Here is a 72089-nt window from a genome sequence, read left to right on the forward strand (position 1 = left end):
TTATTGAACAGATGGATTCGAGAAAAAACCATGACTAATTGATTACCTTTCAAATGGATACATCCAGCGATACTGAACCGGTCCTGCCATCATAGCTTCATACGGAAGATGCACGGGGAGATGCTCTATAGAGTCAAAAAAGCTGGGTGGAAATATACGTTCCAACTTACACAGGATTTTTGGGATCTCAGTTTCCATACGGTTTAGATCTTCCTGTGACAGTGACGTGGAAGTTAACTCCCTGAAGAAGATACTTAACTCTGTTAGAGGCTCTCACACGTTTTTCGGAAGTAGCTCCCGAAGGGCGATTGGCAGAAGTCGTTGCATAAAAACATGGCAGTCATGACTTTTCATTCCATGCATTTTCAGCCCCTTTAGATTAACACATCTAGACAAGTTTGACGCGTACCCGTCTGGAAACTTTATTTTCTGAATCCACTCAAGCAAAACTCGTTTTGAATCCCTATCCAAAGCATACATTGCCTTTGGAAATCTCCCAGTTGCCGGATCTTTAGCTAACCCTGGCCGATCAAAGTTGTCGTTCAACTTTTCACGAGATTTTGCATGGTCTTTTGTTTTCCCGGGGACATTGAGAACGGTATTAAAAATGTTATCGAAGACATTTTTCTCAATGTGCATGACATCGAGATTGTGACGTATTACATTCGTTCTCCAATAAGGCAAATCCCAAAAGATACTTTTTTTATTCCACCCATGATCTTTTGACAGTAATGCATTAGTAACTTTCGCACCAGGCTCAAATGCCTTCTTAAACCCCAGTCGATCAATCTCTGCTAACAGTTCATCTCCAGTTCTCACCCCTGCAAACCTTTTGCCGACCTCTCGTTTCCCCTTACGGAAATCAGTAACATTTCGACGGAATTGGTGATTCGGAGGCAAAAACTTGCGATGGCAATCAAACCACGATTGTTTACCGCTTTTATCCAGTGTGAATGCATCGGTGTTTTCCATGCAGTACGTGCATGCTTTTCTACCAGCAGTGCTCCAACCAGACAACATAGAATAAGCGGGAAAGTCATTTATTGTCCACATAAGAGCCGCTTTTAGTTGAAAATTATGACGCTTATGAACGTCATATGTCTGGACTCCACATTCCCACAGTTGGTTGAACTCTGCAATCAGTGGCTGTAGGAAGATATCCATTAGGTGTTTCGGGTTTCTAGGCCCCGGTACCAAAACCGTTAAAAATATAAACTCATCCTTCATGCACATGCCTGGGGGAGATTGTACGGCGTCAAAATGACCGGCCACGAGGAATACTGTTGCCCAAAATTGGTAAATGGCTGAAACCCATCGGAGCATAAGCCTAATCTGATATTTCTTCCTTCATCGGCAAACTCAGAATGCAGTTCACTAAAACGTTTCCAAGCCGGAGAGTCGGACGGGTGGCACATCTTATCACCATCCATCTCGTGGTCTGCGTGCCACGTCATATGCCGAGCAGTGGCTTTCGAAGCGTACAACCTCTGTAGCCTCGGAGTTATTGGAAAATAGAACATTTTACTATATGGCACGTTAGCCTTTCTTTTTTTGGATTTTCCGTGGGTCACAGGTTTCCACCGCGCATAATTACAAACTTTGCAGTGCGTTAGATCTGCGTCCTCCCCCCAATAAATCATATAGTAATAGAAACAACAGTCAATAACCTCAACCGGCAACCCCAAACCTTTGACCAGCTTCTTTATTTTAGCAAAATTCGTTGGCATCTTGTTGTCCTCCGGAAGCAGCTCCTGTATCAATCCGCAGACGTCGTCAACTAAAGCCACTGAACCCTTATGTCGACATTTGATCTCCATCACCTTAGCAGATGCAGAAAATAGAGAGTGTCTGCTATTCCCATGCCATATGTCTTCTTCAGCCGCACGCATCATATCATAAAATTTCTGAGCTTCATCATTCGGGAGCTCATCTTCGGGAAACGTTATTTCTGGACCGGCCGCATCAAGAATCATTCTTTGAGCGGAACTGAACTCACCTGGCCCCTCATTTTCATAGTCGAACTCAACATCCTGCTCTGGTAACTGTGCAAGGGGAGGGAGATTCAAAACGCTCCCTTCGCCATGAAAACCCCATACTTGGTAACCTTTTACAAACCCATTCTTCAATAGATGGAATTCCACCTCATCGACATCCCGATAGCTTGTATTTCGACAACCTCTCTTAGGGCAGGGGCATTTTATCTGTACTCCACTCATACAAGCCGGATTCCGTAATGCAAACCGGAAAAACTCCTTCACATGATCCTTATACCATGTGGTTAGCAACCCGTTGTGTGGCTCCTGTACATCCAACTGCGATCTGTCTCTATTTCTGTAGCGCGAATAATTAGAGATGGGGTTTTCACTCGAGATAAGCGAAATCAATGTAATTGACTGCTGAAAAGGTAGGGTCCTATCCCATTCGTAAAACAGGCGCCCCGTAACCCGGCCACGATATATGCCTAGCAACGGAGAAAAATATTCGGCAGCCTTCCGGCGTCGTTCTCCCTCAGTGCGATATTTAGTACTCCCTCCGTCCCACTTTAAAAGTCCCATTTGACTTTACACACAGATTAAGAAAACATTAATTATTCTTGTCTTTTCATGTTTTTTCATGTTTTGCCCCTATTAATGATAGTGGAATTTTCTATAGAGTTCTTCTAAGATAACTAAAATAAGGGTAAAGTAGGGTATTCAATAGAAAAACATCCTAAAAATAGTAATGGGACTTTTTAAATGGGACATCCCAAAATGGAATATGGGACTTCTTAAACGGGACGGAGGGAGTATATGCGTTGTAACGCTAATTATATATTCCTCGAGGAATAAGCGTTACAAAACTTATACTAAACATCCACCCGGAAGAAAAACGCTGGAAAACAACCAAATATTTTTCTAACGCTACTAGACATATATGTTTTTTCGTGATCGAGTTACGGAAGCACAAGTTTTGCGAACTGTACAAACTGTACAATCCCGTGTCGTTCAATCTCTTGAACACACGGGACAGGAACTCTACGGCTAGGTTTACGATTTTATTCGGTGGGAATAAAATCGAGGTTTATTTAGGTTGAATGTTTTAAATAAAATCTATTCCAACTAAAATAAATCAAAATAAGCAATAAAACCTACTTGTTGAAGGGCAGAACCGCAAAGAGAAGGTGAAACATCCGGATCAATCGGAACCACGGTGCGCGGACTATAAAAAAACACGTATTAATAAAAACAAATTCTAATTAAAAATCGGCAGCACTTCCCCTAAAAATGAGCATCATCCATTTTTCAGGGAAGTCTTGCAAGCAAATAACAATACACAAAACCACCACGTTTATCGCAAATAATTGAAATAGTAATTGATTACCTTAAATTATTATCTAATCCAATTAACTAATTAAATTAAACAACAAACTAACAAATTGTTCACAATTACAAAACTTATAATATAATCATTAAATTAATCTAATTTAATCAACCAATTATAATAAAAATATTAACACGCAACTTTATTAAACTAATTAAACAATTAAGCCTAGAAATATCTAGCTAACAATTTTAATCTAATTTAACCTAACAAATATTAAACAACTTTTTAAAAAACAACATAATTTTATTAAAATTAATATATTTTTTTATAACAATTCAACTTAATTCTAATATAATTTTAAAAACATAAAATTAACCATATTAACCTAAAACACAAAATTAACCCTTAAACTAAAATAACCTATAATTAATATAATAATTAACTTAAACATTTTTTAACCTAATTTTCTTAAATTTTAATATAATAATTAACTTAATAGTTTAATAATACTAAAAATGAATTCTACATAATTTGCATTAAATTAATCTAATTATAAAATAATTTAAAAACAGAAAAATTAATTAATTATTAAATAATATAAAAACAGAAAATTAAATATAAAATATATTATAATTTAATCTAAACTAACCTAATTTAAACAAACATAATCACATTTAACATAAATTAACTTAATTAAACCTAAATTAATTAATTAATCTATATAAATTAATTGATTTAATAAATAAAAAAAACTTACCTCAAGTAATCAGTAGGTCGCCGGAGAGGAGGGGAAGAAACGGCGGCAGAGAAAGGGGAGGAGCCGCCAGAAAATGGAAGAAATCGGAGAAGAGGCGCGCCGAGCAGCAAACGGCGGAGAGAATGGCGCGGCAAGGAGGGAACGGACCGACGGCGGCTTGGTGGCGAGAGAAGAGGCGCGGTAGTTTTCAATTTTATGAAGAAAGTGAGAAATGGCTGAAGAAGAAGAGAACTGCGCGCTTTAGGGCACATAATTTGCGACAGACTGTAGTGTCCGTCGCAAATTGTGCTTTAATGAAACGGTTCGTTTCATTAAAGCACCTTTTGCGACGGACTGTAGTGTCCGTCGCAAAAGTCTGCGACGGCTAACTTTAGCCGTCACAAATCCGTTGAATGAAACGACTCGTTTCATTCAACAAATGAAATTAGCGACGGATATTTATGTCCGTCGCTAATTTTCCTGGCAAAACAAAAGGCGGGAATGGTCCCGCCATGAAGGTGACGGATTTGCGACGGACTTTCCATCGCAAATCTGGCGGGAGCTTTCCCGCCATCAAATTCAAGGAAAACTGCGACGGAACGCGTATCCGTCGTAGATTCCGTCGCTAAAAGTAGTCATTTGCGACCGATATATAATCCGTCGCAAATTTCCGTTGCAAAAACCAGGATTTCTAGTAGTGCATGTTATTGGAGTCTTGGAATTGTGCCGAGCATTTTATTTATATGTTGTTATATAAACTGCTAGATTTTAGGTTGGAGTCTCGGTTATCCTCGAGCAGTGTTTCTGCAGGTTTATATGTTTGATTGTTTTCCGCGAGGCTTGCTACGGATTTTGGTACGACCATACCCATACCCTAGCGCCGGTCGCAATCCATGAAATTGGGTCGTGACATTGCTACTTCATGGAAGTGCACGAACGTGAATTCATGTACTTAGCCAATTTCTTGTTTTCTTTCAGCTTATTTCTTCAATTCACTTCGGCAAAAATACACGATCATGTACATTGAAAGATGCACGTTCGTGTACTTCCTATTTTAGCTGAAATATGTTCTTTTCGCTTTTCGGTTCTGCTCTGACCCATTCCAATGTCTGGCAATCTCTGAATAACATCAAAAACACTCCAAATTACGCCTTACTTGCACATTTTTCCTGAAACACTCAGAATAATAATAAGTGTCCGAATATATGCAAATGCCATATTAAAAGCACACTTAAATATAGAAGTATTTCTACTCCTATCATGAGATTGTTGGGGTTTTGATCTTGGTTTTGAGCTCGAAATGAATTTGGTCAGTATGTCATTAAGGCGTAAAATGGGGCTATAGAATATAATAGAATTTTAGTAAAGAGGAAATGAAAGAAGATCAGTATTAGGATATTTAGTCGGTTTGATGACTGAGTTTAGTGGCTTTGTTTCTTAATCTTTCAGTGATCAGACAGAGACTAATCAATATTCATTTCATTAATAGAAGCAGGACATGAACTGTGTTCTTGTTCACTTCATTTAAATTTGCATCAACTAATTAGGAGAATGGTGTTGGGATCGAACTTTTGCTTCATGTAATCTTTGTTTCAATAAAAAGTTTAAATAAAGGCAAAGTGATTGTAATATCCCGTAAAATTTTAAATTTATTTTTGTAATTTCCGACATGGTTCCGGATGTGTTTTGTGGGGTATTTGAAGTTTCGTAATTTAATTGTGGTTCGATTCATCTTCGGTTCGGTTTTTAAAAAAATATAAACTTCTCCTTTGGGTCTTGGTTCAACCAAATGGTTGAACCAAGGGATAAACCAGGTCTCGTAAGAGACCTGATGAAATCCCGTAAGGTCCCGTACGGGACTGGGCCTGTCCCGTACGGGACTGTGCAAAATTTGCACTGGTCCCGTTCGGGACCAGGCCTTTTCCCGAACGGGATCAGGCCAAATTTTGGCCTTTCCGTTCGGGAATGGCAGCAGGCCCTTGACCCCTTCGCCCGGCTCTGTTCGCACTCGTTTTCGACCCGTTTCCACTCGATATTTAAAGTCGACTTCTAAACAGAAAATATTCACCACTCATCACTGAAACCCTAGCCGTTTTCCGCTTGCCATTTCGCTGAGTATCGAAGCCGTTATCGTCTGCCAAAGATCGCTGTCCGGTAAGTTTCTGAATTCTTTGATTTCCAGATTTCGTTTTTGAACGTCATTGCGTAATTTGGTTCGTTCTTGCTCGTTTCTAGATCGAAATCAGAACCGTTCGATTCCAGACGATCTAGACTCACGTACCTACGTTTCCCTACCTCAGTTTCGCTGAACGGTACGCCGTTGATCTCGTTTCATTCGCCGTACGATTTCCGTTTTCTGTTTGCCTATGATCTGTTCTTGAATTTATGTTTCTGCCGAACCATTTTCTTCCTCTTTGGGCTTTGTTTTTGCTTCATTCATGTTGAATCCCTTGGCATGATTAGTGTTAAATAGTTATAGCTTTTAGATTGAATTGTTTCATCATTGATTCTCGGATCCGTAGTAAATTGGGTGTTCTTGGTGTCGTGAAGTTTCTGCCGTTTTATGATTCTTAGTGTTGAATGTTTATGGGTTTGTATTAGGTGATTAGTGTGTTGTTCTTGTATAAATTAAGTTGCTTTGGTGATGAGGATTGAGATGTGAGCTTAGTTTCAAAATCAAAAATGGTGAAATGGTTTGGTTGTGCATGGCGGGTCTGTTACTATTTTGAATTTGAGAATGATGGTTAAATAGCTAACTTGATCATCATTTTAGTTTAACTTAATCAAATGAATTCCCTTAGTTTTAATTTTAACTTTGATTGATGGTAACTTTCAAATTCGTTATAAATCGTAATTGATATTTTGTAAAGCGATATTTATTTATAAATTAAGTTAATAAAATTACTCGGGTAATTATATTTGCCTTCAAATGTCGTTTTGTCAAAAATGGCTAAATTACAATTTAGCCCCTAAGCTTATTTTATAACTTAATTAAGTGGATTTTCGGCTAATAACTTTATTGTTGGTTTTAATTATAAAATAAAAGTAATTAATTTGATTCTTGGAAATCAAATTGGCAAAAGTGCAATTTAGTCCCTAATTGGCAAAAGTACAATTTGGTCCCTAATTGGTTAAAGTACAAATTGGTCCCTGAACTTTATTTGACTTATTTAATTAAGTTTTGGGGTTGTAACTTGGGTTACTTGAAATTGAAGTTATTGAGTTCCGCTTTTAAAATGGATTATTATTTTGTTAAATTGTTTTATAAAGATAAACTCGGGTTTATATTTGATAAACGTTTTGAGTCGGATTAGACTTGGGTCATCCGACAAGTGAGGTTAGCTTGGTAGTTATTGGTAACTCGGCTAACCCACTATTTGGAATTTAGTTATTATTTAAAGTTATTAAATTATATTTATAAATTGGATTTAAGCGGGAACTCAATAGACTTATATTAATTGGGCTTTATTACCTTTTGGTTATATTTGTGTTACGTTGGATTGTTATTTACTACGTGTTAATTGTGCGAGTCTTATGTGGTGTCTAGTACTCTCTAGAGTTAGGGTCTGATTTTAATAATTATTTTATTTGTCTAGACTCGTCTACTGTTCGTGCTTCTGAGGCGAACCAGAGTTAGTTGCTTGCCGGTATTTCACGTGGATTAGCAAGCAGTGAGTTTATATTTACTATTTACCGCTTTATTAAGTAAATTGTTATTTTAATATTAAATATATATACTGTACGTATATTTCGAACTGTTTTTATATTATGGCTCTTAGTTGGAACGTGCTACCTAATGGGCATCATTAGGACTGCGTGCGCACCGGTATTGATCTGGGTAAGGTATATATGGAAATGTGGTAACTCGGTGTGAGCATAGCTCTCGGGACCAGGTAGAGTAACTCGGTGTAGCTCAGCTCTAGGGACTCTGGTATAAGTGTGGTTAGTGGTAACTCGGTGTAGCTCAGCTCTCGGGACCAGACCTATTGGATTATGATTATTATTTAGAATTGTGGATTAGGGTTCCAACTATTATCCGTAATATCGTTATTAAATGTTTTAAACATTTTAAAGGTTTCCCACTTAATAAATGTAGATAGTGGTATGAACTCATCTCAGTATATCTGACCCCGTTGTTTTCCCAATTTTCCCCAGGGTTATTATCTGAGAGAGTCTGGTGATCTCCGCATTTACTTTTCCTCGGAGGTTCCCTTTTATTTTAATAAAACTGTAAAACTGTTTTATTCTTAGACCGCAGTAGTAACTAGACGTCCTTGTTATTTTTATTTATTTTGTCGGATTGGTTCGACTGGTTATATTGCTTTGGCATGTTATATTATTTATATTGGTTCATGATAAATCTATTTTATAATTAGAATTGAATAAGCATGTTATATTAACTGTTGATTATTATAATTGCTAGTTTAGGCTGAAGTCTCGGTTGCCCCCGAGCATTGGTTTTCTGCAGGTTTATGTGTTTATGCTTTATAAGAAAGGCTAGCTACGGGTTTCGGTACTACATTACCCATACCCTAGCGCCGGTCGCGATTCATGAAAATGGGTCGTGACAAACTTGGTATCAGAGCTTTGGTTTCAAACCAAGGCCATTGCTTGCTATGTGTTTACTCTGTTAAATTTGGTTGTGTCTTAGGAACTACTGCGGATATAGGATTCTGTCATGTCTTTAAAAACGTCATCTTTTGATTTTAAAACTTTCTGCCTACACCAATAGGAATGCGTCGAGTCAGTCATTATTTGTTGATTTGATGCTTTTAATTGTTAATGCTATTTCACTTGGGTGAACATTTTATTGCTGTTGATTTCTTGGGAAATCCTATATGTTGCTTGTTTTGTTCATACTTGGGTATGAAATATCTGTTATTTAAATTGTTGTTGTTCAATCTTAGGATATGGACAACGTTATTCGTACTCGTGCTCGTGCTGCGGCAGAGCAAGAAGCTGTGGCTGATGATGCGATTTCCATGGAAGTCGATCAGAACGCACCACCAGTTCAGGCAAATGCTGGACGTGGTCGAGGTGGAGGTGCTGGCAGAGGTAGAGGTGCTGGTAGAGGCAGAGGAGCTGGTGCTGGTAGAGGTGGAGCTAGAGGGCGCGGTGCAGCAGGTGTTCAGGCACCGAATGTGCAGCAGGCACCAGGGGTGCAGCAAGCACCAAATTTGCAAGCGTTCGACTTCACTACTTTCTTGGCTGGCGTTGTCGAGATGCAGAACAATCAGGCTCTACTGCAGAATCAGTGTAATATACTGGGTCAGTTAGCGCAGCAACAGCAACCTCAGGTTGGTGCTGTAGCTGGTATTGGTGGAATTGCTGGTGTCGGTCATGTTCCAACAGACAGAGAGTTGGTGATGACCTACTTAAAGTTGAATCCGACTTCTTTTGATGGTACTGGGGATGCTCTTGACTTTTTGGAGGAATTTGAGTACAACAGTCAGAGGATTCAAGCGTCTGATCGTCAATCAGTGATGCTTGTGGAAATGTCGCTGAAGGGTCCAGCTAAGGATTGGTATCGCGATAACATCAGGCCAGTTATGGATACTTTGCCTTGGGCTGATTTTGTGACCAGGTTCAGAGGTTACTATCTACCCTTCTCTGTTACTGAGAGTTTCAGAGAAAAGCTGCTCACTTTGAAGAAGGGGGATAGATCAGTGACAGACTACACTACTGAGTTTGTACGTTTGGGGCGGTTTGCTACAGATCTACAGGGTGATCAAGAGCGAGTGAACGACCGTTATGTTAGGGGTTTAGGCTCGGAGTTTCTCCCTTTGCTGATAGGGACAAACATGGAGTTTGCCCGGTTAGTGGATAGTGCGCGGCGGATGGAGAATTCGATGGTTCAGTTTGGGACGATCTCTGACCCTTTCCAGAATCAGAAGGGAAAGAGTGACGTTCCTAGTGGGGGGCAGCAGGCCCCAGTGCAGCATGGTAGTGGGAACTACTACAGTGGCTCTTCTCAGGCCAACAGGGGGAGTCGGCGGACTCACAACAAAGGGAGGCATAGTGCCAGGAGTGCTCCGTACAGTTCCAGTAGCAGTGGGAGTAACCGTGGTTCAGGACGCGGGTACAGTGGCGGATCGAACATTCCGTTCTGCCAGAATTGCAGACGCAGGCACTATGGTCAGTGCCAGTTAGCTCCTGGAGGTTGTTTTACTTGTGGCCAGCCGGGTCATTTTTCTAGGGAGTGTCCGACATCTGGGCAGCAGATGTCTAACTCCAGTGTGGCGCAGTCATCTTATCAGCAGCAGAGACCTGCGTTTACACAGTCTGTAGGGTACTCTCAACCTGCAGCAACTTTTGGTGGCCAGCGGGGCCGTGGTTCTGGTGGCAGAGGTTTTGGTGGCCGTGGTAACAGCGGTAGAGGTTCCAACGGTTATGGTACTGGACAGAGTTCGCAGCAGCAGCCGCAGGGTCAGGCCAGAGTGTTCGCACTTACTCCTCAGGATGCGCGTGCATCAAATGCTGTGGTGCAAGGTACCATTCCGATTTCTTTTACTGATGCTTTGGTATTATTTGATGCGGGTGCGACCCATTCGTTTGTTTCTACTTGTTTTGCTGGGAAATTGGGTAGAGCACCATCTGTTTTGAGTGAACCTCTAGCTGTGTCTACACCTATGTCTGAAGGTGTAGTAGTGGACGTCGTCTATCCTTCTTGTCCTGTGGTTATTCAGGGTAGAGAATTATGTGCTGATTTGATTGTACTTGACGTTCTTTCTTTTGATGTTATCTTGGGGATGGACTGGTTGTCACGCCATTATGCTTCTATTGACTGTCGAGAGAAGTCAGTCGAGTTCAGGATTCCAGGTGGTCTACCTTTTTCCTTTCAGGGAGAAAAGGCAGAGACACCTAAGAATCTGATTTCCGCCATCAAGGCGAAGCGGATGTTAGGCAAGGGTTGCCAGGGTTTTCTTGCTGTGGTTCGTGATTTGGAGGCTGGTGGTAGTGATATGCATAGTGTACCGATAGTGAATGAGTTCACTGATGTGTTTCCAGAGGAATTGCCTGGATTACCACCTGATCGTGATATTGAGTTTTGCATTGATGTGGTTTCTGGTACAGCTCCGATTTCGATACCGCCGTATCGGATGGCTCCTGCAGAGCTGAAAGAGTTGAAGGACCAGTTACAAGAGTTGTTGGATAGCGGGTTCATCAGACCGAGTACTTCTCCGTGGGGTGCTCCAGTTCTGTTTGTGAAGAAGAAAGACGGTTCCTTTCGACTCTGTATCGACTACAGACAGTTGAACAAGGTTACTGTCAAGAACAGATATCCTCTTCCTCGCATCGATGATTTGTTTGACCAGTTGCAGGGTGCGAAGTGTTTTTCCAAGATTGATTTGAGGTCTGGGTATCATCAGCTACGGATCCGTGATGCAGATGTGCCTAAGACTGCTTTCCGGACTCGTTATGGGCATTTTGAGTTTCTGGTTATGTCCTTCGGTCTGACGAACGCACCAGCAGCGTTTATGGATATGATGAACAGAGTGTTCAAGCCGTTTTTGGATCAATTTGTGATCGTCTTCATTGATGACATTTTGATCTATTCTCGGAGTGAGGAGGAGCATGCTTACCATTTGAGGACTATACTACAGACGTTGCGTGAGCATCAGTTGTATGCTAAGTTTTCAAAATGTGAGTTCTGGTTGGATCAGGTTACCTTTCTAGGACACGTGGTGTCGAAAGATGGGATCAAGGTTGATCCGAAGAAGATTGAGGCGGTCATGGATTGGCAAAGGCCAAGGTCAGTTACCGAGATCAGAAGTTTTCTGGGTTTAGCTGGCTACTATCGTCGGTTCGTGCAAGATTTCTCCAGAATATCTGCACCTTTGACTAAACTGACACAGAAGGGTGTCAAGTTTGAGTGGACTGACAAGTGCGAGGCGAGCTTTGAGAAGCTCAAGGAGATTTTGACTACAGCTCCGGTGTTGGCATTGCCTTCTGGCATTGATGGTTTCACAGTGTATTGTGATGCGTCTCGGATTGGTTTGGGTTGCGTTCTGATGCAACATGGACAGGTGATTGCCTATGCTTCCAGACAGTTGAAGAAGCATGAGGTGAATTACCCTACTCATGATTTAGAGTTAGCAGCTGTGGTTTTTGCGCTGAAAATTTGGAGGCATTATTTGTATGGTGCTACTTGTGAGATTTTCACTGATCACAAGAGTCTGAAATATATCTTTGATCAGAGAGAGTTGAACTTGAGACAGAGGAGGTGGTTAGAGTTGCTGAAAGACTACGACTGTACTATTCAGTACCATCCTGGTAAGGCTAATGTGGTAGCCGATGCGTTGAGTCGCAAGTCTTCGGGCAGCTTGGCTCATATTTCTGAGATTGGGCGTAGACCCATGGTTAGAGAGTGGCACAGTTTGATAGCTTCAGGCTATGAGTTTCAGATTTCTCAGACTGGTTGTTTGTTAGCACAGTTGCAAGTGCAACCCGTTTTGATTGATCGGATCAAAGCTTTACAAGCTGAGGATCCACAATTGAAACGGATTATTGAGGAAGTTCAGCAGGATGGAAATTCTGAGTTTACTTTGGTAGATGGTGTTCTGAGACATGGTTCGAGATTGTGTGTTCCGGATTCAGATGGTTTGAGGGAACAGATTCTGGAAGAAGCGCACAAGTCTGCTTATAGTGTTCATCCGGGTTCTACTAAGATGTACCATGATCTTAAGGGTACCTACTGGTGGAGCGGGATGAAGAAGGATGTCGCTGAGTATGTTTCTAAGTGTCTGACGTGCCAGCAGGTGAAGCTGGAGCATCAGAGACCTTTTGGCTATCTGCAGCCACTACCTATTCCAGAGTGGAAGTGGGAGCGGATTGCTATGGATTTTGTGGTTGGGTTACCACGTACTCGACAGGGATACGATTCCATCTGGGTAATAGTTGACCGTATGACTAAGTCAGCTCATTTCCTTCCGATTAAGGTTTCGTATACTGCTTCGAGGTTGGCTCAGTTGTACATCGACAGGATTGTCAGTTTGCATGGTGTACCGGTTTCTATTGTTTCAGACAGAGGTTCTGTGTTTACTTCGAGGTTTTGGAAGGCGTTACAGGAATCCTTGGGTTCTCGGTTGGATTTCAGTACAGCTTTTCATCCTCAGACTGACGGTCAGTCTGAGAGGACTATTCAGACGTTGGAGGATATGCTCAGGATGTGTGTTCTCGATTTTCAGGGTAGCTGGGATACTCATTTGCCGTTGATTGAGTTTTCTTATAACAACAGTTACCACGCGAGTATCGAGATGGCGCCGTATGAGGCTTTGTACGGGCGCAAGTGTAGATCTCCTATCTGTTGGGAGGAAGTCGGAGAGCGTAAACTCTCGGGAGCGGAGATTATTCAGATTACCTCTGAGAAGGTACCGTTGATTAAGCGGAGGTTAGAGACTGCTTTTAGTCGGCATAAGAGTTATGCTGATCCGAAAAGGAAAGACATTGAGTTCCAGGTTGGTGATTTCGTATTTCTTCGGGTTTCGCCTATGAAAGGCGTGGTTCGTTTTGGCGTCAAGGGAAAGTTAGCACCGAGGTATATTGGTCCTTATGAGATTTCGGAGAGGATTGGAGCTGTGGCTTATCGTCTGGTTCTACCGCCAGACATGTCGTTAGTACATCCTGTGTTTCACGTTTCTATGTTGAGAAAGTGCATTTCTGATCCTTCGCACGTGATTGTGCCTCAGAGTGTTGAGATTGACCAGGAGCTGTCCTATGAGGAACAGCCAGTTGAGATTGTCGATACGCAGGTGCGTAAATTGCGGAACAAGGAGATTCCGATGGTCAAAGTTCTCTGGCGCAATCATTCTGTAGAGGAGTGTACTTGGGAGACCGAATTGGATATGCGGAATCGCTATCCTTTTCTTTTTCCGTGAGGTACGATATTTGTTTTTCTGTGACCTTTGCAGTTTTTACTTGTATTACGTGTTGTTCTGATGTGATTTACTTGTCGTGTTAAATTCGAGGACGAATTTTTAATTAGTTGGGGAGAATGTAATATCCCGTAAAATTTTAAATTTATTTTTGTAATTTCCGACATGGTTCCGGATGTGTTTTGTGGGGTATTTGAAGTTTCGTAATTTAATTGTGGTTCGATTCATCTTCGGTTCGGTTTTTAAAAAAATATAAACTTCTCCTTTGGGTCTTGGTTCAACCAAATGGTTGAACCAAGGGATAAACCAGGTCTCGTAAGAGACCTGATGAAATCCCGTAAGGTCCCGTACGGGACTGGGCCTGTCCCGTACGGGACTGTGCAAAATTTGCACTGGTCCCGTTCGGGACCAGGCCTTTTCCCGAACGGGATCAGGCCAAATTTTGGCCTTTCCGTTCGGGAATGGCAGCAGGCCCTTGACCCCTTCGCCCGGCTCTGTTCGCACTCGTTTTCGACCCGTTTCCACTCGATATTTAAAGTCGACTTCTAAACAGAAAATATTCACCACTCATCACTGAAACCCTAGCCGTTTTCCGCTTGCCATTTCGCTGAGTATCGAAGCCGTTATCGTCTGCCAAAGATCGCTGTCCGGTAAGTTTCTGAATTCTTTGATTTCCAGATTTCGTTTTTGAACGTCATTGCGTAATTTGGTTCGTTCTTGCTCGTTTCTAGATCGAAATCAGAACCGTTCGATTCCAGACGATCTAGACTCACGTACCTACGTTTCCCTACCTCAGTTTCGCTGAACGGTACGCCGTTGATCTCGTTTCATTCGCCGTACGATTTCCGTTTTCTGTTTGCCTATGATCTGTTCTTGAATTTATGTTTCTGCCGAACCATTTTCTTCCTCTTTGGGCTTTGTTTTTGCTTCATTCATGTTGAATCCCTTGGCATGATTAGTGTTAAATAGTTATAGCTTTTAGATTGAATTGTTTCATCATTGATTCTCGGATCCGTAGTAAATTGGGTGTTCTTGGTGTCGTGAAGTTTCTGCCGTTTTATGATTCTTAGTGTTGAATGTTTATGGGTTTGTATTAGGTGATTAGTGTGTTGTTCTTGTATAAATTAAGTTGCTTTGGTGATGAGGATTGAGATGTGAGCTTAGTTTCAAAATCAAAAATGGTGAAATGGTTTGGTTGTGCATGGCGGGTCTGTTACTATTTTGAATTTGAGAATGATGGTTAAATAGCTAACTTGATCATCATTTTAGTTTAACTTAATCAAATGAATTCCCTTAGTTTTAATTTTAACTTTGATTGATGGTAACTTTCAAATTCGTTATAAATCGTAATTGATATTTTGTAAAGCGATATTTATTTATAAATTAAGTTAATAAAATTACTCGGGTAATTATATTTGCCTTCAAATGTCGTTTTGTCAAAAATGGCTAAATTACAATTTAGCCCCTAAGCTTATTTTATAACTTAATTAAGTGGATTTTCGGCTAATAACTTTATTGTTGGTTTTAATTATAAAATAAAAGTAATTAATTTGATTCTTGGAAATCAAATTGGCAAAAGTGCAATTTAGTCCCTAATTGGCAAAAGTACAATTTGGTCCCTAATTGGTTAAAGTACAAATTGGTCCCTGAACTTTATTTGACTTATTTAATTAAGTTTTGGGGTTGTAACTTGGGTTACTTGAAATTGAAGTTATTGAGTTCCGCTTTTAAAATGGATTATTATTTTGTTAAATTGTTTTATAAAGATAAACTCGGGTTTATATTTGATAAACGTTTTGAGTCGGATTAGACTTGGGTCATCCGACAAGTGAGGTTAGCTTGGTAGTTATTGGTAACTCGGCTAACCCACTATTTGGAATTTAGTTATTATTTAAAGTTATTAAATTATATTTATAAATTGGATTTAAGCGGGAACTCAATAGACTTATATTAATTGGGCTTTATTACCTTTTGGTTATATTTGTGTTACGTTGGATTGTTATTTACTACGTGTTAATTGTGCGAGTCTTATGTGGTGTCTAGTACTCTCTAGAGTTAGGGTCTGATTTTAATAATTATTTTATTTGTCTAGACTCGTCTACTGTTCGTGCTTCTGAGGCGAACCAGAGTTAGTTGCTTGCCGGTATTTCACGTGGATTAGCAAGCAGTGAGTTTATATTTACTATTTACCGCTTTATTAAGTAAATTGTTATTTTAATATTAAATATATATACTGTACGTATATTTCGAACTGTTTTTATATTATGGCTCTTAGTTGGAACGTGCTACCTAATGGGCATCATTAGGACTGCGTGCGCACCGGTATTGATCTGGGTAAGGTATATATGGAAATGTGGTAACTCGGTGTGAGCATAGCTCTCGGGACCAGGTAGAGTAACTCGGTGTAGCTCAGCTCTCGGGACTCTGGTATAAGTGTGGTTAGTGGTAACTCGGTGTAGCTCAGCTCTCGGGACCAGACCTATTGGATTATGATTATTATTTAGAATTGTGGATTAGGGTTCCAACTATTATCCGTAATATCGTTATTAAATGTTTTAAACATTTTAAAGGTTTCCCACTTAATAAATGTAGATAGTGGTATGAACTCATCTCAGTATATCTGACCCCGTTGTTTTCCCAATTTTCCCCAGGGTTATTATCTGAGAGAGTCTGGTGATCTCCGCATTTACTTTTCCTCGGAGGTTCCCTTTTATTTTAATAAAACTGTAAAACTGTTTTATTCTTAGACCGCAGTAGTAACTAGACGTCCTTGTTATTTTTATTTATTTTGTCGGATTGGTTCGACTGGTTATATTGCTTTGGCATGTTATATTATTTATATTGGTTCATGATAAATCTATTTTATAATTAGAATTGAATAAGCATGTTATATTAACTGTTGATTATTATAATTGCTAGTTTAGGCTGAAGTCTCGGTTGCCCCCGAGCATTGGTTTTCTGCAGGTTTATGTGTTTATGCTTTATAAGAAAGGCTAGCTACGGGTTTCGGTACTACATTACCCATACCCTAGCGCCGGTCGCGATTCATGAAAATGGGTCGTGACAGTGATTTTATCTATCCATAATCATTTTTGCAACTGGATTTTTAAAAAATTGAACAATTAACCCTGTCTTTAAGATTTTGGATCGAGAAAACAAATTAGATATGAGTAAATTGAAATTAATTAACCGAATTAATTAAATTTTAAAATTAATTTTTTAATTTTAATCGATTTAATTGAATCAATCGACTAATTCGATCGGTTTGTCTTTATATTTTAATCTTTTTGCTAATTTGATTATTAGTAGTACATAAATTTTAGTGGTAATTTTCAGAAATACATATTTTGCTAATTTATTTATAATTTTACCTGTCATGTTTTGATTTTCTTTTTTAATTTTTTTTATTTATGAAAAATACTTTTTTTTTTATTTTTTTAATTTCATAAATACCTTTTTCGGTTTTCAATTTCGGTTTTTGGTTTTTTCGATTCGGTCGACCGAACCGACCGATTACACAATTCTATTTTTCAGTTTTTAATAATAGATTTTTTTTATAGATTTTTTTCCTGATTTTTTTTATTTTTTTTATAGTGTACAATAGTGTATATATAGTGTTTTTATGGTGTGTTTATAGTGTACGATTAGTGTATATATTGTGTATATATAATGTATATATAGTGGATTTATAGTAGATTTATAGCATTTTATAGTGTTTTTTATGGGTTACACCATGAAACACTGCAAATACACCACAAACACTGTAAATACACTATAAATATACTAAAAATGCAAAAATACAATATAAATAAATACACCAAAAACACACTAAAACGTAAGTATATTATAAAATTACTACAAATACACCATAAATCAATTTGTTCCTTCAAAATCAGTAGCAATAAACAAATATATGAATAAGAGAAAAACAATATAAATAATTATATAAATAATAGAACAATGTTATAAACAAAAAATTATAGATCTACAATAAATTTATTTACAAAATATTTAAATCATTACAAAAAATCTAATAAATTACACAAATCTAAAAAACGAGCCGAGAAATCCATAGCACGGAAGGAAGAGACAAACGGACTAGCGCGAACGAAAAAGATGAACGAAAACATGATCGGAAACGACGAGAAATTCATTGGAAGTAGACGAACGGAAGGGCGAATGGAAAAACGAACGAAAAAGACAAACGGAGAAATAACCGGAGGAGACAAACTGAAAATCAAACGAAAAGGAGGAAAAAAAGAAGAAAAGAAGAGAGAATTTAGAGAGAGAAAAAAGAGAAAAAAAAGTGGCTATATAAAAGTTTAACCTAAAATGAGATAAGACTTCTTTATATAGTGGGTATTTTTGGTAAGTAAATTAGCTTATTAGGTAGCGTAGGAAATAAGGAAAAGATGGGCCAAAATAGTGTAAATACTTTGCTAAAAACAAGTATTTGAAAAATAATCCCTAAATTTTATATTTATATCTGATACATTTACTATATATATCTGATACATTTACGACACTTATCTGATACATTTACGATACACATTCGAATACATCTATAATACATATTTGATACATTTTTAAAATGTATTTCATAGATGTATTCCTGATATATAATTTATACATAATAAATATATATTTTTACAACATCTTTTATAGTTTTATTATCTATATTTGATACAACTCTAATATTTTTCTAATATATTTTTGATACATAATTTATATATGATAAATATATTTTTTATATAATTTATATATAATAAATATATTTTTTAAATGTATTTAATAGGTAAATCGCTAATTCGTAATTTATACACAATAAATATATTTTTTAAATGAGCCTAATAGATATATCGCTGATACATAATTTATACATAATAAATATATTTTTTAAATGAGTCTAATAGATATATCGCTGATACATAATTTATACACAATAGATATATATATTTTATACATATTTGATAAATTTTTGCGACGCATTGAATTTTTTTTATTACATGTATATTTTTTTATACATAGCAGATACATCTCCTACATAAATTATATATGGAAAATATGTTATTCATATATCAGATCTGTGTTTGGTATACATCAACAATGTATTTGATAAATAATCCATAAGTTATATTTTTTATAAATGATTTATTTTAAAAAATTAAAATCAATATAAACTTTTATAAAATTAAAACAAATTATATTTTAAAAAAATAAGGATAGTGAGCAAGTGCACTTGGTGCACCTGCTCACGTGGGTTTTGCTTTAAGTGAGCAGGTGCACCAAGCGTCAGCAGGTCTGACGCGCACGTCAGACCTGTTGACGCACGCTGAAATCAGCGTCAGACACTGATGTCAGTAAAAGATGGTATTATTAAATTGTTTTTAAAAAAATAGCAGAATTGTAATAAATAGTTAAAAAGTTGTATCGCATGAAAAAAGAAGTTTTTGTTTTGGTATATTTGTGATTTTCTCAAAAAGGAAAGATAAATTGTTGAAGTTCAATTAACTTATTAACCAATACTACTTACAATATTCCAAATTATAAAATTTAACTAGACATAACTAAACTTAAAGAAGTAGCACAATTCATAATTAAAGAGTATAAATAAGAATTAAACAAATTCAAAACTGAGTTGAAAGAGTCTTGAATAAAAATTTGAGAAATCCGCACTTGTGTTTTCAATTAAAAATAATTAAATTTAGCTAATCTAATGAATAAATAAATAAAAACTAAGGAAAGATTAAATAATGTCTAACTCGGTGTTTTAAAAATCGAACCGGTAGCCGAATCAGTTCGGCCATCAGTTCTCGGTTCAACCGGTTGAACTGGTTCAATGACCGGTTCAACCGGTTGAACTGGTTCAATGACCGGTTCAACCGGTTTATCAAATTTTTAAAAAATATAAAATAAATTCGGATTTGGTTTTTATCGGTTCAACCTCTGGTTTATCGGTTCAACACCATTTTTTTATCGGTTTAATCCGGTTCGATCCGGTTCAACTCGGTCCAATCCAGTTTAACCAAAAGATCCAGTTTTCTACTATTTTAGACTGGACAACCGGCCGGATCCTGGTTCGATCGGTTCGACCGACCGGTCCGGTTTTTAATACACTGGTCTAACTAAAACTAAATAAGAATGTGAAAAATCAATCAAATAAACAATGTCCTTGTACTCTTCATATATAATGGTTTGGTTGGCGTTGCTTCAGGAATCCCAGTTTGAGTAGGATTGGAAGTCTTGAATTTAAGCTCGACAAAGCAAGTTTCTAAGGATCTAACTCGCCCTTTGGCGTGAAGATACAATTTATCTCGACGAGCTGAGCACTCTCCACCAACAATCTTGCTCGAGCCAGCCATTATCTTGTCGAGCAAAAATCATTTTTGCTCGACCCACTCACTTTAAACTTTCGGTCTTGATGAGCAAACTCGTGTCATCGAGGCAAGGTGAAATTTAACATTGTTTTTTATCCAATTTGGTTCTTAGTCCGACATGCTTTAAACATATTTTTTTATAAAATCAAGACCTTATCAAGCATAATAATAAAATTAATGAATATTAAATGTATTAAAATTAAAAAAATGTACATTATGCGTATTAGTCAGCCATAGAGATTTGCAAGGTCAACTACATTGTTTTTGATGAGAAAATAAGCAAAAAAAATATCAATAGAAATTGTAGTAACCATTATTGATATATGATCAAATAAAAATATTCTAAAATGCATGAAATATGATGAAAAGGCAACGAAGTCAGTTTCTTAGCTAAGTATTGTTTATAGCCTGCAAAACTAGAAATGGGTATAAACTCGCAACAAAGTTGGGAAATTCAACGGGAAATGGGTGATAAAAACTATTTATTTATTATAAATTACCATGCAGTCTGATAAATAGCTGATCTTATCGTATACTGTTGGAATATTGATACCATTTATTAAAGTTTTGTTACCAATCGTTATGACCGGTTATAACTGGATTAGTATGTGCAGTGTATATAAAAAAATAAAAAAATAATACAATCAGTTTATGTGGTTCAATAATTATACTTACATCCACATGTGAAAAGAATGGACACATCCATTAATTATCAAAAAGAGTATAAAATTGATGGAAAATCACCAACAGAGAATATGCTGTTAGAAAACAATAATTCATTAAATGTTTATTCTCTATAAAAAATAGAATTTACTTATATTTATTACATCACGTAGCCCTTTTCTCTTTATTTATATCAATATTTGATCTATATTGTGTTTTAGTTTTTTCTGGTTCAATTTTAAAAGATGAATAAATTATGAAATATATAAAGAATAAATTCTGATTATATCATACTTTCTAACTGACTAATGACAATAAAGTTATTCTAAAGTGCTAATACAACTAAAATTTTAAAAATCAAATTAGAATCAAAGGTCACAAATATAAATATAATTTGTTTTAAAACAAAATAATTGTAGAAAACACATCAATGTAGCAGTAGTTTAACATGAGATTCTTGTAAGAGGACTTTACTCTAAATAACTAAACATAACCTTTTTATTAAAATTAAAATACTTCAGAACGACTGATACACTCATAAATAAGTAAGCATAAATTAAACTTTTATTAAAACAAAGAAATTAACGTAATAAAAACTAAGGAAATGCAAGAACACATCATTTTTTGTGTGCAGTACCGGTAGCTAACTGCATATTTTAGTTAGTACGAGAATATGGAATAGGAACTACGTTTAAATCATACTTCCTTTTAGTTGACGTAAGAAAATCCTCAGTCATATCCAGCTCTTCTTTTTTCATACCATTGGGGAGCTCCCAATCAAAATGGAAGAGTAAATGTGCGAGTGCAAGTTCCACAGTGGCCATGGCGAATGATATCCCTGGACATATCCTTCTTCCACCACCAAATGGCAGATATTCAAAATTATTACCTTTGAAGTCAATTCGACCGTCTTCAAATCTCTCCGGTAAAAATGTTTCAGGTTCGATCCAATAATTAGGATCCCTTCCGATGGCCCATACATTCACAAGGACTCTAGTCATGGCGGGTATATCATATCCATCGATTTGGCATTGCTCGCTAGCTTCTCTGGGTGGTACTAATGGAGCCGGAGGATGGAGTCTTAATGTTTCCTTAATAATTAACTTAAAATACTTTAATTTTTCAAAGCCTGTTTCATCAACAATTCCTTTATCTCCGAAAAGTTGTCTAACCTCTGCTTGCGCTTTCTGCATTGCTCTGGGGTTCTTAATCAATTCCGACATCACCCATCCTAAAGTTAAGGCCGATGTATCAACCCCCGCAATGAAAAGGTCCTGCATGGATATGATAAAATCATTTATTCACTACGGAATTGTATACAAAGTAAAATTAAATAGAAAAATAGTATAGTCAGATAAGATAACGTAAATACAGTAAAAATTTCATTCAGTCTTTGTGAAGTGTCAAACCGAGCCTAACCGGTCACTACATGTTGTTGAATCCGTTTTTCTTTTGGTTTATTCCAAAAATTTAATTAATTTAACTGACTCTAGAAAGACTCATGAAGTACTTGATCCTTCTTTTCTTGTTTAATTATATTGACTTACACTGCTTTTTTAAGAAGCGATCGATATAAAATTTAAAGTGATCCCTTTTCTCTCGTAAAAACAATCAAAATTCAAACATCTCGCGTTTTACTATTAAGGATCAAACCATGGGAATATATATATGTATGTATGTATATATATGTATATATGTATATATTGATGAGAAGGAAAAATATTGGTTACCAGTATAACAGCTTTAATACTGTCGGTTGTTAAAGGAAGTTCAAGGTTTCCTTGCTCTTGAAGATTTAACAAAACATGAACGATATCTTCATCCTCCAAATCAATCTTAGACGCGGCCCTGGATTTCTTATGAGTATTGATTATGTTTTCAAGCACAAGATCAACTTTTTTGTGCAGTTTCTTGAGTCTATAGTGAATTCCAGTAATGAAATGGAGCAATTTGATAGAGGGGAACAAGTCGGCGATATTGAAGCCTGCTAGCATCTCCACAACTTCGGTAACAATTGGAATGAATTCTTCTTGATCCACCAAGCATTTTTTACCAAACGCGGCTCGGGTAATGATTGAACAAGATAATAAATTTAACATTTTCGTAAGATTGATCGCGGATGATGCGCTAGAATAGATGCTACTGATGAGATTCGATACTGCTTCTTCTCGAATTGGTCGGAACAGTTGCACACGTTTTGCACTAAGCAACTCTAATATGCAAATTTTCCGCATTTGTCTCCAGTGTTCACCATAGCGTGCAAAACCAATATCCGCAGCCTTATAAAAGACGATGTCTGCAACTAAGAGGAAGGGCCTCTGCGCGAAGATGGTGTCGTGTGTTTTCATCACCTGTTTCGCAGTGTCCGGTGAAGAAATCACAGCTGTTGGGACTTGTCCGATTTGAAGCAGAAAAAGGGGGCCGTATTTCTTCGCCAAGGCTCCGAGTTTATGATGGGGAAGACCGCCGATTAACTGGTGCATGTTTCCGATGATGGGGAGCTTCGATGGTCCAGGGGGTAGATTTAGAGGTTTGCTGCTTTTTAATTTCCTCCATATTGCTTGAAGGACAAACAGCACAGAAATCAGTATTAAGAATGGAAATGACAACATTTTTAGATTCATGGTAATAACTCAGTAAATTATTGAATGAAGAGTTGTGTTTGTTTGATAACTCAGCTGTATACCGGCCATTATATATATATACACCTTGTTCCTCTCCAGTCTAGTCTTGAGATACAAGTATTTTATTGCAAGTTCTTTGACAAAAAAAGTTGATTTATATAACTAGTTCCTTTTTTTTTCCAGGTTAATATATATATTTTTATTAAATAGAATACATTATAGATCTTAAGGCGCAGGTTAATTGATAAGACGCTTTTTTAATTTAAGAGAAGTTGGAAGTTCGAACCATATTTATATATACAGCCGTTTAAAATTTGAAGATCGAATCTGCCTTCCTCAAGAGACCTACACTATTCAAGTGAGGATTAATCTGAACGTGAAAAGGTTAAAGGTACGGTTTTATATTTGATACTCATGTACAATATAAAATTATATACGTGATCTTTTTCTTTTGGTTACATATGCGTAGAAGTGGCAAATGGGTGGGTTTGGGTGGGTATGGGTTGTGTTGGGTTTAAATGGGTAGGATTATAAATGGGTAATCTACCCATTTATGACCTGTTTTAATTTTACATGGATACCAATACCCATGTAACCCTATATGACCGTAACTCATCCATTAACCCACTTTATATGTGTAATGTTAGAAATTGATTCATTTAAAAAAAATGTTAGAAATTGACTTTTTAAAATTTAATTGTACATTTTGTTAGAAAAAAAGTATTTTCCGATAAAAAAAAGTATTTTCTGGAAAAAAATATTTTCCAAAAAATAAAAAAAATTCCGAAAAAAAAAATTTCTGGAAAATAATATTTTCCGGAAAAAAAATATTTTCTGGAAAAAAATATTTTCCGAAAAAAATATTTTTTGGAAAATAATATTTTCCGAAAAAAATAATATTAAATGCGTGATCTTTCGTTTACCTATCAGTGCAGACATAATATGGGTCCTTGTGAAATGATATTTTAATGGAAAATATCCAATTATATTTAGTAAAGTAAGTTAAAAGACTTAATTCATATAACAAATAAAATGCAGTTTAGTCGTTTAATTTCGTTTCAATCTAAATTAGATCAAATGTAAATATAATATATAATATTAATAAACAATAATTCTGCATAGCGATGGATGACCTCAAAGCCAAAAACCCCAAAAATCCTAACCCAAACGGATCTTCAAGCTATGTTCATGCATCGCTTGTTAATGATTCGCACGTTCGTTATGAATCTAGGGACTCAGATTCATCATCACCTGCAAGGAGTTTGATTTACTTCGAGAATTACCCGCGTACATGGAGGTTTCATGACCTTGAGAAGGTTTTCGCTAGATATGGTGTCATTGGTCGTGTGTCGTTGGCAACCAAACTAACGAAAAGGAACTGTAGTTTTGGTTTCTTTAGACCAGAACATGGGAAGGATTTAACCTGGATTCTTAAGCAATTAAACATGATTGCCATTGGCAGATTCAAATTTAGGGCTTTCCGTTCTAAATTCCCGGATAGAAAGACAGATAATCAAAAGATCTCAACAAGTATTCCTCAACCTCCTATTCGAACTGTTACATCGCCGGCATGGAGGGATAAACGCTCTTATAGGGAGGTAACAAGCGCGTTGCAAACTACTATTATTCCTGTAGCAGTTGATAGGGCGGGAGTAGCTCCTGTAGCAGATGCTAGGGTTACTATTACAAATGAAAAGGTAATTTTGGAAACAAACGATTGGATGGAGGGATCAATCGTGGCTAGGGTTGTGGACATTAAAAACATCTTAAAGGCGAAACAATACTTTGTGCAGCATAATATTGTTTTTGAAAAGATGTCAATTCTGGGAGCTAACCAGATTCTGATAACATTCAACTCTTTCCTAGCAGCTGTGGAATTTATGGATATCGCTGGACTTACCTTGGCAGAATTCTTTCAAACTTATTGTTGGGTTAAAGATTTCAAGCAACCGCTATCGCGACTAGTATGGGTCTCCATAATCGGAATGCCATTGTATTTATGGTCTACAGATGTTTTTTTTTTAAGATTGGTAACAGTATTGGAGAGGCTATTACGGTTAACATTAATGATCGTCACGACGTTGGATTTGTTCTTATCTCTAGCTCATGTCGATTCATTAATAACTCTGTGGAGGTCAGCATTGGGGACATCTCAAGACTGATTTATGTGGTGGAAACAGATAGACCAGTGGATTATTTGGCTATTGAGAATTTGACTGCTGAAGTCAGCCCTGAGACGAGTTTTGTTGCAAATTCAATAAGGGAAGGAGAACAATCTGGGAATAAGATTACCGAGGATGTTAGGGACTGCACTATAGCCTTAGCAGCAAACGCTAAAGATGCTATAGTTTCGTTTGTTCATTCGAGTTTGGCACCTGAAGTTGTTCAAACAGCAGGCCCCAAAAGAAGAGCAAGTACAGGTCAGATGGGTATATGTTATGGCGCACAAGCAAGTGAGGATGTAATCGATTTTGTGAATGGTCATGCAGCATTTAACAAAGTTGCAGAAGCTAATATGCATAGATCTATTTCAAGGGACGAGTCTATTGATGCTGTGAACGTTATAACACTGCCAATTCGCAACATTTTGAATGACTTGCATGAGGCAGCTATTGGTTCAACAGTTGTGGTGGAAAATCAGGTTGTATCTCCAACTTCAACAAACTTGAAAACAGGTGAGGTGAATGCTTTGAATTTGGAGACTGCAGAGACTATTGAGCAGGGTCTGGAATTGGGTGTTACGACAACAGCACCAATTTCTCAGATTTTGTGCAGCGCTGAAAAGGGTACATCGGGGGTGCAGGAGGTGGATGCATCTGTGAACAATACTGAACTGTTTGTTAATACAGTGGCTAATGAACAGATTGACAGCAGACCCAAGCAAAGGAGCTGCAAGAAAATTGATGATTTGGGGAATGTAACTTCATGTTCAAATATCCAGGAAACAACGCTTAACGAATTATCTGACTCGGATATTGTGAATATGAACAGGGAGAACGTTACGGTGAGAAATACCGCTGGTTACTCTACTCCTGAAGAGGAAGTTAGCAGAACTTGGCAAACTGGTCACGATCTGGGCATTTTTAAGAGAGAAACAAGGTCGGCAACGCTGAAAAAATTAGCATCCAACTTGGAAGCTAGCAAGAAGAGGAAACAGGTCTGATTTTTCCTATCTCAAGGTTTATTTCGTTTCAATGTCTGTGCCTCTTTCGTTTGTGTCATGGAATTGCAGGGGTGGTATCTTGTTTTCAAGGAAGCAAAACTTTATTCGTCATTTAATTTCCAGCCTTAATCTAGCTTTCATTGGCTTGGTGGAAACTAAAAAGGAACATTTGGATGACTTTAGTGTTTGTAAACTGTGGCCGAATCATGACTTTCAATATGAATGGATAGCTTCTACGGGTGCGTCGGGGGGTCTGCTTCTAATTTGGAGTTCTGTAATGTTGCGCAATGTTTCTACTTCAAAGGGAGCACGATGGATATCTATGGATTTCTTGTTTGAAGATACCTCATGTCGTCATATTCTTATTTACGCAAGCAACTTGGCTTCGGAGAGGGTTATATTTTGGCAGGAACTTAGTTCGTTGTTGGAGTTTGCTAGTAGTATCATTATCAGTGGTGATTTTAACGATATTTTACATCCTGAAGATAGACTGAACAGCGTTGGGTATTCTCCGTCGATGTTAGCTTTGGGTGAGTTTGTGAATAGCTCACAGCTTCTTGACCTTCCACTTCAGGGCAGAAACTTCACGTGGCAGAATTCCTTTTCAAGGTCTCGCATCGATAGATGCCTAATCTCTTCAGCTGCAGGTACTATCTGGCCCTTCATGTCCCTTTCTGCTTTGCCAGGTAACCTTTCAGACCATGTTCCGATATGCTTTCGCTCACCAAATACTTATGATTGGGGCCCTAAGCCATTCAGATCCGTGGATTCCTGGTGGGATCACGAGGATTTTTCAAAGGTTGTTGCGGACGGATGGAGTTTGGCTTGTGAAAAGTCGCCTAACCTTACTATCAGACTCAAAGAGCTTCGGCTGTTTGTAAAAAAGTGGAATCATGATGTCTTCGGTGATCAGAGAAGAAAGGTTAAAGAACTCACAGAGGATATTTTTTCGAAAGAAGCTTCAGCAGATTATAGTCCTATGTCGAAAGAGCAAAGGGTGTTGTTGGGTAATCTTAAAAAAGATCTATGGACAGCAGAGAGAAGATTGGAGTCCATTTGGATTCAAAAGTCAAGACTAAAATGGAGTACAGAAGGTGACAGGAATACAAAGTTCTTTCATAGTGTTGCCTCCAAACACTATCGAAATAACCACATCTCTTCAATTCAAGTTGATGAGAATGTTGTCTCAGAGCCTAGTGATATTCGGTCTTTTATTATAGATTTCTTCAAATCGCTTTATAGTCAACAAGAGAAGCATCACTATACTCTTCAAGGGCTGATTTTTGATAAAATTTTGCAGGAGGATGGTGATTCCTTGATCCTTCCTTTCAGCGAAGAGGAAATATTTAAGGCCATTTATGCATGTGGTGAAAACAAGGCTCCAGGCCCGGACGGTTTCAACTTTTACTTCTTTAGACGAGCTTGGCCCTGTATGAAAAAAGAAATTAGAGAGTTTTTCGATGATTTCTACCGCTACAATTCTCTACCAAAAGGCATTAACACATCGTTCATGGTTTTGGTTCCTAAAGTTGCAGGGTCGGTGAACATTAAAGACTATAGACCTATTAGTTTAGTTAATGGTTTCTTTAAGCTACTCTCGAAAACTCTTTCTTTAAGATTAGCACCATTACTAACTAAGGTTATTTCAGATAGTTAACATGCTTTTCTAAAGGGGAGGAGTATTTTAGATTGTTCAATGATAGCCAACGAACTTGTTCACCTAGCTTCTTTGCGTAAAGACATATTGCTCGTTCTAAAGCTAGACTTCCACAAAGCCTTCGACAGTATTGACTGGGGTTATTTGTATTCAGTTGTGCTATGCATGAATTTTCTAGTTAAGTGGATGAGTTGGATTTACACTTGCCTATCGACTGCAAGCACGGCTGTTTTGGTTAATGGCAGTCCTATCGAACCGATTGCTTTGCGTAGAGGAGTCCGTCAGGGAGACCCAATTTCTCCTTATCTATTCATCATTGCTGTTGAAGGTCTGAAACGGTTGCTGGACAAATCGGTTAGCTTGGGTTTTACTCGTGGGTTATGCTACGCTTAGAACAAGGATCCTATCTCTATCCTACAATTTGCGGATGATACGTTATTATATCTTCCTTATGATATCGATCAAATGCAAAATCTTATCGGAATCCTGCGTTGCTACGAATTAATTTCTGGATTAACCATTAATTTTCATAAGAGCTCCATTATGGGGGTTAATGTGTCAGAGATGGATCTTTTGATAGTTGCTGAAACGTTCGGATGTAAGATAGAGTCTTTCCCCCTGAGGTATTTAGGTCTTCCTCTAGCTTGCCGCAAATTACCCTTGGGGGCATGGGATCATGTGGTAGCACGCTTCTAGTCTCGTTTGGCCCTGTGGAAAGGTAACCTCCTGTCTCCGATTGGTAGACTTGTGTCACGACCCAAATTCATGGATCGCGACCGGCGCTAGGGAATGGGAGTGGTTGCTCCGAAACCCGTAGCAAGCCTAAAAACCTTTATAAATTTTTCGCGTTTTAAAACATAAAAAGGTTTGCAACCTCGTTGCGGAAACACTTTAACACCTTTATTAAAAACGCGATCGCAATTCAAGATCATATATCACATATGATCTGTTTTCAGAAAATATCGTTAAAACCTTTCTCTCGTTTAACGTAAACACATTTCTGAAAACCGGGTCGTAAGACCCTGATTGTATTTAAAGAAACTAGAGCGCAAACATCAATCTCAGTTGACACACCTGCTCTGTTTCCAATACAATACTAAAATGCTAAATACATAAAACCAATGTATCTCTCAAACAACTGGTCATAGCATTTTAGAAAACACGCAGCTTTTCAAACATATATTATATACAGTAGTTCAATCAGAGTTTATCAAAATAGTTTGAACTACTGTAAACAGAAAGACAGACTTCCCGTACCCAACTACTTGCAGCTCTAGAGGTATGGCTGACATTGACTTTCGGAATTATTGTGGAAGTTAGACCTCGTACTTGATTACCTGAAAGGTAAACATTGGGGAGGGTCAGAAATATAAATATTTCTGAGTGAGTTCACATATTTACAATTGAATATTTAAATCGCATATATGTAAAACATTTGTACATATCAAAAATATTACCAATTAGTCGATCCAGATGAAACCCTACAAGACAGACTATTGTATGGGTCTCAACCTACACAATATAGGCCTTAGACCGTGAACTGAATCACTGCCGTCTAAGCCGGGTGTCTGGACCGTAACCGTGAAACTGCCATCACAGTACTGCCTGTGACCGTAACCGTTACTGCCGTCTCAGACTGTTAAGTCAGGGTCGCTAGCATTTCCAACGCCCAATGACATTAACTGACCTCTATGTCAGACACAGGCTCGTATCGAAAAACACTACCGGTGATCACACAGTCCTATTGACAACCAATAGGAAGCTTGTTCCAATGGATCTTTCATGGTTAAGTTATACTACTGCGATTTTTTTATTTAAAAACAGTTTAAATATAAATATTCAAAAGTAAAAACCACAAAGTAAAACTCACAGTACTGTCGTCCCCATTTTTAAAAACGTAAGCTCCAAGCAAGCTTGTCAGTCAAACACGTTGGTGTTTGGCTCACTAGATCGACCACTCGTCGGATCTAATTAAAATTCAAATGTCAAAATACATTAGACATTGAATTTTAACTCTAGTCCTATCGTATAAACGATAGACTCAATAAACAAACTCTGACACTATAAACATCGCATATAAACTAATCTCAATATTAAACTTCTCGTTCAATATATAGTACCACTCTTGGTATGGACTTATAGTCCTTTTAACATTAATCACTTTGATTAACGTATGACTTTATTAAAACATCACATTGTTTTAATAAACCAACTATCCTCAAACGTCTAGGTTCTTTTTAACCTTTTAAACGTATCAACTAACGTTTCAGAAGTCCCTTGAATCAACAATCGAGTATACAACTCGAACTAGGACGAAAACGTCCAAATACCGGACCTCCGACTCGCTGTGCGTCCGCACAGAGGGGTCTGTGCGTTCGCACAGCAGAGCTGTGCGTCCGCACAGCCCTGGCTGTGCGCTCGCACAGCCTTTCCCTGGGCTGTGCGCCCGCACAGCTAGCCTGTGCGCCCGCACAGCGCTTTGGCTGTGCGTGTGCACAGCTACGGGAACACTCCCCGGGCCAAATCCGACGTGTTTCCGATGCTCCGGAACATTCAAAAATATTAATTCAACACTCTACTACACAATCCAATTCAATTCTATTATTAAAACGTCGAACCAATACGTACGCCATCGATTCGATACGTTTACCGTTTAATATCGAATATATAATTAATATATATCGAAATAAATATCGTATACGAGATTAATACCTCGATTACTACTTGATTCGTTGAAGAATCGGAGTCGGAATCGCGAAATGGATCGCGCCGCGGCGGGACCTAATTCCTCGCGCCACTGCCCATCTCCTTTGCCTAAGCAGGCACGTCATTCTGAGGAGCAGAATGAATTATGCGTCCCCCCTCTCCTTTATTTATAGGCAATTCATATGGCTAAAGTACCATTTGGTACTAGCTCAATCATGCACTTTAACTCTGATTTTAATTAGTCGACCGTAGTCCAAACGGAGACTAATTTCAAATTTTATAAAACTTTACCCAAAAATCCAATAAAATATAAAACGAATAAAAATATAATTTTTATTCGCATCCGACTTATATTTTATTTTTAAATAAATCTCCAAAGATTTATTAGGTCTAAATCAGTCCCACTTAAATAAAATTACTACGTCCAAATTTAATGAAAATTGAACCGTAGCTTCTTCGAATTATTTCGCGAATAATGACACCAAAAGTATTCGCTCGGGACTTATATATGATTTTATATTTAATTTAGACCAACTAATAACATTTAATTAGTTTATAACTGAAACTAATTAAAGTTAAAAGTTCAGGGATCAAAGTGGACATTTTTCCAACTTGGCGCCCACTTCTCCACCGCCTCATTCTTTTTATTTTCTTTTTCTTTTATTTTTTTAATATATATATTTATATATATATCTTAACTTATATTCGCCTATAACTCGTCGAGCTTTCCGAGTTTCGATATTTTAATTTCGGGGTTTTGTCCGAAATCTTAAACTCTCCATTTAGAGTGGTACATTGATATTTTAATTATCAATATATCAATTTATACGACGCTAAAGAGTATTTTCAAATTTATTATTTCCGTTCACACTCGTTTATTAAAATTTAAATTTCCGATTTAAATTTTAAACTCATATTATTACGATACTCTTTTACGGATTCGTATAAATTAAATTTACGTTTAAATTTAATTTACGTATTCCGAATCTATTAAATCACTTCCCGTGATTTAATAATCTTAAATAGTCAAACCTACTATTATCTTTTGACTATTAAATTTAGTCTTTCCGAATATTTTTCTTAATATTCGAACCCACAAAATATTATTTTTAATATTTTGATTACTCCAATCTGACCTTGTGGCATATTCTAATTACTTAAAATTATGGGGTATTACAACTTGTGTTAATCAAATCAGTCCTTTTCAGCGTGCCTGTCTATTTCATGTCTTTACACAACATGCCTATTTCGATTAGCAAAACGTTAGAATCATACATGGTTCGGTTCTTATGGAAAGGAGACGTCTCTAACCGCGTTCTGAGTAAGCAGTCGTGGATTGATATTTGCAAGGACTTTAAAAATGGAGGATTGGGTATTACTAATCTTCGAACAAGAAACCAGAGTTTGTTATTTAAATGGGTGTGGAAGCTGCGTATTAATGAACGTGACTCGCTTTGGTATTTTGTTATCTCTTCCTGCTCTTCTATTGCAAACTGGAGCTGCTTGCAAAATGGTGATACCAAAAAAATTTCGTTTCTGTGGAAAGGAATCCGTAAGCTATGTTGGTTAGATGTTCAAGCTTGGAAAATCTTTATTTCAAATGTTAACTATGAAGTGGGTAATTGTAATACCCCGTAAACTGTTAAGATAACTTTCAGATATTAGGACGTGCCACTTGTCTGAAATTAAGAAGTTGGGATAAGGTGATCGTGAATGAGAATCAAAATGACAAGTATTGTCAAAATAGGTATATTAATTGGATCGCAAAATAATAATTTTAAGCGAAAATTTGTTATTCGGAGTGATTATTAGCGGGACTAAAAGGAAGTCAGAGTAATTAAAATAAAATAAAGTATAAGTCCCGAGCTAATAATTTTCACGTCAAGGTCCGTGAAATATTTTTAAGAAATTATGGAAAAAGTTTCATAATTTTTGGATATCGTTTAGATAAGCACGACGGTTAATTGAGAAATTGAGTTAAAGTGCAAATTAGCCACTTTAAGGACTAAAGTGGAATTTTGACCATAAAATTCAGAGGGAAGTTGTGATTTACTCTATTTTCTTAAAATAAGAAAATAATAATCATTAAAATGAAATATTGGACGAAAAAGTGCAAGTTAGCTCAAAATGGAATTTTGAGCGTTTTTGGCCAAAATTGCCAAAATAAAATTATTAGAAAATGAAGTTATAAGATATGGGACTAATATTATTTATTTTATAATAAATAATATAGAATTAATCGGACCTAAAAGATTTAGCGTTCGACGGACTAAATTGGGCGAAAGAAAAGTTATGGATTAAAGAATGAGGAGGTGGCAATTTTAAGTACTAAAGGTGATATTAACCAATTACTTCCTAAGGAAGATGTTGACTTCCTACACTTATTGATTTCTCTAGCATATCCATTATTCATTCAAAGAAAAAGAAAGAAAAAGAGATGGAGAAAAGAGGAAGCCATGGGAGATGAGGTTTTGGAGCGTTTTTGCTAAAATCGAGCTACGGAGCTCGTTTCTCGACCAAATTGGACGATTTTTGTGGCTATGGATTCAGAACTCAATTATATACTCAAGGTAAGCATCAATTTCAGTTTTTGTTGGTTTAATTTTGGGCGAAATTGATGAATTATGGGCTGTTTGATTTCGGCAATTTCATGAATTCGGGATTGATGCGTATTTGATGATTATGGATGTTTAGAGCTATGAATTAAGTGTTTTGATGAATGAATTGTGAATAACTAAGGCTGAGATATTGAGAAAAGGTCATGGCCGAAATTTTTGAATTTGAATGATTAAAAATGGATTTAGAAATGGTTAGCAATTTTGAGATATTAAAGTGAGTTAATGGTATATATTTGGTGGTTCTTGATGATTTTGAGTTATTGATTAGGTGTTATAATGGCTGATTATGGTGGCTGAGTTATGATAAGATAAACTGAAAATGATGGCTAGAGTTTGTGCTAGTAGGGTTGTTTGAAATGAGTTGACGAATGATGTGTTTCCGAAGTAAGAATAGCGAATCGGGTGCGATGATTTGTGTGTGCGTTTTGCTTTCTAGGTTCGGAAGGCCTTCGACCTGCCACACATTGACCCTAGTAGGCAGAGGTATGAAGGCCATAGGGGCTGCATGGGAAGTCCTTATGAGTCGAGAACGAAAGCTTTCATCGTTAGTAAGTTCGACGAGCGACGGGTCGAGGTAAGTTAAAGTATAAAGTTCGACGTGTTCAAATCAAGTTGTTGATTGAAATTTGGAATAGTTAATGATCAAGGAATTTGGCCCTAGTCTATTAAAATGAATTATGATATAAATTCTAAGGTATTAGGTTCCGATAAGTTATAAGTTACGAGATAAGTTACGCAAACTAGTAGGACGTTTTGCAGAAAACTATTCTGCAAAACATCCCTGTTGCGAAGGCTGTATCTCGAGTTATATAACTCCAAATTAAGTTCCGTTTGTTGTTACGGAAACTTAAGGTTGTTATCTAAATATGTCTAAGTATAAATTTTTGATGAATCGGAACCTAAGATGTTCATTTTGGACTGAACATTTTATTGTGCAGTCTGCCCTGCACTTATAATCAGCTTTAAGGAAATAACTTTGGAGCTAATTTCCGACACCTTCGGGTGCTAATCTCAGTCTGAGACCAAACAAATGTTTTAGGAGACATTCTAAAATTTAAGAATGTTAAGTTTGTTTAGAGGTCGGACTGTTTTAAATGAGCGATTTCGATAGCCGAAGTTGGCTAGAAATTATGTTTTGGATATTTAGCATATAGTTAGAATGTTAATAATTTAGGTTATTATCGAATTTTTGTAGACTCGCCGAGACGACTACTAACAGGACACGGAACGTGACGAACGATATTGCTTTGTTTGTTCTAGAAGATTTTGGATAGCAAGTGGTGAGTTTACAGTCTACTTTTGCGTGTTATTAATAAAAGTTATTTATTTTGTTTTTTATTATTATAAATGCATCGCATAAAATGTTATTATTTATAATGATTATTATTTTATTTAAATGTTTATTCTTTATGAAATAAAACTAGTATAGTGATCCGAGGAAACGAGCTACCTATTGGGCGTCAATAGGCTGTGTGATCACCAGTGTTCGGGTCAGTCATAGAATTAGTATAGATAGATGCTTGTATTTAAAAATGTTTAATATGATCTCGTTAAATGATGACTATGTTTGGGAGTAAGGAGGATTATGTTTTTGGTAGATACGTGAGTAACTCGGTTGAACTATCTCGGGACCCGTATCTAGTGAGTAACTCGGTTGAACTATCTCGGGACTCACACCTTGGGATTAAGCAGTGACATGATGTAACTCGGTTGAACTATCTCGGGACTATGTCACGTGGTAACGAGTAACTCGGTTGAACTATCTCGGGACCGTACCACTTGAATTGAAATGATATGATATAATATTGATGGATACAATATGAGTAGGATACGAATAGGAAATAGTAAGAGTTTAAGATTAAGGTTTCAATCGGATCTAATACTTGATATATACTATGTTCATATATATATATGTTATGTTTTAAATGCGATGTTATTTTACATAACACCATTAGTAAACGTAAACTCACTCAGTATTTTCAAAAATACTAACCCCCTCACAGTGTTTCATTTCAGGGTCATAGTAAAGGATGTGACGAACTTCTATCCTTGTTCCAGAAGTTCGGAGTTTGTACAGAATCAGTAGTGCTGCAGTAGTTGAGTTCTAGTAAGTTGTAACGGTGTGTCAAACGATTTTGATTGTAAAACATATACTCTGATATTTGTAAAAGGTTTTGAAACTGCACTTTTAAACTGTTTGTTAAAGGTGGAACGGGCTGTGCTGGATGTAAGACATCGCACTATAAGACCCAGGTTTCTATGTAATGTTTTCATGTTTTGAACTAGACGTTTGTATACGTCAAGAATGGAAAGGCTTTTATGAAAATGATTTTGTATATGATTATGATTTTTGTTTTATCAAATTATTCGTGAAAAATTAATACTCGTTTTAGGCTTGCTACGGATTTTGGAAACAAAGATTCCTATTCCCTAGCGCCGGTCGCGACTCGAGATTTCGGGTCGTGACAGTAATGGGATGTCTATCTCTCTGTGGCATGACAATTTGATGAACAAAAATCCGGCTTCCTTTTTATTCCATAGACTCTATAATTTATCTAATCAAAAAAATGCTACAATAAACGATATATGGTGTTCGGGTTGGCGTTGGAGGCGGCGCTTACGAGGTTCAGAATCTCTTTTGCTGCGCAATTTTCAGGCTGTTTTTAATCGCATGGCCAGGTCTATGATTAACGGCGACACCGTTTACTGGAACTCAGCTTCAGGTATTTACTCGTCAAAATCCTTTTGTCGATCAGTTTCTGTTCAAGACAGTTCTGCTGGGGTTTTGGCCGCTGCAAACAGCAGACCTGCTGTTGAGGGGCTGTCTGCTATCACTTCTTCTGCTGCTGTTCTTTCTTCAACTGCAGCAGCTGTGCATGGCGTTTTTATAGATGACAGAAGAATTGTTGCTGCTGAGTTGAATGTTTTGAGGGATTCTTCATCAGGCGTGCAGGCTGTGGCTTCAGGGAATGCAGCGGGTGAAGCTCAAAATAGTAGGCAAAATGAGAATTCCATAGCGCAAGATCTTCATGACATCAATGAGAATTCTTCAGGTCAATTTACTGATTTTGATGCTAACAATGGTGAAGATGTGAATAGGAATCTGTTTCGTAGGAGGAATACCACTACTGCCCCTACAAGTTTTCAGTTTATGCACGTTTGGAATTCGCTAGCTCCACCTCGAGTAAAATTTTTTAGTTGGCTAGCGCTTCATAACCGTGTTCCCTCTCTGGATTTCTTGACAAGACGGTCTATTATTACTGCGGATAATTCCTTGTGCTCTTTATGTGATGTTGTTGAAACTCAAGATCATATCTTTATCCACTGCGATTTCGCTAGATCGGTTTGGTGTCATATTCTTAATAAACTAGATTTAGTTTGGATATTTCCAGGTTCTTTCGTTGATTTTATGATTCATTGGGAAAGCATTATTCACAAGGGTCCTTATCGAAGATTATGGCATGTTCTTTGGTTTCTTGTCGTTTGGGAATTATGGAAGTGTAGGAACGGCAGAATTTTTTCAGGCACAGTTGCTAGCAAGGATAGATTGATCTTCAATTGCTTTACTCAAGCTGTTTTCTTATTTAGAATCTGTAATAGGAACTTTTGCTACGTTGGGCTGGATTTCTTAAGAAATCCTCAGTATATTCTGTATTCGGATTCTTAATTTTGTCTCATTCTCTAATCCGTAACCTCTAGTGTGCCATCTTGTATGCGCCATTTCTTGTGCGAAAGATTAGTGTTTGAGTCTTGCCGCTTTTTGGCTTTTTAATATACTTTTATTCATAAAAAAAAATATTAATAAACAATGATATTTTTCATATAGTTCAAATAAATTAAAAAAATTCTAAAAAAGGAATAATTGTACTTTCAATATATCCATATATTGTTTTATACATATATTTATATTGGATATTTTACCGTATTTATATATATTTTTATTTTAATTACGTTTTTAAAAAAATATTAAATAAAAGGGATTATTTTCCAAATACCTGTTTTTGGCAAAGTATTTACACCATTTTAACTCATCTTTCCCTTATTTCCTACGCTACCTAATAAGATAATTTATTTATCAAAAATACCCACTATATAAAGAAGCGGGAAATCTTATCTCATTTTAGGTTAAATTTTTAAATTGCACTCTTTCTCTCTCTTCTCTCTCAAAGTTCTCTCTTCTTTTCTTTTTCTTTTTTGTTTGATTTTCAGTTTGTATCCTCCGGTTACTTTTTCGTTCGTCTTTTTCGTTCGTTTTTCCGTTCGCGCTTTCGTTCGTCTACTTCCGGTGGATTTCTCGTCGTTTCCGGTCGTTTTTCCGTTCATCTTTTCCGTTCGCGCTAGTTCGTTCGTCTCTTCCGTTCACGGTATGAATTTCTCAACTCGTTTTTTCATTTGTGTAATTTTTTAGGTTTTCTGTAATAATTTAAATATTTTGTAAATAAATTATTGTAGATCTATATTTTTTTTGTTTATAAAATGTTCTATTATTCATATAATTATTTATTTTATCTTTCTCTTATTTATAGATTTATTTATTGCTAATGATTTTGTAAAGAACAAATTGATTTATGGTGTATTTGTAGTAATTTTATAATATATTTACGTTTTAGTGTATTTTTGGTGTATTTATAGTGTATTTCTGCCCTTTTTTTAGTATATTTGTGGTGTATTTACAGAGTTTGTGGTGCATTTGCAGTGTTTCATGTGTAGACCACAAAAAACACTACAAAATGTCATAAATACACTATATATACACTAATATTACACTATAAAAACGCCATAAAAAATTATATATAGAATATTGTTACACTATAAAAAATAAAAAAAAAATTCCAAGAAAAAAATCTTTAAAAAATAAAAATTAACACTATATATACACTAATTTTACATTATAAAAACACTATATACACACTATTGTTACAATATAAAAAAAGGGAAAAGGATCAATTATGCCCTTAACGTTTGCCTCAAGGATCAAGCAAGCTCTCAACGTTTAAAAAGGTTCAAATATGCTCCCAACGTCTTAAAAAGTAAACAACCAGACCCCCATTTTGACTTATAAATGAAACGTTGGGGCCTAATTGTCAAAATTGGAGGGCCTAATTGTTCATTTTTCAAGACATTGGGGGCATATTTGAATCTTTTCGGACATTGAGGGCTTGTTTGATCCTAGAGGCAAACCTTAAGGGCATAAATGACCCTTCTCTAAAAAATAAAAAAATTCCAGAAAAAAAAATCTATTAAAAAAATTATTAAAAATTGTTGGTCAGTTTGGTCGGTTCGGTCGACCGAACCAAAAAAACCGAAAACCGAAAAGGTAATTTGCAAAATAAAAAAAAAAGATATTTTCGTAAATGAAAAAAATCAGAAAAAAAAGTTAAAACTTGTAATGTAAAGTTGTAATTAAAATACCGAAACATGTATTTTAAGAAACTGTCACTAAATAAAATCATTATTTTTTATCTTTAAAAATATATCACCAACGAAAAAATTACCATATTGATAACTGACGTGTTTGACTTTTCATTGCTGATATCATGCTAAATGAATTGAAAGTGAAATTTGTAATTGAAAATTTTACTAAGACGTACAGTTTATTAAGGCGTAGTACATTTTGAGTCTTTTCATATGCCTTTCATACAAATTCCACCCATTTAATACAGTTTGAGTCTTTCTGGATATCTCATGTGATTAATGGGTACACCGGAAATACCCAAATTATTAAAATATACTCTCTCCGTTTTTATTAATTGTCTATTTAATAAAATATATTTATTTTTAATTAATTAGTTATTTAGAATTTCAAGGTAAATTTATCCTTTTTTAATAAATGACTATATGAGTCAAGTTATAATACATTTATTAACTAATAAGATTATATTTATATTTATTCTTATAATTTAAAACAAAACACTCATTATTTTAATATGTACAATTTTGACTAAATGAACAATTGAATAAAAACGAAGGAATTATCTTTTTATGATTAAATTTTAACATTTTTTATTTTAATTGTTAAATTTTATTTTTTATTTGATTGCCAGACTTTGAATATTTTATTTCAATTTGACTACTAAATTTTAACTATCAGTCGAATTGTATCTTTTTTGCATTTAAATTTATAAATAGAGAGTTTTTTAAATTAAATTATACATAAATAATAAATTTTCATGAACTCACTTGCTCGCTAAATCGAAGAGAGTAAGCTCACCTCGCCTAATATTATAGGAGAAGGACAAAACAATTAACAAGTGGTAAAATTTGATTGCCACTTAATTATTTTGGTCTAAAAATTTCTGTTTAAATAATTTTAAATTTGATAATTAAAATAAAAAAAATCAAAATTTGGTTTTTGAAATAAAATATAACAATAGTTTAGCTATCTCCAATGTCTATTATACCATGTAATCTATTGACATAGATCTTTATATTATGGCTTAATTACTCAAAACTCACTCATCTTTAATTCCTTATACAATTGCATCTTGACATAGAATTATTTTTTAATTTTATCCTAATTTAGATTTTTATGTTTCAATTGTACTCCAAAGTATTAAATTGACTTTTTTTCACTTAAAAAAAAGTTTAAAATAATTATTTATTTTATATTTTATTAAAAACATTAGGATCTAATTGACATATAGACTAATCATAAAATATTATTTTAAGTTTTTTATTAAATGAAAAGATGTTAATTTAATATTTTCGGATACAATTAATTGAAACATAAAATGTCAAATTGGAATAAAATTAAAAAATTTCTACATTAGAGACAATTACAAAAGGGATTAAAGGTGGAAAGTTTGAATGATTAGACCTTATATTATTTCTAAATTACTTTCGTCAAACCTTTTATCACATAAATACTTTATCACCCTAATAATATAATATTTATCATCCGACTAAATTTATTTGACTAACTAGTGGTTGGTTTTACATAAAATATTGTGATAATTAAATGCCTATTATTTGGGATACTATTACTAAAATATGGTACTTTGTTTATTCAATGGAACTAGAATTTTATTTATTTGACAAAATTTATTCAAATCCTTGGTATAAGAAAATCATTGATTCATTAACTTCATGTATTATTTTTAAAATTTCATCGTAAAAATTTGAGTACACAAATATTTTATTACTCCAACCATATAATATTTTATTGTTGTAGTAATCATATTTTGACTATCTAATGCTTGTTTTTCCACATAATACAATGATAATCTAATGTATGTTGTTTGTCATACTATTATTAATATGATAATTTATTTATTTAATAGAAGTAATTTTAACATTATTTATTATAGCAACAATTTTTTTCAATCCTTAATATTTTCAAAAATTCATTTGATTGTATATTATTTTTTATTATAATAATTTATTTAATCACCTAAATCTTACAATATTTTATCATCCATTTAACCTTACTAGCTAATGTCTATTTTTCACATTATATAGTGGAGAAATTCTTATGTAGACTCGGTCTACCACGTCATCCGTAGACTAACCTATCACATTATGACACGTCATTAAAATGATGGCAATCTTGTAAATTCGTTTTTTACTTATTTACACCTTTAAATAGTAATATTACAAGATTGCCATCATTTTAATGACGTGTCATAATGTGATAGGTTTGGTCTACGGATGACGTGATAGACCGAGTCTACCTAAGAATTTCTCTATATCGTAATCCTCTCATGCAAGTTGGTGGATATTACACTCTCCAAATCATTTAGTTTATTCGAAATTATAAAAAAAATACTATAGTTTAAACTGTTAACAAAAAACTCACTCAATTATCATTTTATTACAACAGAAGGACGTTATTTCCGGATCACTCAAAATTTCATTACAAATAGAATATTAAATTTATCGTAAATTACAAATAGAGTACTAGGTTATACTTTTTATTAAAAAATAATTTTAAGTTTTATCCTTTTTTGTAATTTTTGCATTGTCATAGCAAAGCTGCATTTTTTGACTATAGTGACCTCCCGTTATAATAAAACATAACTCAGTGAGCTTTTTTAATAATTTGAAATATAATACTCTTTTTGCAATTTCGGTTGAACTAGGTGATTTAAAAAGTTTAACATCAGCAAGTTGTTTGGTATGTTGTTAGTATTAATAGGCCTAATGCCTTAAAAACTCCCGACCTTTTAGCCCTTTTTCAAGCCTACCATAACGTTGGAAACTGCTCAATTTTATCTTGTTTCGTATTTTCTCATTCAATTGTATCCCAATTTTTAATTTTTGACAATTTTTAACTTAAATGATAAAATCATTCAATTAACTGAGTCTACAGATAAAATTAGATTTATTTCGATTCAAAAAATTACAAATGAATCCTTTATTTTTAAAAATTAACTAAAAACCATAAGCAAATTGAAACTAATTAAATTTTTCAATTAATTTAACTAAATCTACATAAATTTTAAACATATAAAATTAATATATATTAGACATGAAGAACGTTTTTGAATTTTTTTTTTCCAAATGAAAAAAAAAACATCAATTAAAAATTATAGGGTATAATTGAAACACAAACATACAAAATAGGATAAAATTGGTGATTTTTCAACGTTAAGGTAGGATTGAAAAGGGATTAAAAGGTTGGAATTTTTGAGGCATTAGACCTTATTAACATATGGTAATTTGTTTATTTAATAGAACTAATATTAACTATTATTATTAGATTTCTTAATATTTTAATAATCATGGACCAATGGGACTTAGTTTAAGTGGCTAAAATCCTCCAAATACATTTCTGATATTTCGGCTTTGAATTTCGGTGCACTCAAATTAAGACTGATATACACATATATCTAATAACTAATATAGATTAGATCTACGTGACAAAAAGAGCATGAGATTCATTCACTTATAAATTTATATTATTTTTTTAATGGCTAAATGATTAAAAAAGGTTAAACTTTTCATGAAAGTTTCATAAAAGTCGAAACCTTTTAATTTTATCCAATTTGTCCTGAAACGCGTAATTTTGTTTCAATTATGTCCAACTACATAATTTTACTTATGTCGCGTCATTGTGTGGTAATACCACATCAGCACCACGTAGGCGCCACATGAGTAAAATTGTGTAGTTGGATATAATTAAAACGACATCATGTATTTCAGAATAAATTGGATAATTTTTTTTTAATATTATAGGGTACAATTGAGACACAAAAATACAAAATAGGATAAAATTGGTAATTTTTCGACGTCAAGGTAGGATTGAAAAGGGGGTTAAAAAGTCGGAATTTTTGAGGCATTAGACCTTATTAATATATGGTAATTTGTTTATTTAATAGAACTAATATTATCTATTATTATTAGATTTCTTGATATTTTAATAATTATGGACCAATGAAACTTAGTTTAAGTGGCTAAAATCCTCCAAATACATTCATGATATTTCGGCTTTGAGTTTCAGTGCTGTCAAATTAAGACTGATATACACATATATCTAACAACTAATATAGATTAGATCTACGTGACAAAAAGAACATGGGATTCATTCACCTATAAATTTGTATTATTTTTTTAATAGCTAAATGATTAAAAGAAGTTAAATTTTTTATGCAAGTTTCACAAAATTCGAAATCTTTTAATTTTATCCAATTTATCTTGAAATGCGTAATTTCATTTCAATTATGTCCAACTATATAATTTTACTTATGTCGCGCTATTGTGTGGTAATGCCACATCAGCGCCACGTAGGCGCCACATGAGTAAAATTGTGTAGTTGGACATAATTGAAATGAAATCATGTATTTCGGAATAAATTGGATAAAATTGAAAATTTTAGATTTTTATGAAATTTTTATAGAAGATTTGGCCTTTTTTTTAATTATTTTGCCTTTTTTAATTGTTTTAGTGCATATATTAGTTAAATTAATGTAACATTTGTATTAATCAAAAAAAAATGTAACATTTGTAATTGACATGTTTGACTTTTCATTACTGATGTCATGCCAAATGAATTGAAAGTGAAATTTGTAATTGAAAGTTTTACTCAAGCATTCAGTTTATTAAGATCACGAGCAGTTTGAGTCTTTTTAGATGCCTTTCAAACAAATTTCACCCATTTAAATTCGGCTAAATTATCATTTCACGTTATTTTATAGGTGATATGTGGAATATTTGTTCAAATATAGCAATGGGTTTGATATATGTTAGTGTGAAAATTTGAAGATTTAAGTATTTGGAATTTTGAGTCTTCTCTTGATTCATATTAATTCTATTGAAAAGTATATAATTTGTTAAGGAAAAAAATGAAGATGTTTAATATAATCAGTTATTGAGGAATTCTTATGTAGACTCGGTCTACCACGTCATCCGTAGACTAACCTATCACATTATGACACGTCATTAAAATGATGACAATCTTGTAAATTTGTTTTTTACTTATTTACACCTTTAAATAGTAATATTACAAGATTGCCATCATTTTAATGACGTGTCATAATGTGATAGGTTTGGTCTATGGATGACGTGGTAGAACGAGTCTACCTAAGAATTTATCTCAGTTATTACTCAAATTAAAGTTCATTGATTGAAATTTAAATTTTTAATAAATGGTGCATCTGTTACACACCTACCACAGTGGTGGGTCTGTACCATCGGAGAAAACGACCGAACGGTCGTCTTCTCCTGTTAAAAAAAATTAATTTTTTTTTGGAAAAAAAAATTAATTATATAATATATATAAAAAAGATATATTAAATATTTATTTAATTTTTGACGAATTATTTTCTGACGAGGGATGGATGACGGTGATTGAAAAATGTGAGTGGCGGTTTTTGGTTGTGATTTATATTTAATGTAAAAAAAATTTAACTTTTAAAATTTTAGAAAATATGGTTTTATTGCTGAAATTTAAATATTGAGGACTATTTAAAATATGAATTAAAATATAAAGTATCGATTTATACTTTTCCCAGTGAAAAAAGGGTAATTTAATACTTTCATAGTGCAATTGAAAATGAAAGGTGATAATTAGGATAAAATTGGGGATTTTGAAAGGTGAGGGTGCAAACGAAGAGGGATTGAAAGGTGGGGAATTTTCAAGGGATTAGCCTTAATTTTTAGTTAGTCCTAATTGAAAAAATATTCAGAAATTTCAGATCTCATGACAGCAATTCACATTAACAATTAAATTTCAGATCTCTCATTTATCAATTCAAAATAAAGCGATTTACCATGTATTTAAACTTGTAGGTGGTGGCGTTGGTGTTCAAACACCGGAGCCAACGACAGTGTTCCTTGGTAAGGCGACAACGGAGGCTCTTTATTGGTTCGCTGGCAACGAAGGCATTTGTCCGCTGGTCCCCTAGAGACGGCGGCAGTCCACTGGTTCACTGGAGATGACGGTCGTTCGGATATTCGCTGGAAACCGAGACACAGGCAATTGGAGAGAGTGGTGACTTAGATGGTAAAGAGGCATATAGATAGGTAGGACGACGGCAGAACCATTTAGGCATGCACCTATAACCTTTTCATACCTAATTATTTTAATTTTGAACAAGAGATCATTTTCACCTCCGAACTTGCGTCAAAGTATCAAAAAAGTCCAAAACTGAAAAACTATATCACTTATACCTTGAACTTGTGTAAATCGGATCAAAAAGGCTCTTTGCTGACATGGCGCTCTAATTGGAGAGAGAGACTTAAATCAATCATAATCAACACTAATTAATCACTAGTCGTAAACCCCGCGCATTTGCGCGAAATCATATTAATATTTATTTTAAATAATAATTATATTAAAAGATAATGAAAATAAATAATGTTAATAAACAAATGTATAATTTTGAGCTAATAAAACAAAATAAAATATAATTTTATTCTAATAGTTCTAATAATTATTTATTTTAATGTCTCCAACGTTTGCGAGCGTGATTCATTCTAATAAATGTATACTTTAATCATTTAGCCAATTTTGGTATTTGTTGAGTCGGTTATAACTTATCGCTATTTTTAAGAATAATTTATATAATTGTTTTAGGATTGTGATTATTTGAGTTTGCATATAAATACTATACCTATTAATCATTAGATAACTTTAATATGTAGGTTGAGATAATATCATATATAGTTTATTTTAAAAATCATAATTTTTAATAAAAGAACCATAATTATAACAAAAATCTAAAGTAGCAAATTAAGAATTTTTCAATAGAATGGTTCCGCTTAACATAAATAAACAAACTATATATACATAAAAGAAATTTATTTGCCCGATTGATGCTAGCAAAAAAAAAAAAACACAAACGAATTTGGATCTAAGTGTCACGACCCAATCTCAGGGCCGAGACCGGCGCTAGGGAATGGGAGTGATTGCTCCGAAACCCGTAGCAAGCCTAAAAACGTAAAATAATTTTTCGCAATTATAAATGCAAACGTCATGCATGACATAAGCAAACACGTGTCATGCAGAAGCACACATGCCAGGCACACATATCCTCTGGCAGTCACCACATATAAATAACGCAGCAAGCGTAAAACGTTTAAAACTTTAAAACGTTAGAGTAATATTTACAGAAAACTATATATTACAGCTGATTCACAAAATACTTATCTACTGCAGCTCTAAGAGTAAAGTACTGTTTCTTTACATACTCAAAAATACAGACTTCTGGAAGTAGGATAGAAGTCCGTTGCTTCAAAGCGTCTTTATCCTGAAAGGAAATCTGTGAGGGGTCAGTATATTGGGATATACTGAGTGAGTTCATACATTTACTAATAAGTATTCAAATAAAACGTAAAATCGCAATCAATCATATGCGGCCAAGTATAAGATCCGATTGAAACCTTAATCCTCAAACATACTAATAATCAATCTATCAATCCAATCATAAATATCAATTGCGAGTCCAACTCGCTGGTGGCCCAGCCACTAGATACGGGGACTTCCAGGCTACACCGTAGCCGAGTTCACTCTGCGTATCTAAATCATAACCCAATCGTAAATTTCATATTCATCATTAGCTCCCAGCTGAGTCATATCAAAACTGGTGATCACACAGTCCTATTGTCGCCCAATAGGTAGCACGTTCCATCGGATCAATACTGGTTTCAAATCAAACATATGCAATTCATAAAAAGAATTCGCATTCCAAACATGAAATTCAAACACAAAGCAATATAAAATAATTGCTTAAATACTTTAAAAGCAAATCATATAAACTCACAGAAAACGCTTATCCAAAAATACGTCGGGGCTTTAGAACGTCAAGCTTCCCGAACTCCTGGTCCAGCTCCTTCTTGCCTTGCTGGATCTAAAACAAATTTCAAAACATTTGACTGACATCAGAATCCTATTCTAAGATTGACTCTAGACTCAAGACTAGACACTCTGAGCTTTATTAACCATCGTGCCTCTCACGTGATTATCCCGATAAACGGTATCAAACTCGTTTATGGATAAAATATCACTTTTAACTTCATTAGGTTAATGTCTCACATTAATCAATTACTAACCCATTTCACGTCTCGATATGCGCGTATGAAATTTCTCGAAGAACTAGGTCGATAGACGAAAACACTGTGCGTACGCACGTCTGCCTGTGCGATTGCACAGGGGACTGTGCGTCTGCACGGTGTGACTGTGCGTTCGCACAGTCCTAGCAGACTGTGCGTTCGCACAGTCCATGACTATGCGTTCGCACAGTCACCTGACTGTGCGTTCGCACAGTTGACTGTGCGTTCGCACAGTCCATTGACTGTGCGTTCGCACAGTCCATTGACTGTGCGTTCGCACAGTCCTGCTGTGCGTTCGCACAGCTCGGCTGTGGGACGCACAGCCACGGGCTTTTGCCCGGAAATCGTTTTCCGACGTGCTCCATCGTGCCAAAACGCTCAAAACGTAACTAAAACGCTATTTCTAACTTCAAAACACCCAAATACGATCCTATAATCGCATAAACGATAAAATCGTTTCGTGGCCTAAAACTTTGAATCAATATAACTCAAAATATAATCAACGAAACGGTAAAACGTCAAGCTTACCGTGATTCGCCTCGTGAATACGATCAATTCGAGCTATTAAACGTCGAAAATGGACGAGAAACGGAATCGAGCGACGGAAACGACGATGAACGGAACGAGAGAAATGAAAGATGAAGATGAAGGTCTGGATCCTTCATCTGAAGGGTTTTTAATATATAATGGTCAATTTACACTTTGGTCCTTGAAACTTTTCAAAAGTTTCAATTCAGTCCAAAACCTATTCGCGTCCAAATTTTAAACAGTCTCCGATTGACTTGAAACTTCTACCATAAATACTATAAATTATTTCGCGGACTTTGGCGAAATAAAATTCCTTACGGGATTTATAAATTATTTTATATAAATTTCTGAAGTTAAATCCCCAAATCCCGCTAATTGACTTATTAAAATTTATTCAAATTTCCCGATATAATTAAATTAAATTCTTCTTAATTTAATTTATCGGAAATCACGACACGTGGCACGACGTAATTATCTTAAAATATTTTGGGGTATTACATTCACCCCCCCTTAAAATAAATTCGTCCTCGAATTTAAAAGTTAGCCACGTACCTTGCGTAAATAGATATGGGTACTTTTGCCTCATATCCTCCTCTGTCTCCCACGTGCACTCTTCTACAGATTGACTTCTCCAAAGAACTTTCACCATAGGGATTCTCTTCGTTCGCAGTTGTCGTATCTGGGTATCGACAATCTGCACTGGTCGTTCTTCGTATGTTAGTTCCTCGCTCACGTCCACCACTTGCGGTTGAATTATTCGAGAAGGATCTGGTACATATTTCCGAAGCATGGAAATATGAAAGACAGGATGAACTTGCGACATCTCCTGTGGCAAGTCTAGCTTATAGGCAACTGAGCCTATACGCTCCACGATCTGATATGGTCCGACATATCTCGGAGCCAATTTACCCTTCTTTCCGAAACGAATTATTCCCTTCATCGGTGACACTTTGAGAAACACGTAGTCTCCGAGCTGAAATTCGATATCCTTCCTCTTGGGGTCCGCGTAACTCTTCTGTCGACTGGAAGCAGTATTCAAACGCTGCTTTATCAACGGAACTTTCTCTGACGTAATCTGGATGATCTCTGCTCCAGTGAGCTTTCGTTCACCGACTTCGTCCCAACAAATAGGAGATCGACATTTTCGCCCATACAATGCTTCGTAAGGAGCCATCTCGATGCTTGAATGATAGCTGTTGTTGTAGGCAAACTCGACTAGGGGTAGGTACGTATCCCAACTACCTCCAAAGTCTAATACGCAAAGTCGAAGCATATCTTCTAACGTTTGAATCGTCCGTTCAGACTGACCGTCTGTCTGAGGGTGAAACGCAGTGCTGAAATTCAATCGCGTTCCCAGCGCGTCTTGTAAGCTCTTCCAGAAATGAGAGGTAAATACGGAACCTCTGTCGGAAACGATTGACACGGGAACTCCGTGTAGGCTCACAATCTTAGTGATATAAATCTCCGCTAACTTTGCTGCAGAATAAGTCGTCTTGATAGGAATGAAGTGCGCTGACTTCGTCAAACGATCCACGATTACCCAAATAGAGTCAAAACCTTTCTGTGTCTTGGGTAGTCCGATTACGAAATCCATCGTGATCTGCTCCCATTTCCACTCCGGAATGGGTAATGGTTGAAGAAATCCGTAAGGCCGTTGATGCTCCAACTTGACTTGTTGACAAGTCGGGCATTTCGCCACGAACTCTGCGATATCCTTCTTCATTCCGCTCCACCAATACGTTGATTTGATGTCATGGTACATCTTCGTGGAACCAGGATGAACGTTATAAATCGTTCCATGAGTCTCTTCCATGATCTTCTGTCTTAAGTCTTCCACATCTGGAACGCACATTCGACTGCCGTATTTCAAGATTCCGTTGACGATACTGAAATCTTGACTCTTTCCTTGTTGAACTTCCTCGATTAGATGCGTCAATTGAGGGTCGTCTGCTTGCAACTCTTTGATCTGATCAATCAACGTCGATCGTACCGTTAACTGAGCCATTAGGTTTCCGAGAGATGAGATCTCGAACTCCACTCCTTGGCTAAACATCGTATGTATCTCGTTGATTAATGGCCTCCGCCATGTCGTTGTAACGTGCGCGAGACTTCCAGCTGACTTCCTGCTTAAGGCATCTGCCACTACGTTGGCCTTGCCTGGATGGTATTGTATCGTGCAGTCGTAATCTTTCAGTAGCTCCATCCATCTCCGCTGTCTGAGGTTTAACTCTCGTTGGTCAAAAATGTACTTGAGACTCTTATGATCTGTAAAGATTTCGCACGTAGCGCCGTACAAATAATGTCTCCAAATCTTTAATGCAAAAATCACCGCTGCTAGCTCTAGATCATGCGTGGGATAGTTCGTTTCGTGCTTCTTGAGCTGTCGCGAAGCGTATGCAATCACTCGACCGTGTTGCATAAGGACACATCCTAGCCCAACTCTTGACGCGTCACAGTAAACTGTGAATCCTTCCGTTCCTTCTGGTAACGTTAGGACTGGTGTCGTTGTTAAACACTCCTTCAATTTCAGAAAACTGAGTTCACACTGGTCCGTCCAGTTGAATTTCACGTTCTTCTGAGTTAACTTCGTCAAAGGTACAGCGATCTTCGAAAAGTCCTGTACAAATCGTCTATAATATCCTGCCAAACCAAGAAAACTTCTAACTTCCGTAACTGATTCAGGTCGTTTCCATTCTATCACAGCTTCAATCTTCTTTGGGTCAACCTTAATGCCGCTTTGTGAAACCACATGACCTAAGAAAGCCACTTCCGTTAGCCAAAATTCACATTTAGAGAATTTGGCGTAAAGCTGATGCTCTCTTAGCGTCTGTAGTACCATCCGCAAATGTTGTGCGTGCTCTTCTTTTGTACTCGAATAGATTAAAATGTCGTCGATGAACACGATCACGAACTGATCCAAGTACGGTTTGAATATTCTATTCATCAAATCCATGAAGGCTGCTGGGGCGTTCGTCAATCCGAATGACATAACGAGGAATTCGTAATGTCCATATCGAGTTCGGAAAGCAGTCTTCTGAACATCGTCATCGCGAATCTTTAGCTGATGATAACCTGATCTCAAATCAATCTTGGAAAAGTATTTCGCTCCTTGTAACTGGTCGAACAAATTGTCGATCCTAGGTAACGGATACCTATTCTTAATCGTCACCTTGTTCAGTTGTCGATAGTCAATACATAATCGAAGCGATCCATCCTTCTTTTTCACAAATAGCACTGGTGCACCCCATGGGGATACACTCGGTCTGATAAAACCACGATCAAACAATTCTTCTAATTGATCCTTAAGTTCTTTGAGCTCTGCTGGCGCCATTCGATAAGGTGGTATCGATATTGGCTTCGTGCCAGGAGCCAATTCGATACAGAACTCAATCTCGCGGTCTGGGGGTAATCCAGGTAATTCTTCTGGAAAAACGTCTGTATACTCTGACACAACTGGCACGTCACTTAAATTTATACTTTTCTTCTCTGTGTCTCGTACTATCGCTAAAAATCCTTGACATCCCTTCTTCAACATACTACAAGCTTTAATAGCTGAAATGATACTTGCAGAAGATTCCATTCTATTACCCTGAATTGAAACTGCTTCAATTCCAGGCGTGTTAAACGTCACCGTCTTCTTTCGACAATCCACATTGGCGTAGTGCTGAGCTAGCCAATCCATTCCTAATATGACATCAAAAGCTAATACTTCGAGTAAAATCAAGTCAACTAACAAATCTCGTCCTTGAACTCTCACAGGACAGGACGGATAAACGATACTAACTTCCACACTCTCGCCAACTGGGGTAGCTACAGATAAAGGGTTCCTAAGATACGCTGGTTGCACTCCTAATTTACTAGCAAAACTAGGTGAAACAAACGAATGCGTAGCGCCCGGATCAAATAAAATTAGAGCGTCTTGAGAAGCGATAGAAAAGGTACCTTGCACCACCGCATTGGAAGCCTGAGCCTCCTGAGGATTCAGTGCAAAGACTCTGGCCTGACTCCCGCCAGCCTGCGAAGTCTGACCAGTACCGCGTCCTCCGCCATTTCTTCCTCCACGATTTCCATAGCCACGGCCTCTCTGGCCAGTGAAGGTACTTCCTGTTTGATCATATCCTGACGCTATCTGCTGCGCAGTTCTCTGCTGTTGATAGGAAGGCTGTACTACAGTAGTCATCGAACCTTGGGGCATCTGCCTTGGACAATCTCTAGCAAAATGGCCCCGTTGACCACAGTTAAAACATGCTCCACTAGCAGTGTAACACGCGCCATAGTGCCTCCTATTACAGTTCAGACATATGGGAACTCCGCCTCCCATGTCACTCATCGATCTGGCACTAAATCCAGTGCCTGAAGTACTGACTCTAGTTCCATATCGAGCTCTCTTATTTCTCTGCTGACGTGATGGAGGTCGAGAATAATTCCCAGCATATGATCGGGTAGGTGCGCTCTGTACGCTACGAAACGTATTATCTCTCACAAGTGCAACATTGGAAGGGTCAGGAATTCTTCCAAAACGAATCAGAGAAACTTCCATTTGCCTAGCACTATCAATCAGTTGCACTAGGGTTCTTCCGATATCAGACGTCAGACTCACAAATTCAGCTCCTAGACCCTCTACAAACCTCGAATTCACTCTGACTGGGTCTGTAGTCAGGTCTGGTGCAAACCTACTCACCCTGGTAAACTCCGTCACATACTCTTGCACAGACCGATTGCCTCTACTCAGGGTCAACCACTGGCTACGATAACTCTCTGTCACTGCATATGGTAAAAAGTATTCCCTAAAGTGGTTTGCAAATTCAGCCCAGGTCATAGTATCCATAGTTGGCTGAATGTGCTGCTGAAACCAATCTTTCGCGGGTCCTTTCAATGACATTTCCACCATAATGATGGTCTGTCTCTCATTAGCTTGCAGGCGTCGAGCATTACGTTCTACTTCTTCGAGGAAATCAAGAGCATCACCTGTACTGTCGAACTTAGTTGGCTTAAGGCGCATATAGGCCAAAACGATATCTCGATCAGTGAAAGCCACATTGCGTAACTGTTGCTGCTGTAGCTGCTCACGATGCATATTCTGTACCTCAGCCTGATTGGCTTGCATAGCCGCAATTCCCGTAAGAAACTGATTCAGATCGAAACCCACAACATTAGGTTGCTGGGCTTGCGCTTGCACTCCAGGTGCCTGCGCCTGGGCCTCTTGGCCACCACCTCCTCCACCCTGAACAGAAGACTCATCTTGAGCTTCTGGATGGACGTCATGCGCCCCTTCTATAACATTATGTGCTGCAGCGGCAGCTCGCTCTAGTTCTTGTCGTTGGTCAGACATCCTGACCAAGACAAACAGCGTTATTTAGCCACATAATCGCATACTGTCGCAAACACATACCGTAATAAACGCGCATCTCATCACAAGCGAACACACACATAAGACAGACTCACATCCTAAAGGGAAAGCTGAAAGTTTGAAAATCAAACGAATACGTAACAAAGACAAGACTCGAGTCCTATGTGCTGCAGTAGAATCCTATAAAAATCAATCACTCTTCTAACATAAGCAATGGTAACTGGACCATGCTCTGATACCAACTTTGTCACGACCCAATCTCAGGGCCGAGACCGGCGCTAGGGAATGGGAGTGGTTGCTCCGAAACCCGTAGCAAGCCTAAAAACGTAAAATAATTTTTCGCAATTATAAATGCAAACGTCATGCATGACATAAGCAAACACGTGTCATGCAGAAGCACACATGCCAGGCACACATATCCTCTGGCAGTCACCACATATAAATAACGCAGCAAGCGTAAAACGTTTAAAACTTTAAAACGTTAGAGTAATATTTACAGAAAACTATATATTACAGCTGATTCACAAAATACTTATCTACTGCAGCTCTAAGAGTAAAGTACTGTTTCTTTACATACTCAAAAATACAGACTTCTGGAAGTAGGATAGAAGTCCGTTGCTTCAAAGCGTCTTTATCCTGAAAGGAAATCTGTGAGGGGTCAGTATATTGGGATATACTGAGTGAGTTCATACATTTACTAATAAGTATTCAAATAAAACGTAAAATCGCAATCAATCATATGCGGCCAAGTATAAGATCCGATTGAAACCTTAATCCTCAAACATACTAATAATCAATCTATCAATCCAATCATAAATATCAATTGCGAGTCCAACTCGCTGGTGGCCCAGCCACTAGATACGGGGACTTCCAGGCTACACCGTAGCCGAGTTCACTCTGCGTATCTAAATCATAACCCAATCGTAAATTTCATATTCATCATTAGCTCCCAGCTGAGTCATATCAAAACTGGTGATCACACAGTCCTATTGTCGCCCAATAGGTAGCACGTTCCATCGGATCAATACTGGTTTCAAATCAAACATATGCAATTCATAAAAAGAATTCGCATTCCAAACATGAAATTCAAACACAAAGCAATATAAAATAATTGCTTAAATACTTTAAAAGCAAATCATATAAACTCACAGAAAACGCTTATCCAAAAATACGTCGGGGCTTTAGAACGTCAAGCTTCCCGAACTCCTGGTCCAGCTCCTTCTTGCCTTGCTGGATCTAAAACAAATTTCAAAACATTTGACTGACATCAGAATCCTATTCTAAGATTGACTCTAGACTCAAGACTAGACACTCTGAGCTTTATTAACCATCGTGCCTCTCACGTGATTATCCCGATAAACGGTATCAAACTCGTTTATGGATAAAATATCACTTTTAACTTCATTAGGTTAATGTCTCACATTAATCAATTACTAACCCATTTCACGTCTCGATATGCGCGTATGAAATTTCTCGAAGAACTAGGTCGATAGACGAAAACACTGTGCGTACGCACGTCTGCCTGTGCGATTGCACAGGGGACTGTGCGTCTGCACGGTGTGACTGTGCGTTCGCACAGTCCTAGCAGACTGTGCGTTCGCACAGTCCATGACTATGCGTTCGCACAGTCACCTGACTGTGCGTTCGCACAGTTGACTGTGCATTCGCACAGTCCATTGACTGTGCGTTCGCACAGTCCTGCTGTGCGTTCGCACAGCTCGGCTGTGGGACGCACAGCCACGGGCTTTTGCCCGGAAATCGTTTTCCGACGTGCTCCATCGTGCCAAAACGCTCAAAACGTAACTAAAACGCTATTTCTAACTTCAAAACACCCAAATACGATCCTATAATCGCATAAACGATAAAATCGTTTCGTGGCCTAAAACTTTGAATCAATATAACTCAAAATATAATCAACGAAACGGTAAAACGTCAAGCTTACCGTGATTCGCCTCGTGAATACGATCAATTCGAGCTATTAAACGTCGAAAATGGACGAGAAACGGAATCGAGCGACGGAAACGACGATGAACGGAACGAGAGAAATGAAAGATGAAGATGAAGGTCTGGATCCTTCATCTGAAGGGTTTTTAATATATAATGGTCAATTTACACTTTGGTCCTTGAAACTTTTCAAAAGTTTCAATTCAGTCCAAAACCTATTCGCGTCCAAATTTTAAACAGTCTCCGATTGACTTGAAACTTCTACCATAAATACTATAAATTATTTCGCGGACTTTGGCGAAATAAAATTCCTTACGGGATTTATAAATTATTTTATATAAATTTCTGAAGTTAAATCCCCAAATCCCGCTAATTGACTTATTAAAATTTATTCAAATTTCCCGATATAATTAAATTAAATTCTTCTTAATTTAATTTATCGGAAATCACGACACGTGGCACGACGTAATTATCTTAAAATATTTTGGGGTATTACACTAAGTCTCTCCATTTTATTTTTGTATAAGATTGAAAGGCCATAAATAATTACAATATCTAACAAAGATTATAGCATGTCAAAGAAATTCATTTACAAAAATAAAAAATAAATAACAAAAAAGAGTAAAGTATAATCTGAATAATTGAAACATATAATTTTTGTCTAGTTTTTTAATTTCAGTTAGTTGTTCATCATGCAGAGTTACAGTTTTGCATCTACCAATATTATATGACAATTTAAAATGATAATACATACATCTAACCTTTAGACATTTTTATGTAAACTTAAAAGAATTTGCAACACAAAATTAATAATACCAATTTGCTCAGCTTATTCACCATGCATGTTCTATCACTTTTGCTTAAAGACATTAAATCTTATTCAAAAATTAACCAAAAAATATTACAAAACTTAGGCACTACAATTAAGTATAACCGCACTCTAATTTTAGAATTTTAAATAACATTTCACTCTTGAACAAATAATAATCCAAATTCCACCATCACACTTAAATCTTTGATAAACACATCAAAACTCAACAAAGTTAAGAATCATAAACTTTCTAATTTTAAAGAAATTAAAGTTTTATTGAGAAAATAAAATTAGTAATATTTATTAAACCAAATACATTAACATCTTAAAACATAAAAATAAATCAAGAAATCCGAATAGAGCAGCTGAAAATTGAATTAGTTAGGTGTCAGTTACTCACTTATTATTTCCATGACGTCTATATATTTGGAAAATACAATCAACTTGAAAGAACTACATGTCGTGTAAGGTTGCTGGTTTTGATCTCACTTGCAATCCTTGAAGATGAAAAAGAATAGATCATTAATAGGTAGGCACATGCAAAAGGGATCAAAAATACAAAAGACAATTAGAATATATAAATTATAGATTGTTTCTTTCTTTGCCGTTTTTCTGTGAAACACTTTTACCCATAGAACTAATATTAAATATTGATAATGATGTGAAACACTCTTTCCCGTAGAACAAATATCAAATATTGATAATGATGTGCAGAGATTAATAAATTAATAATTTATAGAGATTAAAAGTTAATATAGATTAGAACTCTATGATGTGTAGAGGATAAAAGTTAGTTAATAAAGATTAGAACATTCAATAAGATAAATAAAATTTAAATAAGTGATTTAAAAAAAGTGGGAACTAATGAGAATGCTCTATTTGCTAAGAATCAATGTGAGAGCTCCGTTGGTCCTCTCAATTATATAAGTATATAGATAATAAAGACTAATTAATACAATCTAACAGTAATTAAATGTATGTTTTTTTTGAATTTTTACCTAAAAAATATTTTTTTGGAGCTACTGCTCCTTGTTTTTCAGAGGAGCAGCAGCTCCTCATTTTTTCCGAAGAGGAGCTCTGCTCCTCGGAAAATCAAGGAGCTGCTCCTCCATTGAGGAGCAGGCTCCTCGGTTCCGGTGAAGAGGAGCTCCTCCTCGCCGGATTACGAATTTAAAAAAAAATTATTAATAAAATAAATTAAGTTTTAATATTAATTATTAATTTAAAAAATTTATATGTTAATTTAAAAGTTTTATAAGTTAATTTAAAAAAATTGAAAATTTTAAGTACAATTCTAACCTTTTTTTTATTAAAAACCACTGAAAGGAAACCACTATCTAAAACCGGAGTGTGTACCTCACTTTCTAAGGTGTGAGTGGAAATGGGTGTTTTTGAGCCGAAATACGCAAGTTCAAGGTATAAATCTATTTTTCAGCTTTGAACTTTTTTTATACTTTAACAAAAGTTCAGAGATGAAAGTGATTTTTTGTTTTTTTAATTTTTGTATTATGTGTTAAACACCAATAAATCAGCCACTAATCTCACATATTCCGCACTGGCGTTCTCTTTCACTTTTCTTATCAATTTCTAATTTTTTTTATTTACAAATAATTGTTTGTTAATGTGTATAAATATAAAATTATTATTAGTTAATATATATTAATGTAATACTATGATGATTAAATTTGTGTATAAAAGAATTAATTAAAGTTTATTGAAATTGATTTTATACTAACTGTAATTTTTTATTTAATTATAAAAATAATAAATTAAAAAATAATTATCATTTATTTTTTAAAAATTTAAGAATTGTGTTAAACTGATTTTAATTTTTTAAAATTTAAGGATTGTGTTTGAACCGATTTAATATAAGGTAATTTTTATGGTAATAATAATAATTTTGAAAAAAAAAATTAAGGACTACTCTGCATTTTTATTTAGGGGCCGTTTGATTCGTAAAAAAAAAGGGAAATAAAAATGGGAATGGACCATTTTCATTGTTTGTGTTTGTTTATCTAAAATCACTAGGTAATGGGAATGAGATTACCCCTTTATTGGGAATCGCCAATTCTTCCCTACCCTCATGGGAATAGACTTTTCATTTCTGATGGATCCGGCCTTCGTGACGAGTCATGAATCTCCTTTGACAGCCTTTGACCTGCAAAACAGTTAGACTGCTCATCGGAAGTTGGTTGTTCGATGGGCACTGTTAGCAAAAAGCCAACTCGTAGTACTCGACAAGTCGAGGTCGAACCTACAAGGACTAGAGGTTTAAAGTGAGTGAAATATGCTTTTGAAGTTCAATTCGGAAAGCAAGGAAAGAGATTGTTTTTGATTAACACTACAACTAAACTTAAACAACTAATCACTTAACAATTAACAAAAAGCAACAACAAACAACTAATTGAGAAATAAGATAAAATACGATGGTTAAAAACGTCTAAGGGTTGTCTAATCATGCCAATTGAATCTTGGGATATATAGGTCGGGTCTAAATATAATGGTTCGGATCAAGCTATTCGAAGGTATCAAGTCCGCTCTCTCGAGCCGGAGGTTGAAAGATTCGCTACTTGATTAAAGCTCCGAAATCTAACTCACTCTCGCGCAATTAGATTTCGATAGGACTAATCAAGCCGATTAATTCGCAAACTACACAATCGCACAAACCCTAAATCACTCTCGTGCATCTAGGTTCTGAACTAATGGTAGCTAGGTCCGCTCAACTAATTTAACTCTCGTTCTCATGAATTGAGCAATAACAAAGATTAAGGGATCAACTTAATCTAGGCATTAGGTTCAAACTAGCACAACAAACCTTAATCCAAAACCACAAAACCTACTCACCTATTTAACAAACATGGCAATCACAAACAACCCCTAGACTAGGAGTTTAGCTACTCATGATTAAAGTTAAAGAAACAACTAAGCAATAGTTAATCAACATAATAAAAGTGAGAATGATTTCCTTAAATAACAATGAAGAGCAATAAATCATGAACAAGATAATGAAGATTCAATAACTAATCTTGTATTAAAAATGATATTAAACCCAAAATCTAGAAATAAAAGCTTGAAACCTTTAACAATGGAGAAATCTCCAAGAACAAGCAAGAAAGTAAAAGAAAATAATTGCTAGAGTATTAATTATTTCTACAAAAGGAGGCTTAACTTAAAATGTGACATAAGGTGCCTTTATATAGTAAAGCCCAAAAAGGAAATAAAAAAACATCCTATTACAAGCTTGTTTGGCCAAAATTGGAAATGGGCCAAGAGAACACAAGAACCCAAAAGGATTTGAAATGCTGAAATCAGGGGCTTCTCGACCGAGAAGCTTCATTAAAGTCAGCTTCTCGATCGAGAAGTAAGAATACTCAAAAGTCTGCCAATTTTGGCTCTTCTTCTCGATCGAGAAGCAAGGGAAAATTCTGCTTCTCGATCGAGACCATGCAGAGGGAGAATTCTTTCGATTTTCACTTCGCTCTTTGCTTCAATCCAACTTCCGACTTCCAAATATCATCGATTCTTTGCTCTTTTGGACTCAAAAACCCTTCACATACTCTCCGTTTATCCTGAAACACTAACACACGTAATAAGCGACATAATCACTCGAAACATGCGATAAAAGTATACAAAGCGATGCAAAAGTGACTCGTAATATAGGAGTATTTTACTCCTATCAGGCACCCCGATACTTAAGTCATTATTGAGTTTAAGAGAGTATTATAGTTGTAATATGTTGTGTTTAAGCATAGCTCAACTTCTTTATATAGTAGTAGTGAGTGGCTACCTTGTAGAGTCCAAATAAAAAAGGGATTCTATTTGGCATGTGAATCCAAATAGTCATGAAGTTTATTCAGGAATGAAGCTCTTAAATATGATTATCTTTCTTGTATAGGAATATAACTCCAAATAGGAATGTGTTTCCTATTCTTCTAGAAGATTTAGACTTTCTAAAATCTTTCATTGATATTAACTTATATGCAGATTTATGGATCGTTATATATCTATATCTGGGTTTGGTGAATGAATCCCATAAAATTTTGTCTTCTATTTATTATGGCGAATCCATATAGATTTTTCTTGATTTTGATTGTCGTTATTATATCATTCTTTGGCGACTCTCGAGGTCCGCCTCAGTGGGTGTCACCAGACTCGATTCATAATATTCTGATTTCCATTAATTCCTATGGGAATCAAAATTTAACTAATATTTTATAATAAATAATAATATAAAATTATTTAAAAAATATTTTAAATATTTATTTAATTTTTCTTATAGAATAAAAAAATAAAAAAAATAGAAAAATATTATTTTTGAAAAAATAAAAAATATTTTATTTGAAAAAAATAAAATTATTTTTCTAAAAATAAAAAATATTTTTTCAAAAAAAATTAAAAAGATAATTTTTATTTAAAAATAATAAAAATTTATAATAATAAATGATATTTAGAAAAAATTACATACCTTACTCATTTATATTCTTATATTAATTTATTAAAACAAACAAAATATGAAAACAATCATTTTCATTCTCATTCCTTCTCATTCTCATTTTCATTTCTGACGTTCAATCAAATGGCCCCTTAATATTTGTCATGCATTATCAATAGGTATCGGTCCACCTCAACACCAAAATCAGCTACAACGCATGCTTTTTCGATATGAGACTTCTTTGAGACAATATAATATAATTTTGAATATTATCGAGAAGTTTTAAAGGTTGAGGTATAATGAAAATTTTTGCTAAACGTTTGATCTTTTCGAATTATTAGGTCTAACAATGGCGGACCTAGACATATAACATTAAGGGAGCCATTTTATAACTATATTTTTGATTTTACAATTTGAATTACCGATTAAAAATTCAATGAGTTGATACATGATATTGACATCAAAAATCATCCTATCAAATGCTTTTTGTTTTTGAATTTTGACGTTTTTTTATCAGTATAACATAAATTTATTGTATTTTTCTATCGGTGGTTTCAATCAAAAAGTATAAAAATTATATTTAAAATTTAAATTTGAAAATTAAAAGCTTAAATTAATTTTTTAAACTATATATAACTTATAATTTTATTTATATTTATATCTTAATTTTCTAATAAAATCATGTTTAAAATATTAAACCCTTTATAGTTTATATAGAGGTATGATATAATGTAAGTGGAATATTTTATATTGCCAGCAAATATATAGAATTGTATTAGTTCCTCCACCAAGTAACAAGTTGTTGGCCTTAATTCAACTGGTTTTGATTTAATTTTTTTAATGGCTTCATGAAACAATAAATTATTTTTATATTCTTTTTGAGGTGGCCATGGCCTCCTCCTGTCCCAAGGTAGGTCCGTCAAAATAATATTTATATATTAATATTAATATATGACACTTTGTTTATTTAATAGAACTAGTTTCAACTTTATTTAGTTGGCAGAATCCATTTTTAAAAGGACTAATCACTTAAAAAAAACTCACCTTTAACTTTTTTTTTGTTTATATCCCGACTTAGAAAAAATTTCATTTGTACCCTATTTCAGATTTTTCGTTTTCACCTCTACCCTAAAATTTTAAATTTTGACAATTTAATTAAACTAAGTATGAAAACATCATAAATAACTAAATACAAGGGTTTTATATTACTTTTTTCAATTTAAAAAATATAAACAAATCCTTTAATTTAAAAAAGTTTCAAATACATCCTAATAATTTTTTTTAATTCTAATTTTTTATTCTCCAGCCATGGAGGCCGGAGAAGAACATCTTCTCCGGCCATGGCCTTGTTCTTCTCCAGCCATGAATGAATAATCAAATTCAGAAGCATACGGAAGGAAGATGCAACTGCACAAGGATGCCATGAATGGAAGGATCATCAACCCGGGAATAACAGCCAACTCGGGAACAACGCCAATTTCATCCTTCATCCTTGATACTTCAGCACTTATCTCCTCCCTTATTTTCTTAGCCATCATCTTCCCATCAATCACCTCAGCACCCGTCTCGCTCGCCAATGAAGCTGTAAATTCAATAAAAATCCAAATTGTCATCAATGTGTTCGATAAAATGCCTCAAAGAAACGGAAAAATAAAAACACGAACCAACACAGACTTTGCGATACTAACAGAAAATAAGAATTAACAAATTTATAATTTGATGAATTGGATATGTGAATACCATTGATGGCTGGCGATTAAGTAGTTGGTGAAGACTCAACACTAACTGTTCTAAAGGATGTGGTGTTAACTGAGAGTTCTAAGGGAGGTGGTGTTAAATGAGAGAGGACCCACCAACCGGCGGAGAAAGATGCACTATGATTACGGCGGAAAGCGACCGAGGTTGTGCTGCGGGTAAAGGGAAGAAGTCGAGCTGTAGCGGGGGAGGAACAGTCAGTGAAGGTGATAGAAGCCATTTTATTTAGGAAAGAGCAGAAATAAAATCTTGCTACTGCCAGAGCCCACAATTTGTTCAAGAATTCTTGATTTTGAGTGTAATATGGAATTTTGCTTTACTTTAATTTCATGAAGATCAATCGTTTTTCACCTTTAGGAAGTTAATGTTTTAGCAAAATTAATTTTTTCATTGGTAAATCGGTTTTATTTTCTCTAAAGGATATTTGTTTAACGTTTTAAATTTTTAAATTTAAAAAATTTATTGAATGAATTAAATAAAAAAAATTATTATTAGTTGAATTTTTGAGGAAGAAAGTGTTTTTGTAATGTTAATAACATTAACATTTAATTAGAATATAAGTTAAAAATAAAGGATTAATTTGAACCTATTTCTAACTGAAAAGAGTTTAATTTAACTCATTAGGGTAGGGGTGAAAACGAAAAACCTGAAATAGGGTATAAATGAAAATTTTCCTAGGTCGGGATATAAACGCAAAAAAAGTTCAAGGTGGGGTGTTCTTAAGTAATTAGGCTTTTTTTTTAATTCTGGATATCTCATGTGATTCATAGGTATTACCGGAAATATCCAAACTATTAGAATATATTTGAGGCTAAATCCATTTAAAGGCTTTTATACTATATCATTTTTATTTAAAAAATTCTTATACTATTTTTTGTTCTTTCGGTTCCTTTATTTATATAATTTTAGATTGTCAGATTCTTTTTTAGTTTTTTGCAGTCGCTTTACCTACAAAATTTTTATTCCTCCAGTCCCTTAAAAGGACTTGAAAATCGGAATTTTGCCAAATACAGGAACCCAAATGTAAACAACTTTACGGTAGGGGCCTTTCGAACAAAACTGATAAAATAGAGGAACCTCCGTATGAATTTTGCCTATGTTTTATTATGACTAAACTTTAATATTTTTAGAGCAAATTACTATGACACCCCTTACATTTAACATAATTCACAGTTGAATCTCTTTTATTTGAAAATCAAACGATATAGCCTCTCACTTTTATTTTTGTCAATGATTTAGTCCTTTCATCCATTTTGGATGTTAGTCAACGAAGTCAACATAACTATATGGTCCTCCACTTTTGTTTTTTTCAACGATTTCATCCCTCATTTTTGTTTTTGTCAATGATTTTGTCCTTTAGTTTTGAAAATTAATTTATCCTCAAGTCCTTTAACTTTATTGACTAATACTACAAATGGACACATGAACTAAATTGTTGACGGAAACAAAAGTGAGGGCCATATAGTTTAGTTTTCAAACATGAGGCACTAAAGTGTGAATTATGTCGTCAAATGTGAGGGATCTCATAATAATTTGCTCTATTTTTTATTTTAATTATTTAATTTTAATTTTTTATTTCAATTTGACTACCAAACTTTAATTGTCAGCCAAATCGTATTTTTTTGCATTTAAATTTACAAATAAAGAGTTTTTTTTTGATTAAAATTATACACAAATAACAAGTTTTTGTGAAAATACAAGTACAAAACGACAGACAAGTGGTAAAAATTTGACTGTCACTTAATCATTTTAGTCTAAAAACCTATTTTTAAATAATTTTAAAATTTGATAATTAAAATAAAACAATTCAAATTTTAATTTATGAAGTAAAATAGAGAATATCACAAAAATACCACAAAAATGGCTCAACATTTCATACATTGTCACCTAACTCCATTATTTATCATTCCTACCACAAAAGCACGAAAGTTTACAACAAACACCATTCCATTAAAAAGGTGACACATGGCAAACATGACATTATCTTAATAAAAAGGAATAAAATCAGCTAGCACATGTGATTGGCGTGTCAGAGCGCGTCAGAGCGCGTCAGCGCGTCAGAGCGTCAGCCAATAGCACGCAAGCATCAACAAATTATAGACACAGTTTTGTAATATCATCTGATACATCTCCGATACATCTCCGATACATCTCCGAGATATCATTGATACATTCTCCAAAAAGATAAAATTGACAGTTTTTTATTTATCTTTTAAAAATATATTTTGATTATATATCGTATTTTATTATTCCTGTATATTTATAAATATAAAAAAATCCACAAAATTATTCAAAGTAATATTTACAAAAATTAGAAAGTTAGTTTAATTAACTAAAATAAATAATTATGTATCAATGATGTATCTAACAAATATATGTAAAAAATATATAGTGTGTAAATTTAATAAAAATGTATAAATTTAGTAAAAATGTATCTATCATGTATCTATTTAAATACATTTAACAAATATATCTATCGTGTATAAATTATTTATCAGTGATGTATCTATTAAATACATTTAAAAAAATGTGTCTATCATGTTTATATATATATTTTTTATAGAATTTGACGATGATTTATTTAAATATATCAGATATGTATCCACGCTATAAATAATTATCCAACGATGGCAGTCCTTAAAACTATAGAACCTGACAAATCAGAAATGTATCATCAATGTATTAAATATGTATCATATATGTATCGGCGATATATTAAATTATATGTTTGATAATTTTTCAATTTTCAACGTAATTTGACAATAGTCTTTTTAAATATGTATAAATTATGTATCAGATAATGTATTACATATGTATCCGATATGTACCAAATATTTATCGAATATTTTGTATTTCTACTCATTTTTTTCCTTTCTTCCACCTTGTGCTTCCGGTCAAACCATGAAATCAAACCGATCGAATATAAACAAAACAATAAATATAATAATACTAATTAAAATAAAATAATTATTTCATTTTAATTAGTATTATTACATATATGTTTATAAGCTTTTTAAAATATAAAAACGAACCAATCGAATTATGTATCATGTTTAATATTTTTTTATAAATATCATGTATTATTATGTATCAAAAATGAATCACGTATGTATCCGAGATACATTAAATATATATCGGAAATGTATCAAATATTTATCGAATATTTTGCACTTATACTCTTTTTTTCCTTTCTTCCACCTTGGGCTTCCAGTCAAATCATGAAAACAAACCGATCAAATATATATAAAAAAAACAATAAATATAATAATACTAATTATAAGCTTTTTTATATATAAAATCAATCGAATTAGTCAGTTAATTCAATTAATGTATCAAATATGTATCTATCATGTATAAATTGTGTATTAGAGATGTATTAAAAATATATTCAAATTACAATTAAATATAGTCGATTAGAAATCAATAAGCACTAGAAAAATTCATTTTAATTATAAGTTTTTCTCAATATAAAAACGAAGCAATCGAATTAGTCAGTTAATTCAATTAATGTATCAAATATGTATCTATTATGTATAAATTGTGTATAAAATGTGTATTAAAAAATATTCAAATTTCTATTAAATGTGATCGATTAGAATTCAATAAACACTAGAAAATAACCTCAGCATCAATAACATATCCAAAAATGCACTATCTAACATTCAAAGATTAAATATTTATACTCAATTCATTAAAAATAAAATTAGAGATGTATCGAAAATGTACCGCAAATGTATTACAAATGTATCAGAGATGTATCCACTCTATTAACAATTTTCTAACGCCGGTCTTGATTTATAAGATTTTGAAAAATAAAATAAAATTGATTCATCTTGCAGAACTATAACAATAGAGGTATTATACTTATTTAACCGAATAAAAATTACAAATAAAAGTAAAATGAATTTAAAAAATGAATTTAATTTTATAACCAATTTAAAGTGAAGAGTAAGTAAAACAAATAGGGAGCTTCACTGTTACCTTTTTTGCTTGTAAAGTGTTATTTTTTCTATCTTCCGGTATCATTTGAAAAAAAAACAAGTAGCAACAAAATTAGGCCATTGAAATTCATAGGTACACCTACCGAGTTCAAAGTCTAACAGCAAAAGTGCTCTATAATGGTTCAGTAATTTTCAGAAACAGGTATTCATTCATCCATACATACCACTAAAGACATTCATTATCCATATATACCACTAAAGACATTGAGTAACCCATCAATTTACTATTAAAAAATGAAAGAGTATTAAATTTTTTTTGATGAATATATAAACATATAAGTGTATTACTTATATTAAAAAAATGAAAGAGTCTCAGGTGCACCTTTTGGTGAAATTTTATTTGTTCAAAATGACCCGCGCAAATTTATTAGAGCAGAAATTTGCTAAGAATAGCATGTGCAGGTGCTAACATAGTGGGGACCTTTTTGGTCTTTTGTTACAATTGTTTTTCTTGTAGAGGACACATGCAGTGGACACATGTTGGTTTAAGAGAAAGGTGGTGCTAGTTGAAAACTAATAATGAGAGGTGGTATTTTATGAAATTAAAATTGTAACAAAGTAAATAAATCAATTAATATTGTATTATGTGAAATAGTGAGTCATTATTGTTGTTTTTTTGTTATTTTCTCAGTAAAATATTATACCATGTATCTTTATATTACTTCTAAATTTCTTTCGTCAACCCTTTTGTCACATAATTATTTTATCACCCTAATTATATAATATTTATCATCCGACTAAACTTATTTGACTAACTAGTGGTTGGTTTTACATAAAATATTGTGATAATCAAATGCCTATTATTTGGCATACTATTACTAAAATTTGATACTTTGTTTATTCAATGGAACTATAATTTTATTAATTTAACAAAATTTATTCAAATCCTAGATATAAGAATCATTGATTCATTGACTTCATATTATTTTTTAAATTTCATAGTAAAAGATCGAGTACACCATATTTTATTACTCCAACCATACAATATTTTATTGTCCTAGCTAGTAGTTATACTTTGACTATCCAATGCTTGTTTTTCCACATAATACAATGATAATCTAATGTATGTTGTTTGTCATACTATTATTAATATGATAATTTATTTATTTAATAGAACTAATTTTAACATTATTTATTATAGCACAATTTTTTTCAATTTTTAATATTTTTCAAAGTTTCATTTGATTGTATATTGTTTTTATTATAATAGTATATTTAATCACACAAATATTTAATCACCTCAATCTTACAATATTTTATCATCCATGTAATCTTACTAGCTAATGCTTATTTTTCCGCATCATATCGTGATCCTCTCATGCAAGTTGGTGGATATTAAATTCTTCATTAATTTATCCGAAATTATAAAAAAAAAGTACTGTGTTTAAAATTAGACAAAATCCATGCGGAAACCCCTCTATTTTACCTGTTTTGTTCAAGAGATTCCTGCCTTAAAGTTTGTCTAATTCGGGTCCATATACTTGACAAAATTTAAATTTTCACATCTTTACGTGAATGGGAAATGGCAAGTATAATTCACTCTTGTTAATTAACGGAAAAAGATGACATGACGTTTCCTCCTATTTCTTAATGTCCACAACTTAAAAAATTTATTTCATAGAAAATAATAATTTATTAAAAAAAATGGTAAAATTCAATAATTTTGATGGCCAAATTATCATTTTTCCATCATCTTCTTCATAAATCAATTGGGCATATAAATTAATTGTCAAAAAAACTCGCCGGCGTGGTTTCTGTTTCCTTTGAGTATCGGAGCCGACGTTCTTGATATTCCAAACCTCTGTAAAACAATTAACAAATAGAACTTACTACAACAATCAATAAAAGAGAACTATCATAATAACGAAGAAGTTAAGTACCAGAGTTGCATGTTGTGGCGCCGGAGAAGAAGGCGAACTGGCGGTTTCAGCAGGTTTATGTTAGTATACTGGGTTTGGGAACAATTATATTAGTAGATTTGAATGTATTGATGCATTCAATGGCGGAACCAGAAACTTTTTGTAGAGGGTCGAGATTTCACATAAAAATTAACAAAAAAAATGATCAATTCACCAAATCAATTTAATTTAATTTATGAAAAAGAAAATTACCTTAAAATAATAATAAAAAAATCAATTTAATTCACCAAATCAATTCATCAAACTATGGCAAAAAAATATCAATTTAATTAACCAAATGAATTCATCAAATTATGGGAAAAACTCATCAATTTAAAAAATAAATGGCAACCAATTCCTCCATAATTCATCATCAAATTATAGTTTTGGATAAAAAATAGTCCTAACTTTTTTATTTTAAATTGGAATATACTCTAATAAATATTTTACAAATAAATAAAATTAATTTTCCTAGTTTTGTCTTAAATTAAGGAGCTAAAATAAAGAAAAAAAACAATAGTTAAGAAACACATACATAGGAGTCGAACCAAGATCATTTGGCAAAATGTTAAGCTTCATCCACTGAACCATCTGCCGATCGTTATTTATATTTACATAAACAAAAATATATATTGATCCCGGACTAAAGTCCGCTGCATGAATCATTCTTGGCCGGCAGCCTGCATCAGCTGCCAAGCCGGTTACACGGGAGGGTCGAAAATAGCAAGAGACCGGTCGAGAGTAGCACCCGTTCCTCAGTCTGTCGTCGGCGAGGAGGGTCGGCCGACCCTCCTGATCACCCTCCCGTGGTTCCGCCACTGGGTGCATTCTATACAAATTCAAATAAAATCCATGTGTTATTTCTATGTTTGATAATAACCCAATCTTAATGTTCATAATAATTTATAGGCTTAATTCCTTAAAAAACCTCCACCTTGCATTTTTTTTCGTTTATACCCTGACCTTGTAAAAACAACATTTGTACCCAATTTTGAGTTTTTATGTTTCATCTCTACCAAAAGCATTAAATTGTACTCTTTTCATTTGAAAAAGAGTTTAAAACAATCCTTCATTTTTAACTTATATATTAATTAGATACTAAAGTTATTAATAGTACAAAAATACCATCTTCTTCAAAAAATTAAAAATAATAATATTTTTTTTTAATTTTTTTTAAAAATAATTCCGAATTTTTTGTTTATTTTTTTAATTTTTTTTAAAAATATTTCTGACAAAAAAATTAAAAATAATAATAATTTTTTAATTTTTTATTATTTTATATAATTAAAAAAATTAATTAATTATTTGGATATATTTGATCATTTTTTAAGTTTAAGGATTTATTTGTATTTTTAAAAATAGAAAAAAAGTATGTTTTAACTCTTTTCTAAATGAAAAGAGTACAATTTAATGCTTTTGGGTAGGGATGAAACATAAAAACCCAAAATTGGGTACAAATGGTGTTTTTACAATGTCAGGGTATAAACGAAAAAAAAGTGTAAGGTGGGGATTTTTTAAAAAATTAAGCCAAATTTATATTTAAAAGAAATTTTTGTTTGTGGTGATAAGATGAAGAACAAAACACACCTAATTTGAATAGTTGAGAAGTATGGAAAAAATCATTTAAAGGTCCTTTAATTTTATGTGTTTTATTTATTTTTATGGTGATTAAAAGTTTAAAAAACCATATTAATTTTCTTTCCACACTCTCGATAATGGAAAATGAATTACATTTTTCATTTTCCATCCATATAAGGGTGTTAAAATTGAGATTTTGCTAATTATAGTGAGACGGACGTGATAAACTTTGGGATGGGGACCTCTCGAACAAAACCGGTAAAGTAGAGGGGTCTTCGCATGGGTTTTGCTTTTAAATTATTAAAAAAAGCTCACTCGGTTATATGGTTTTATTACATAAGAAGGTCATTGTTTCCGTATCACTCAAAATTTCATTGCAAATAGAGTACTGAATTTACCGCGAATTACAAATAGGGTATTAGGTTATATCTTTTATCAAAAAATAATTTTAAATTGTATCACTTTTTGTAATTCTGGCATTGTTACTTAAGTAAAAACTGCATTTTTTAACTATAGTGACCTCCCGTTATAATAAACTGGATGAGCTTTTTTTAGTAATTTGAAACATAGTACTCTTTCTACAATTTCGGTTAAACTGAGTGATTCAGAAAGTTTAATATATGCAAGTTGTTTGGTATGCTGTTATTATTAATATATGGTAATTTGTTTATTTAATAGAACTAGTTTTAACTATTATTATTAGATTTCTTAATATTTTAATAATCATGGGCTAGTGATACCTAGTTTAAGTGGCTAAGATCATTTAAATATATTTTTTGATATTTCGACTTCGAGTCTCAGTACAGTCAAATTAAATCTGATTTAACATAACATATATCTAATAACTAATATAGATTATTAAGCTGCCAATAAGTAAAAGGTTACCTCATGATGAGCTTTTTTTGTTCCCGAATAGGAATGGGTTCTACTAGACGGGTTATTACCAAGCTCTTAAACTGTCGGCAAGAAATCAAGTGTCCACGTCTACTAACACAGCGAACAGTGAGCTAGGGGGGGGGGGGGGGGATTTGGCGCTACAACGTTCAACCTAAAATTAGACATTTTCTCTGGAGGGTAAACCATGATTTATTGCGATGTAACACCGACCTATTCGTGCGTATAGCTGAAGCTTCGAAGCTCTGCCCTAGATGTGGTGCCGAGGAGGAAACGCAACTACATGCCTTGAAAGACTATGAGGGAGTCAGATGCTTATGGATGTTGTCCCCGTTAAGTTTGCAGTTGATTTGTACCATTGTAAGACAGTTTCAGAGTGGATTACTCAAATGTTCAGGCTGCTAAAGGATGATGATATCAAGATTTGTATCTTGAGCTTATGGACGTTATGGAATGATCGTAACAATATCGTTTTGGGGAATAACAGGCTGCCCCCTGAGCTGCTGTTTTTTTGTAATGTTACTTCCCCTCTAAGTAACCCTTTGTCAGCTGACCGGTTGTCGAAGAGCATCAGACCCGATCCAAGTCCATGTTGGCTTCCTCCACCGGAGAATATGGTCAAAGTAAACACTGACGCTGCTGTTTTAGTCAGGAATAATCTTTCTGTGGTTAATGTATGTGTGCAGGAATGCCGATGGAGATGTTATACGTTGGGGAGTATCAGTTCTTCATGGTATAATGGATGCTGAAGTTGCTGAAACCAAGGTTGTGATGTTCGGCTTATAAATTGCTGCTGCAGTCCTTAGTGATGTTCTGTTTGTGAAATCTGATGCTGTTAACATTATAAGCAGACTCTCGAACCCTGACAGTGATATGGGCCCTATTCATATTATTATTGGAGAAATTTGCAGAAAATACTCCGTTTTTCAAAATATTTGTAAAAATACTCCGTTTTTTGAAAAATTATTTGTCTACCTTTTTTTTTGAAAAAATTATTTTTTTACTCCGAAATTTATTTTTTTACTCTGAAAAAATTTGTAAAAATACTCCGTTTTTTTTAAACTGTTTGAAACTGTATTATAAACGGTTTCAAAGATGTCAAAGTTTTTAAAAAATACTCTGTTATAAACCATTTGAAACTCTATTAGAAACTGTATTTGAAACCGTTTGAAACTCTATTTTTATGAAACTGTTATAAACCGTTTGAAACTCTATTAGAAACTCTATTTGAAACCGTTTGAAACTCTATTAGAAACTCTATTTGAAACGTTTTTATAAAACAGTTTCAAATTGTGTTTTTTGAAACTGTATTTGAAACCGTTTGAAACTCTATTTTTATGAAACCGCTATAAACCGTTTGAAACTCTATTGTAAACTGTATTTGAAACCGTTTGAAACTGCGGAGTAAAAAAATAAAGTGCGGAGTAAAAAAATAAATATTTATTTTTTTAGGTATGCTTATAAACTTTCAGTTTTTGAGATAAATTTACAAATATTTTAGTTTTTTAAGTATTCTCCTAATTAGCCCTTATTATTGATAATTTCATGGCTGAATGTGCTCTTCGCAAGATTCAGTTTCAGCAAATCAGAAGAAATTGTAATCAAGTATCTCATTCTCTAACGAAATGGGGTATTTTCACAGAAAAAATTGTAATATCGACAATAAATTTCCTTTTTCGGTCACTAAA

General features: G+C 34.6%; 2 protein-coding genes and 1 long non-coding RNA gene across 3 annotated transcripts; 2 read left to right on the forward strand and 1 right to left on the reverse strand.

The window, feature by feature from the left end:
- Window positions 1-21434: 21434 nt before the first annotated feature.
- On the reverse strand, window positions 21435-23699 carry LOC126682584 (premnaspirodiene oxygenase-like). The gene is made up of 2 exons (XM_050378308.2): window positions 22685-23699; window positions 21435-22228 (listed from the first exon to the last, which is right to left on the reverse strand). The coding sequence occupies exons 1-2, from the start codon at window positions 23576-23578 to the stop codon at window positions 21611-21613; spliced, it is 1512 nt and encodes a 503-aa protein (XP_050234265.1). The 5' UTR covers window positions 23579-23699; the 3' UTR covers window positions 21435-21610.
- A 3073-nt stretch (window positions 23700-26772) lies between these two features.
- Window positions 26773-28398, forward strand: LOC126681423 (uncharacterized). Its single transcript, XM_050376965.1, has one exon. It carries the CDS (start codon window positions 26773-26775, stop codon window positions 28396-28398), a length of 1626 nt encoding a protein of 541 aa, XP_050232922.1.
- Window positions 28399-33438: 5040 nt separating this feature from the next.
- LOC126682754 (uncharacterized) lies at window positions 33439-36057 on the forward strand. The gene is made up of 4 exons (XR_007641505.2): window positions 33439-33674; window positions 34159-34296; window positions 34918-35002; window positions 35726-36057. It is a non-coding gene; the product is annotated as an uncharacterized LOC126682754 (long non-coding RNA).
- Window positions 36058-72089: the final 36032 nt, after the last annotated feature.

The sequence above is a fragment of the Mercurialis annua genome, linkage group LG5 (genome assembly GCF_937616625.2).
Source record: "Mercurialis annua linkage group LG5, ddMerAnnu1.2, whole genome shotgun sequence".
NCBI lineage: Eukaryota > Viridiplantae > Streptophyta > Magnoliopsida > Malpighiales > Euphorbiaceae > Mercurialis > Mercurialis annua.

Bases quoted from the DNA above. Each gene is read 5' to 3' on its own strand.
- LOC126682584 (XM_050378308.2), bottom strand. From the start codon at position 23,578: ATGAATCTAAAAATGTTGTCATTTCCATTCTTAATACTGATTTCTGTG. The intron at 22,229-22,684 runs GTAACCAATATT...ATATCCATGCAG, and splicing joins GTATTAAAGCTGTTATACTG to GACCTTTTCATTGCGGGGGT.
- LOC126681423 (XM_050376965.1), top strand. From the start codon at position 26,773: ATGTCTGTGCCTCTTTCGTTTGTGTCATGGAATTGCAGGGGTGGTATC.